General features: G+C 40.4%; 1 protein-coding gene across 1 annotated transcript; it reads right to left on the bottom strand.

Annotated features, from left to right (window-relative positions):
- Positions 1-515: 515 nt before the first annotated feature.
- PRMT9 (protein arginine methyltransferase 9) lies at positions 516-46,749 on the bottom strand. The gene is made up of 12 exons (XM_050791860.1): positions 46,318-46,749; positions 42,928-43,076; positions 30,435-30,671; positions 29,763-29,930; positions 27,471-27,573; positions 25,385-25,491; positions 17,874-18,066; positions 15,346-15,529; positions 11,645-12,359; positions 4,036-4,189; positions 1,162-1,284; positions 516-882 (listed from the first exon to the last, which is right to left on the bottom strand). Exons 1-12 carry the CDS (start codon positions 46,504-46,506, stop codon positions 667-669), a joined length of 2,538 nt encoding a protein of 845 aa, XP_050647817.1. The 5' UTR covers positions 46,507-46,749; the 3' UTR covers positions 516-666.
- Positions 46,750-60,948: the final 14,199 nt, after the last annotated feature.

Below are 60,948 nucleotides of genomic sequence, written 5' to 3'. Positions count from 1 at the left end.
AATCAAAACTTTGAAAAATAGTTTAGGATTAACTCTTTCTTCAATTAAACTTTGTTGTTACCAGCTTTTAAATGTTCTTTTGCCAAAGTAGACCAAGAAAAATGCTGCCTCCTGAAGATTTATTCCCTAACTCCTTAACTGTTGTAATTACATTTAGCTTATAGCTTAAATCCTTTTTCAAGCTTGCATTCTCAAAACCTGAGATGTTTCAGATGTACACTGAGTATTTAAAGGAAGCAGGATTGGAATTTACAGGTAACCATAACCCTCAGTCTTCAGTGGAAGCCTTTCAGTATTTCCCAATTACAAGTTTGGATTTAAGAAAAAAGGCCAAGATGCCTACAAAAGTAAAGTTTTGCTTTACTTATTGACACATGTCAATAACAATAAGACTTTTAAAATCCCTATTCCATAATATCGAGCAAAAGAAGTTTCCTAATTCAAAAAACTAGTGATGTATCCGTTTCCAGAAAGCAAATCTGCAGCAGTATTTCTATAATAATGCTACTCTTTTATTTAGAATCTTTTAAAATATGCTTTATTAATGTCAATGTTTAAAAAATATTTGACCATTACAAGGAATTTTTATAGACCCCCACTAATTAAGATAAGAATTTTGTACTTGTTGATGCTCTATTTAAACAGTTTTCATTGGAAAACTGCTCTTCATTGCTTTACTGTGATGCTGACATTGCTTTTGTGGTGCTGAACGCTGAGTACAAGTTCTTCTCCCATTTCAACCTGGATGGGATTATCTAAAACAACTGCAGCTTGTTTCCAGTGGGAGGCTTCACTTGAAGTATCCAACCTAATCTCTTCATCAAGGTACATATGATACCAAAATGGAATAGCAGTCACTCTTCCAGATTTACAAATGTGTACCTATGAAAATTAAGAAATTATGAAAATATCATCAGAGTACATAGAGTAGACTTAAATAAGTCTTCTTTCTCTTTTTAGTTACTTTTAAATACAAGAATTTATTTTAAAATATATTTCACCAACCTATTCACTAATTTACTTAAATCCATTTTTTGATATTGTTCAGAAAATAAGATTTAAATCTTTAAAGTAGCTAAAACTATGTATAAAAGTATCACCTAATTTAAGATAATTATTCTAAACAATAACAAACGAAATCATTTTGCATGTTGTCCTTACCTTTACTTCTCTTTTAGAGGTGTTCAAATATGGAGTCATTAAATCTAGTCTTAAGAGTTCCACTGGCTTGCTTAAAGGTATACAGGGCAATGAGGATAGATCCAAAAATACACGTATAGGTACCTAGAGAAAGTATAAATTTTTCACTTTCACTTTTTGTGGTCAGGGCTCAAGTTTTTCACTTTTACATATTTCTTTTGTGGTCAGGGCTTGCTTTGTACTTGACTCAATATGATAGAATACTTTTTACATTACCTCCTTTATATTCCCACATCAAGCTAAGGCTGGCTTTCATTAGAACTTTCATTGTTCCAGTACAAAAAGAATGAACAAACCAAGGTTTAGGCAGGTTAGATAATTTGCTATGGTTTCCATTACCTGTAGATCTTTCATTTGGATGGGAGCAGATTAAATTTTTTAAGCTAAACAGCTCTGAAAATTTTTAACCCAAGGATTTGTTTATGAAATAATGGTACAACACTAATTGAATTGTTTCAGATATGATGCCAGATTCAATCAAATAATAATTGATTTCATTTGGAAAATAAGTTTATTTCTAGAAGGCAGTGGTTCTCAATCTTGGCTGCAAACTAAAATCACTTGGGGAGCTTTTTAAAAGCCCAGCTGTTCAGGCCACACCCCAAACCATCTGGCGATAGGATCCCCAGATGTTTCTAATGTACAAAGTTGAGAATCACTATTAAGTGGTCTATCAAGTTTAGTAGCAATTGAATGCTACTATTTAATACTAATAATTTTTAGCTTCATCCTCATTTGAAACAAAGGTAACTGTCATTTTCCTGGTAGAAGGCGAAACAGGACACAGATACATTCGCCTCTCCCTGGGCATCCTTGAAACCATCCAGACTTCCCCATAAAAACTCTTAACAGTAACCCCACACCATTTCTAATACTCCTTGTTATGCTCCTATTTTTACATCAAACCAGAAGAAGCCTTAGATTCTCATGTCACCTCTTATCACCTGCCTCCTAATCCCCACACTGCTGAACCCATACCTCATAGTCGGCCCCCACTTTTGTTTCTCACACTAACTGGTCCACTCCTGTCTTTTTTTTTTTTTTTTTGAGACAGGGTCTTACTCTGTTCCCCAGGCTGGAGTGCAGTGGTGTGATCACAGCTCACTGCAACCTCCGCCTCCTGGGTTCAAGTGATCCTCCCATGTAGCTAGGACTACAGGTGCCTACCACCACACTTGGCTAATATTTGTATTTTTTGTAGAGATGGGTTTTTGCCATGTTGCCCAGGCTGTCTCGAATTCCTGGACTCAAGCAATCTGCCCTCCTTGGCCTCCCCAAGTGCTAGGATTATAGGCATGAGCTACCATGCCCGGCCCCCCTGTCATCTTTGCCAGTTCCTTCTATATAACCAACCAAACCAAGCTCATAACTTTATGAGTTCTCTAGAGTTCAGTTCCCAGCCCTCTTTATCAACATGCCCCCATGTTATTTCATCCAGTCTTATGGCCTTAAATACCAGCTACAGGCTAACTGCCAAATTTAAATCTTCAGCCCAGAGCTTTCTCTGAATTCTTACCCAATTGCTCAGTGACCACAGCAACATACAAAGCCTGATCCTATTTTCCCCATTATCAGTAAATGGGAACCATTCTTCCAGGTGCTTTCACCTAAAAAAAAATGGAGTCCTCTTTCATAGCCCACATCCAACTTACCAAAAATTCTACCTTTTTTTATAGCCCTATTCTCCAAATCTAAATGTACATGTAGTAGACATTCAGTAAACATTTGTTACTCTATCACCCAGGCCGGAGTGCAGTGTTGTGATTTCAGCTCACCGCAACCTCCACCTCCCAGGCTCAAGCAATTCTTCTACCTCAGCCTCCCAAGTAGCTGGGACTACAGGCATGCACCACCAAGCCCAGATAATTTTTGTATTTTTTGTAGAGACAGGGTTTCCCCATGTTGCCCAGGCTCATCTCGAACTTGTGAGCTCAAGCAATCTGCCCCACCTTTGCCTCTCAAAGTGCCAGGACTACAGATGTGAGCCACCATGCCCAGCCCATTTCTAAATCTTGACTCCTTATTTCCTAAACAGAGGCTAACCCCCTTTTGCTTGAGCTCTGTTTTCCTAGGCTCCTGCATTCCTGCTCTCTGCAGTCTGATTTCCTAGAATCTGAGCATTAGCTGCTGATACTTATCAGCTGCCAGCCTGAGGTCTCAATGTAAGGGTTCAAGTTTAGAACATAAATCTCTTTTGGACAAAGACCACTCTTTTTCTTAAGATTAAAACCTAGGACCCTTCTTCCATTTATGACAGTGATTTAGAGGAGTATCTATAAACTTATTTTTTTTTGAGATGCTGTCTCGCTCTGTCATCCAGACTGCAGTGCAGTGGCACGATCTTGGCTCACTGCAACTCCTGCCTCCTGAGTTCAAGCAATTCTCCTGCCTTCATCTCCAGAGTAGCTGGGATTGCAGGCACGCACCACCATACCTGGCTAATTTTTTTTGTATTTTTAGTAGAGGCGGGATTTCACCATGTTGGCCAGGCTGGTCTTGAACTCCTTACCTCAGGTGATCCACCTGCCTCAGCCTCCCCAAAGTGCTGGGATTACAGGCATGAGCCACCACACCTGGCCAAATACCTATAAACTTTTATCAGCAGTCACGACAAAATTCCTTGGTTACTGTAATGTCTAGGTTGATTTTTACCTATAATAAGTTCCTTTGTTGTACGAACTTACTATAGGTAAGAATCTAAGTGCTCTTAGTCACTGTGTTTAATCCAGCTAAACTTTAGTCACTGTGTTTAGCTAGATTAAACAGTGACTAAAGAGAGCGCAAAGGTAGACTGTTCAACAGCATCCTGGTTGAACTTCTCCTCTAGACACTTACCTGAAACTGATTAATAAAAGGTGCTATATTTAATCCAAGAGTACGTTCTGTTCCTTGAACAGCATTCTCCTCTAGGAGTGTCTGTGATTCCACAAGCAACCCAAACATCAGCACATATTGAGGAAAGATCTTGCCTCCAGATTGTAGTAAACACCTAAGGAAAAAAGTACATATTTTAAAAAGCTTTTGCAGCTGGGCCACAGTGGCTCACGCCTGTAATCCCAGCCCTTTGGGAGGCCAAGGTGGGTGGATCACTTGAGCCCAAGAGTTCAAGACCAGCCTAGGCAACATGGCAAAACCTCATCTCTATAAAAAATATAAAAACTAGCCAAGCGTGGTGACATGCACCTATAGTCCCAGCTACTTGGGAGGTTGAGGCAGGAGGACTGCTTGAATCCAACAGGTAGCAGTTGCAGTGAAATACATCCCGCCACTGCATTACACCCTGGGTGACAGAGTGAGACTTTGTCTCAAAAATACATAAAACAAAAGAAACCCTTTGTAATCCCCCCAATTGTATAAACATCAGTAACTAAGAATCATGATAAATCAGTAAAGAGCTACAGATTACACAGAGTCTAATGGATTTTCAATTATTCATGGCTGGTATTTCAGAATAGTAAACCACTAGAAATAATTTCTCAAGTCAAAGTACTGATCAATGAAAGAGAAAAATGACCAGTTAGCTATTTAAATGAACATACGTCTTTAGATTCAGGAAAGAGTCATCAATGGATGCTAAAACTAGTAGGTCAAAGTTTGATTAGGAAAATATCCTTTTACAGTCTCAAAGTATCACCCCCACAAATGACTTATCACAAAGGGGGAAATAGTGACTTACTGAATGGAGAAATGTGTAGATACAACTTAAACCATGTGATTGTATTAACATCAAAAATAATGGGACAGTCTGGGCACGGTGGCCGAGATGCCTATAATCCCAACACTGTGGGAGGCCAAGGTGAGAGAATTGCTTGAGCCCAGGACTTCAAGACCTGCCTGGGCAACATAGCAAGACCCCATCTCTACAAATAAACTAGCCAGGTGTGGTGGTGCACACCTGTAGTCCCAGCTACTCAAGAGGCTGAGGTGGGAGGATTGCTTGAGCCCAGGAGGTCCACACTGCAGTAAGCAGTGACTGCACCACTAAAAAGACATGAAAACTAAATGGAATATATGATCCTGGATTGGATTCCAGACCAGGAACAGAAAAGCTACAAAGGACATTATTGTGACAACTGGTGAAACCTGGATAAAGTTTGTAGCTTAGATAACAGTATTGTGTCCCTGTAAATGTCCTGATTTTAATAATTGTACAGTGATTATATAAGTGAATGTCCTATGCATTCCAAGGTATTAGGAGTAAAGACACATTGTATCTATGGTTCAGGGAAAGAGCCTGAAATGTTTTTTCCCGAACAATTTAGCAGATGTGGCAAAATATTAATAGTTTGTGAATCTGAGTGTAAGGTGTATGGTAAGTTCTTTGTATTATTAACTTCTCCAAAGGCTTGAAATTATTTCAAAATAAAAGGTTAAACACTCCAAATGCAAAATTAAAGAAAAAAAAAAAGTCCAAATACTCTAATACTCGAGGAGAGAGAGTCAAGTGTTAACAAAATCCTTTTTCTTCCTACAGTTGACCTTGGGTTTACCTTCTCTTTCTCTGAAAATCTTATAAGAATAAAATGTCAGCTGTGTTTATCAGCAACACTGCTTATGGTTTAAAAAAAAAAAAAATCTCTTAATAGATAGACTGTATCTGGACGGAGAGAACTATGAACAAAGGATAAATGCCTGACGGGAACCCATACCACATGTGGGCTTCCCTGAGAGTGTAACCAGGTGTTCATATTGCTAGGCCGTGGAAGCTGTGCCCATGGGAGAAGAGTTGCTATATGAAGCGAAGGGCTCTTAAGCCAAGGCAGCTTCCACACCTACCTATGTAGTCTTGTTTCCTCACACCCGAGCTATGTGCTATGTGAGTGGGCCACCTACTGACATCCAATGAAACAGAGGTGGAGGATACTTTAAACCAAGTAATTATTTTCATTTTCCACATTTACAATCAAATGTCAAATCTACATTTTTACTGAATATTCCAAGCTTGTTCCTACTTGAATTTCTAGAACAGCATACTAGGCAGGTGAACTTTATATTATCATATGTACATTTCGCAGTACGTTTTTACTCCTAAATTAAATATTTAGAGTAAGAATCCACTTATAAAAATATAGAACTAAACATTTCACCAACACATTTGTTCATATCTTAAAAAGTAATTCATAAACATTTCCAAAATTATATACTATGCAGTCTCCCTAAATAGATCATTAAAACCTAGACAAGCTAAGCTATAAAACATCCCATTCCTCAAAACTACTTTGGCACTACTGCTCTTGAATTAGATTTCAATTAGTTCTCTGGTCTCTTACTAAACTGATTATCTCAATTCCATAACCACTTAAAGATATCTAAAGCAAGGACAATTAAATTATAATGACAAGACGTGGCAACTAAATGCAATGTAAGACTCTTGATTAGAACTAGACTGGGAAGAAAAGCAATGAAGAATATTACTGGGGTAACGGGAAATTTTAATATGCACTATATATTAATAATAGTGTTTTATCAATGTGAAATATCCTGAGTGATAATTTTATTGTGATATGTAGGAAAAACATTTGTTCTTAGGAAACACATGCTAAATACTAAAGAAAAGATGAAGTTTATGATGCCAACAATCAACTACCAAATGGTTCAGTAAAGTAAACAATAATCTAGTGTTCTCTGTTATTATTCTTACAATTTTTCCTAAGTTTGAAAATTTTCAAAATAATACATTTGAGGAAAAGTTAATAAGGAAACAGTCTGCTCTTGTAACAGCTCACTCTCTCCTAAAGACAAGCTAACAGGAAGCCATATCCCCAGCCATAATGTGAGGAGCAAAGATTCAGCAAGCAAAGTTAAGAGATGACTCCAAGTGTAATGGCACCAGATTGATAAAGATAAGTCATGATTCTGCACCAGGATAATCTCTCTTCACCCACTAAATATAACGACATGATCCTTTAGAGTTGTAATAAATCCTATATTCATAAATTAGCCTAAGAATGGACTCCACCCTGCCCCCAGTGCTTTACCCATTGTTGCTATTCCTTTCCTATCAACTTTTTGGCATATTAGGTAGTCTGGTAGAAATTCAATCTCCACAGTTAGTGAAATTTCACACCTCATAATAAAATTGCACAGCTCTTAACCAAATTCCAATCTATGCCTTTACCAAACTGGCTACAATTTTATGTCTTCCCAAATCACTGGAAAAATCTTTTTTCCTCAAAAGGATCAAGTTTAATTCTGAAAACTCATGTTATTAAAATTATCTAACAACTGACGTTATCTGCTAACTGTGATGCATTTAAGTGAAAATCAGATCTAATTTTCTTCAGGATCACAAAGGTCTCTGAAAGGAGAAACTAGCCACAGAACTTTATGTTGCTTGACTAACAACCCTTCACTCCTCAAATAGCCACAAGAGGGTACCATTCTATGAAATTAGCAAGTTAAAAAAGCACACAGGTTAATAAAAGCTAACCTTATAGTCATGAAATCTATGGGAGAAAGAGAGTTGGGAACGGTATCATGTGAGTCACTGAAGTAGTCTTAGGAACGTTTCTATTTATAAAACGTAGGTTGAGCCCAGGAAGTCAAGGCTGCAGTGAGCCATGATCATGGCACTGCACTCCAGCCTAGGCGACAGAGTGACAGCCTGTCTAAAAAAAATAAAACTTCTGACACCAAGTGGTGGTGGCGGGGAGGCAGGGAGGAGGTTCCCACCCCAAAAAATTCTCAGACACCTTTTGAGTGTACTACAACTGAAATCAATACTGACATTACCTGGAGTTAGCATCAAGTGCTATAAGGGCTCCATCCCACATGACTGCCCCCAGTTCTGATGCCAACTGTAGGTCCTGGACTTTCAGTACTTTTGGCCATGTATAAAACTGAAACCACCTTTGCAAAAATTATGGCAGTAAAAGAAATCTAACATAGCTCACTCCATTCTGCTTCTAACCTCACAAACTGACTGTCTCAGGCATAGGGTAAGCTAACTGTGGGAGGAATTTTAGTTTATAGTTTAACTTTAAAGCAAGGATGATAATAGTCCCTTCCTGAAATGAACCCTCTCCTTGTTCAGGGACCAAAACAGCCACTGTAGAACTAAGGAAAGGCCACAAGGTTAGGATTATGGGAGGAGCCTGAATTCTGCTAAAATGTAGGCACAGTTAAATGATACCCAGTCATTGTACCCTAGCTTGCTTTTCTATAATGCCCTACTGCTCAGGAATCATGGAGCCAGAGGTCACAAGATGTGTAACTGCCCCAATTGCTCCTATAGATAACATCAGTATTGTAAAACCTAAGATTGGTCTTTGAGATATTTTTCAGATTCAACTGCTCCTATGACTCCCACCCAGAAACTTCACTCAGCACAGGAAGACTGTTTTTGACATCCCTATGATTTCATCCCAAACCAGTCAGCAGTATCCATTCCCTAGCCACCAGTTCACCAAATTATTCTTTAAAACTAGCCTCTGAGTTCTCAGGGAGGTGGATTTGAAAAACATCTCCCATTCTTCCACTTGGCTGCCTTGTGATAATTACACACTTTTCTTTTTTTCTTTTTTTTTTTTTTTGAGACGGAGTCTCACACTGTTGCCCAGGCTGGAGTGCAGTGCTGCAATCTTGGCTCACTGCAACCTCTGCCTCCCAAATTCAGGCGATTCTCCTGCCTCAGCCTCCTGAGCAGCTGGGATTACAGGCACACATCACCATTCCCAGCTAATTTTTGTATTTTTAGTAGAGACGGGGTTTTACCATGTTGGCCAGGCTGGTCTCAAACTCTTGACTTCAAGTGATCCACCCACCTCGGCCTCCCCAAGTGCTGGGATTACAGGCATGAGCCCACCTAAACTTTCCCTACTGCAACTTCTGCTGTTCTCACTGTATTGGCTTTTCTGGGCAGTGGGCAAGAAGAACCCATCAGGCTGTAACAATCAAGGGTTCCCACAATGTCCTCTTTGAGTTCAATAATTTGCCAGAATGGCTCACAGAACTCAGAAAAACACTTTACTTATATTTACGGATTTATTACAAAGGATACAACTCAGGAATAGCCGAATATAAAGTATACATAGGGCAAATATGATATTGTGATTATAATAAGATACATATATATATCTGGTCTTCATCCTGTTTCCTGCCACAGAACTCCTAACACCCTTGGAACCTACAGAATGGTGTCTTCTGTATGCTAATGAGATAAATGATGACTCAGGGCCCCTACCCAGCCCTAGGTTGGGGGCTAAAAGACCATGGCAAGATTAGAGGATTGGGACTTTCCATCCAACCCACTAGCCTCCAGAGAGAGGAGACACACTGAAGGTTGAGTTGATCACTAATAGCCGGTGATGTAATCAGTCATGCCTACATAACAAAGCTTCCATAAAAACCCAGAAAGACAAGGTTCAGACAGCTTCCAGGTAGCTGAACACATGGAGGTTCCTAGAGGGTGCCCAGAGAGGGCATGGAAGCCCCGTGCCACTTCCCATATGCTTGCTCTATGCATCTCTTCATCTGGCTCTTCATCTGTATCCTTTGTAACATCCTTCATAATAAATGAAATGGGCAAACATAAGTAAAGTGTTTCCCTGAGTTCTGCGAACCACTCTAGAAAATTAACGGAACTCAAAGAAGTGGTCTCAGGAACTTCCAATTTACAGCCTGTGAGAAGTACGAGTGACAACCTACTACTTGTAACTGGCATATGAAGTAGGGGGCAGTCTGTGGAACTGAGTCCTCAACCTGTGGGATCTGACACTATCAACTAAGTGATAATCAGTTTAGTTCTCCGTTATCTATGCTTGCAATTTTTTTTTCTCTGTTATTATCCTTGCAACTCAACTTCTATATGTGAATGAGATGAATGGTGACTAAGACCCCCTCCCTACCCTTAGGTTGGGGGCTAAAAGATAGTGTCAGATGTTAGCTATGTTCAGATAAAATGACCATTGCTTTGAAACTCTGCTTATCTTTACTAACATTGAGTGTTTTGTTGTTACTTACATTACTGCAACTGCTAGACTCCTCAGAAATCTTTTGCAAAGCTAAATGATACTTCAGAACCATCCATGCCTTCAGCAATGAAAAAAATAATGTTGTAACTCAAAAGTCTAACAAAATACAACAGACTGGGTAATTTATAAAGAACAGCAACTTATTTGGCTGACTGTTCATGGCAGAGGGCAGAGAGATAGAGAGAGGAGAGGGAGAGAGAGAATGGGAAAGAGGGCTGACCTCATCCTGTATAAAAACCCCCACTCCCATCCATGATAATGGCATTAATCCACTTATGAGGGCAGAGCCCCCCTGACCTCATCCCCACTTAAATATCACACCTCTCAACACTGTTGCAATGAGAATTAACTTTCCAACACATGAGCTTTGGAGGAGACATTCAAACCATAGCCATGGTTTTTAAAAAAACAAAAAACGAAAGAGTTTACCAAGCCTTCAAGCTTTCCCCTGTATTTTAAACTAGCATGAGTGAATAGAACTTAAGAATGAACTTTTTTTTTTTTTTTTTGAGATGGAGTTTCGCTCTTGTTGCCCAGAGCTGGAGTGCAATGGCGCGATCTCAGCTAACAGCAACCTCCCCCTCCCGGGTTCAAGTGATTCTCCTGCCTTAGCCTCCCAAGTAGCTGGGATTACAGGCATGCGCCACCACGCCTGGCTCCTTTTATTTTTTAATTTTTAGTAGAAACGGGGTTTCTCCATGTTGCTCAGGCTGGTCTCAAACTGCAGACCTCACCTGTTCAGTCCGCCTCGGCCTCCCAAAGTGCTGGGATTACAGGCATGAGCCACCGCTTCCGGCAAGAATGATCATTTAAAAACAACTGCAGATCAGGCACAGTGGCTCACACCCATAATCCCAACACTCTAGGAAGCCAAGACAGGAGCCCAATTACAATACATCACAGTTAACAGAATGAAGACCACATGATCATCTCAATGGATACAGAAAAAGCATTTGACAAAAATCACACTTTCATGACAAAAGCGTTAAACAAACTAGGAATAGAAGGAAACTACCTCAACATAATAAAAGCCATATATGAAAAGCCCACAACTATTAATATCACCACACTTGAAGATATATATATCTTGGTTTCAAAATATAGTTCTCCACTAAAAGGAACCAAAAGGAACCAGAGTCCCTTGGAGAAAGACTAATCCTAAGGTTGGGGTTGAGAAAAATTCAAGATGAAAATAAAACATCTGGTTGCACCAAAGTAAGAACATGCTCAAAGAATTATGGGAACGTGTCAAAAAGACACAGGAACTAGTTTAAAGGACCTCCCACTGGCCAAACCTGGGACGATTTTAGCATCAAATGAAGTCACATGTCCTGAAAAGTAATGCTTGAGGAGCATACAATGATCTTGACTTATTTTTACAGTTATGCCATTAAAGAACTTAAGGAATTTACATAAAATCTGAGCTCAAAAAAAAAAAAAAAAAACCCAAAAGTTATTATGTTGTGTTTTACCTGGATATTGCAGCTTTTTCCATTATTTCCTGCTGAATGAGCCCAGATGGCTCAATGACATCCAATATAATTATGCTCCATAACTTGTCTGATTTTGGCCTTTGTAACATAGCAGATTCATCCTCCACATGTCTCAGCCAAAACTCAAGTGTTTCTTTAGGAAAGTGATTGGCTTCAGATATGAGGTCCAGAGCAATACGATGCTGGTCTTTCTCCACAGAACTGTATGGTTTAACCTGCCCAAGTGTGCCAGCAATAAGAGGCAGAATAGAGAAGCCTTCAGACACATCTAACACGTAGAAAGGTTCAGGGATGTTCTGTACAGTATTACTCTGTCCAGTTCCAGAGTTCATCTCATTCTGACAGTGAGTATCCATGGTCTGATACAGTTTCTCTGGAGTCAGTGAAGACAAAACTTTGCTCATTGCCATTTTAAAGCCTTCATGATATGGGATGTTGTTAAGCAAAGCAATTTCTGTAGATTCCAATACACATGTCTGCTCTACAGCATCTGGTTTACTGGTTTGAAGGTTAGCAAGGGCACTACAAAGTTCAGCCTCATTTCCTAATGACAACAAGTCTTTATTCTGGGTAAAACTTCTTGCAACATCCATTTCACATTCCAAATCCAAGACACTAATACTCTGGATTCTTAAGTAACAGTCTTGACAAGACACTTCCATCATCACATGGTCTCCAGGCTTTATCCAGTAGTCTTCATTAAACAGTAAGAAAGAAAAAACAAAATATATGGAGTGCTTATAAGCCAGAGGATCACATAAACATCTCCATCCTCCATCTAACCCCCCATTCTTTAAATCACTATAGAAAGGATTACAAATACTCATTTAATATACAAAAAAAAAAAAAAGAACAGGAAAACCCTACCAGATTTACTTAGGGAAAAACTGAAATTTGAAGATTCAGTCAACCAGTAGCATAATGGAGACATTCGAGAGCTCCATTATTGACCCTGAGACTATCAGTGTGATAATGTTTTTACTGCCATCACTAGGTCTCTCCATATCCCCAAATTGGGGTGTTGGTGGAGTACTGCAGCAGACTCTATCATCTTTGGTAATGAAGGCTAATAACAACAAAGATAAAATTCAGGGATAAATATCAAACCTCACTTTAGCTTAAAGGGACATTCTTTTCTCTAAGAGAAATTTCCAAAAGAACAAGGTAACATTCAACAGAATTGTATCAGTTATATTTGTTAACTGTAAGCATTCTTGCATGTCTAGGAACTTCAAAGTATAAAGAAGAACCAAGTCCTACAATAAAGACCATATCATACTCCTTTCATATGTGGGAAAACTTCCGTTTATTTTGTTTTGTCTTTTGAGACAAGGTCTCACTCTGTCACCCAGGCTGGGATGCAGTGGTGTAACAAGGCCCCCTGCAGCCTCCAACTCCTGGGCTCAAGCGATCCTCCTGCCTCAGCCTCCCAAGTAGCTACAACTACAGATGCATGCCACCAGGCCCAGCTATTTTTTTTAAATAGAGATGAGGTCTTGCTATTTTACCCAGGCTGGTCTTGAACTCCTGGGCTCAAGTGATCCTCTCGCCTCAGCCTTCCAATGTGTTGGGATTACAGGCATGAGCCACTGCGCCTGGCCTACATGTGGTAAAATTTTAAAATGTAAATGTATAAATGTATAATCGCAATTCCTTCTCATTAGCCCTGGAACCAGTTGAAAATACAAGTTGTTACACTTTTTTGGGTTTTTTGGAGACAGTGTCTTGCTTTGTGGCCTAGGCTGGCGTGTAGTGGTATGATCACTGTGGCCTCAATCTTAGGGCTCAAGCTATCCTCCCACCTCAGCCTCCAGAGTAGCTGGAACTACAGGCGCTCACCACCATACCTGAATTTTAAAAAATTTTTAGAAGAGACCAGACTGTTCTCAAACTCCTGAACTTCAGCAATCCTCCTACCTCGGCAGGAGGATCCCAAAGTGCTGGGATTACAGGTATGAGCCACTGAGCCCAGCCATAAATTGCTATTCTTATGCTTAAACATAGAAATGTCCTGTCTCTAAGAAGGATTAAAAAACAAAAGACATCTGTCTAAGTTACTACAGGTAAAAGAGAGTTAAAACAAACACAAGTAAAAAATATCATTCACTGAGTGCCAGTCACTGTGGTAGGCATTTATACCTACCATCTCTAAGAATCCCTAAAACAGTGCTGCAAGATAAATGGTATCATCCCATTTTTATATATACAACATAAGCTCTGAAAAACAAGTGGCAAGGATGGCCAGGAGGGATTCAGTAAGTAGCAGAGCCAAGAACGGAATCCAAATCTACCTAACTGACTCCAAAAACAACATACTAGCCACAAAAATATACTGATTCCAGGCTTTTAAGACCTTGCCAAATTAGATCCCTTGATTAAGAAACTAAACAGAAATAGATGTATTAACTTCCAGTTTAAGAAGGGTAGAGTTTCTCTCTCTCTCTCTCTCTCTCTCTCTCTGTGTGTGTGTGTGTCTGTGTGTGTCTGTGTGTGTGTCAGGATCTCCCTCTGTTGCCCAGGCTGGAGTGCAGTGTTACAATCTTGGCTCACTGCAGCCTCAACCTCCTGGACTCAAAGGAGCCTTCTTCCTCAGTGCCCCAAGTAGCTGGAACTACAAGCACTTGCCACCATCCCCAGTTAATTTTTTTCATTTTGTAGAAGCGAAGTCTTGCAGCCGGGCACAGTGGCTCACACCTGTAATCCCAGCACTTTGGGAGGCCGAAGTGGGCGGATCAAGAGGTCAGGAGATCAAGACCATCCTGGCTAACACAGCAAAACCCTATCTCTACTAAAAATACAAAAAAATTAGCTGGGCGTGGTGGCATGCACCTGTAGTCCCAGCTACTCAAGAGGCTGAGGCAGGAGAATCGCTTGAACCCAGGAGGCAGAGGTTGCAGTGAACTGAGATTGCGCCACTGCACTCCAGCCTGGGTGACAGAGTGAGACTCCATCTCAGAAAAAGAAAAAAAGAAGTGAGGTCTCGCTATGTTGCCCAGGCTGGTTTAAACTCCTGGCCTCAAGCAATCCTCCCACCTGGGCCTCCCAAAGTACTAGGGTTACAGGTGTCAGCCACCATACCCAGCCTAAAAAGGGTTGTTCTTCTATATAATTCAACTACTTTAAACTTACATTAAACCCATCGAATCACTGTAAAAAGAATTTCCATACCAAAAAAAAAATCTTTAATACAGAACTTCCCTAGGGAAGTTCACAGATCCATGAACTCTCTAAAACTGAAAAACTTTGTGCTTGTATGAATGTGTACATTTTTATGACCCAGGGCTCCACAGACGTCATCAGCTGCTCTAAGGAATAAGAACTCCTGCACTAAAAGCAGTACTTTTCCAATACTTCCCATGAAATAATGGAGCAGGACTTCTTTCATCTACTGATAACTAGAAAAATCAGAGCTGAAGAAATAATGATAGGTTTTCCAAGTGCCATGCAACAGAGTTGTGTTTGTCTCTCTTAACCACAAATATTACCTATTTCAAATTTCTTTTGGAAAAAAAAAAAAAAAATGGAGTTCTGAAAGATTTAACCAACCTCCCTTGACTGAAAACTTCGTATCGAAAGGAATTTTTTTTTTTTTTTTTTTTTTTTTTTTTGCCACTGACTCGAATACTTAGAAGATTAAAGCAAAAGGTTTAAAAAAAAAAAAAAAAATTGACAAGACCTACCTGTAAGGTCCTGTACGGGGTAGACAGCCTGTTCCCAACATGTTTCCTCACTAGGACTTGTGGATAAACTATGTTCATCATCAAGCTGGAGCACAAACCAAACCATAATAGCATCTAGTATGCCTTCTTTAATAACAGGAATACCAATCTTATCAGGCTTTTTAGTTGCAAGACTTTTTAATTCCTGAGAAAAATGTAAAAGGAATGAAAGGGTTTTATGTATTTCATATATACATGCCTCAATGTCTTACCATTTTCCATCTCTGGAGTTCTTAGTCCTGCCCAGCTCCCTGAGGGATTCAGTACACTGGCACACCTATAACCATGTTAAGGCACAATGGTTGGGAAGCTCTGACCTATTTTATTGGAATACCATGTAGCTATTATTAAAAAGAATGAAGCAGATATATATTGCTGATATGGAGAGAAGTCCATAATATATTGCTGAATGAAAAAGGTTAAGTAACAAAGCAGTGGAGATTGTTTTGTTTAGAAAATAGAGGGGGATGGAAGGGGGTAGGGAGAGAGAGGGAGTAGGGAGAGAGAAAGAATGTGTAAGAGAGAGAGAGAGAGAGAAAGAGAGAGAGAGAGAGAGAGAGGGAGTGTGTGTGTGTATGTACAGAAAAGTAGGTCTGGAAAGACGCACTTCTAACTAGTGACCTGGGGAAAGAAGGGTTGAGATTTTAAAGAGGAAGAAAAATACTAGGACTTTTTCCTTTCTATCCTGTATTGCTTGAAAGTATTAAACAGACATGCATGACTTTTGAAACTAAAACCTTAATAAGATTTGTGTGTGTGGCTAAGAAAAATTAAAATTTTAAAAAGCCTTAAAATAATAAAAGGATAACTGGCAGCTACAGACGTGTTACTTGCTACTGAAAGTCATAACAGGTAAGGAATGCTCTTGAAGCTCAGAAAGCTCAGCCTCAGTAAGCAAGGCCAAATTGTTAAATTAGTTCCAGATCACCTCAAGAACAAGGTGGTAACAAATAATAAAGGAAAGCTTCTATTAAGTTATAAAAATCTTAGGCTAGCTGGGCATGGTGGCTCATGCCTGTAATCCCAGCACTTTGGGAGGCCGAGGTGGGTGGATCATTGAGGTCAAGAGTTCGAGACCAGCCTGGCCAACATGGTGAGACCCTGTCTCTACTAAAAATACAAAAATTAGCCGTTCATGGTGGTGGGTGCCTGTAATCCCATCTACTCGGGAGGCTCAGGCAGGAGAATCACTTGAACCCGAAAAGTGGAGGCTGCAGTGAGCCAAGATCACACCATCGCATTCCAGCCTAGGCAATAAGAGCGAAACTCTGTCTCAAAAAAAAAAAAAAAAAAAAAAAATCTTAGGCTAAAATTACCCCCCACAGGTATTCTATCTCCAAACAGGTTTCACTTATAACATTTATGTCCTTGAACATTGAACCTTACTTATTAAAGACCTTCAGAGAATTCTATGTAACCTTTCCAATTTCTTTCGGCACCCCCTTTTTTTTTTTTTTTTTTTTGAGACAGAGTTTCGCTCTTGTTGCTCAGACTGGAGTGCAATGGCGCGATCTTGGCTCACGCAATCTCCGCCTCCCAGGTTCAAGCAATTCTCCTGTCTCAGCCTCCCGCATAGCTGGGTTTACAGGCACCCGCCACCACACCCGGCTAATTTTTTTGTATTTTTTTAGTGAAGACAGGGTTTCACCATGTTGGCTAGGCTGGTCCTGAATTTCTGACCTCAGGTAATCCACCCGCCTCAGCTTTCCAAAGTGCTGGGATTACAGGCGTGAGCCACTGTGCCCAGCTGGGCACTTTCTTTATACAGAACATCCTCACACCATTCACCAACACACACACATACACACTAGGGTGATCAGCTTCTCTTGCTTTTCCTAGGACTATCTTGGTTTCAAAACAGAAAGTCTCAAGTCTCGGAACCCTCTTCAGTCCTGGGCAAACCATGAAGGCTAGTCACCGTAATATACATACAACCTAGAGATTTGGATTATTGTTCATTTTGTTAATTTGAAATGGCAGCATGATACAGAGAAAAGTCAGAAAGACCTAGGTTAGAATTCCTGCCCCTGTATTCACATGCTGAATAATTTGGGTGGGAATTATTTAATGTAAGCAACAATTTCCTCATCTGCGTAACACAAGGATAATTATAATTGTATGGCAGTATGTCGTAAGAGCTGCCTAATAACACAAGTGAAAGCACCTGGCACCCTATACATTCCCAACAATCTTAGGGGGGGTTTTCTTTGTATTTAAATAAGTGGGCTAGGCACAGTGGCACTCTAGCCTGGGTGACAGCAAGACACTGTCAAAGAAAAAAAGAAAGAAAAGAAAAGAAAAGAAAGCAAGGAAAGCAAGCAAGCAAATAATTTCAGGAAGAAATTCTAATTACCCTTTAATCATTTTCTTTACATACAATAAGTGGAATCTTCATGCAAACTCATAAAATAAGACTGTCTGTCCTATATATTATTTTAAACAATGCATGAAATTTAATGCTTGAAAATAGTAACTGAATTTTTTTTCACCTGAAGGTTGTTGAAGTCTACTGTCATAATTTCAAAGCACTCTGTCAAAGCCAAATATCCTCCAGGAACTCGACTCATCTTCTCAGTTGTATAAGGTTCAACTGTTTCTTCAGCATCTACAGAAGAGTAAGCTGGACTCTGAAATTTCACATTTGTTGGCAAATGGATACCAGCAATGTCCTTAATACCCACTCTGGAGAGACACAAAATAGGGGACGGGGAGGAAGATGGATTTTTTTTAGAATCAAGTAACATATCCAATATTGAGTCCAGAAAAAATAAACACAAAAATGAAATAAAACCGCATGAGCAAAGATTTCTTAAGCATAACTACATACACACACACATACAACCACTAACTATAAAGGAAAACAACTATAAATAGGTCTATAATAATATTAAGAATGTCTGCTCATTTAAAAAAAAAAAAAAAAACACCCTGTAAGAAAGTAAAAGGCAAGCCACTGAGAGAAGATATTTGTAATAACTATTATTCAGTAAAGGGCTCATATCCAAAATATATTTTAAAATTCCTGCATATTAATAAAAAACAAAAATGGGCAAAAGACTCAGACACTTCACGAAAGAACATATCCAAATGGCCAATGAGCACATGAAAAGGTGCTCGGCTTCAACAGCCACCCTGGAAATGGAGTTAAAATCACAATGCATACTACACATCTGACGGAATGGAAAAAAACAAGTAGTCAATACCAAGTATGGTAAGGATACAGTCTCATACACCATTGGAGTATCAAATTAGTAAGATCACTTTGGAAGACTACTTTGTAGTGCCAACTCGAGCTGAACATACCTATTCAGATTCATTCTTAATGTAGGAAGCGTTTCACAGTGTTTGGCATTTCTACTTCTGAGAATATAGTCAACAGAAATTAATACATATTATCACCAAAAGAATGTTCAAGAATGTTTATAGCTACACTGCTTCTGACAGCCAAGAAAACTGATATAACCTAAACATCTATCAGTAGTATAACAGACATATCTAGTATAGTCATATAATGGACTATGATTCAGCAATGAGAATAAACAAACTAAACACAAAAGAAGCTAGGCACACAAAAACAAATCACACTGTATGGTTCTATTTGTATAGAATTCAAAACAAGCAACACTAATCTATGGCGTTAGAAGTCTGGATAGTAGGTGCTCTAGGGAGAGTGGGGTGCTGGTAAAGAGAAGGGGTTCCTTCCTGTGCACTTTATATTATATAGCGGTAATATTCTGGTCCTTGATCTCAGCACTGATTACCCAGGTCTATCAACTTCATGAAAATTCATCAAATCATAAACTTATGGCTCACACACTTGCTATAAAAATGTTTGATGTCAATAAAAATTTACATTGGACCACGCATGGTGGCTTACACCTATAATCCCAGCACTTTGGGAGGCCAAAGTGGGAGGATCACTTGAGCCCAGGAGTTAAGAGACCAGCATGGACAACATAGCAATATTCTTCTAGATAAAATAAGATAGAATAAAATAAAATAGCCAGGTATGGTGGTGTGTGCCTAGAGTCCTAGTTACTTGGGAGGTTGAGGCAGGAGGATCACTTGAGCCTAGGAGTTCAATGAGCTATGATCACATCACTGCACTCCAGCCTGGGCAACAGAGCAAGACCCTGTCTCAAAAACCAAAAAAAGAAAAAAGAAAATTTACAATGAAAAAACACTTTATAAAAATTTAAACAACATTTTTAAAAGGAAAATACTCCAACCTCACCTCACCTCAACTCAATGGCATTTTTTTTTTTAGAGAATTTGCCTTTATAAAATTTCAAAAGTTCAAATAATCTACTTTTACAGATTATTTTATTACACTCTCAAAAGATGAATCAGCAAATGGAACTAATGATTTTAATAACTCAAAATTAAAAGTCACAAGTTGAAACAAAAAATGTGACAATTTTTTTGTGTGTGAGACAAGGTCTCACATTGTCACCCAGGCTGGAGTACAAAGGTGTGATCTTGGCTCACTGCAACCTCCATCTACCAGGCTCAAGCAATTCTACCTCCACTTCCTGAGTAGCTGGGACTACAGGTCCATGCCACCACACTCGGCTAGTTTTTGTATTTTTTACAGAGACAGGGTTTCGCCATGTTGCCCAGGCTGGTCTCAAACTCCTGAGCTCACGCGATCCGCCCACCTTGGCCTCCCAAAGTGCTGATATTACAGGCGTGAGCCACTGCGCCCGGCCAGACAATTTCTTTCTAATGTAATATAAACTACGTGAATATATATTGTCAAAACTTCAAGCAATATGGTAAAAAGTCCACCTTCATAGTACTCGTCCTCTCATTTCTTCACTGTTAATAGTTTAATGTGTATCCTTCCATACCTTTTTTTAATATTTGTGTATAACACTCTATTTGTAGGTTACTAAAACATTCTGTTCCATTTGTGAGTCGGGTGTATTCATCATGCCTGTTCATTTCTCAAAGATACTTCAGTGTATCTTTATTAAAAATGAGAATATTCTCTTAATCACAGCAATTAAATTCAGTATTATCTAACCTACAGTTCATATTCTGTATTTGTCAACTGAATCAAAAATCAATAATGCAGGTAGGGCACAGTGGCTCATGCCTGTAATCCAAGCACTTTAGGAGGCTAAGGCAGAAGGATCCCTTGACTCCAGGAGTTCAAGACCAGCGTGGGCAACACAGCAAGACCCTGTCTCTATAAAAACTTTAAAAAATTAACCAGACATGGTGGTGCACACCTGTGGTTGCAGCTCCTCAGGAGGCTGAGTGAGAGGATCACTTGAGCTTGGGAGGTCAAGACTGCAGTGAGCTATGATTAAGCCACTGCACTCCAACCAAGATCCCATCTCTCTCTCTCTCTCTCTCTCTCTCTCTCTCTGTCTCTCTCTCTCTCTCTCTCTCTCTCTCTCTATATATATATATATATATAGTTTGTTTCCCAATACAGTTCATAGTTTCAATTTAGCTGTCCTGTCTCTTTAATCTCCTTTCATCTGAAACAGTTCTTCATCTTTGCTTTGTCTCTCATGTCACTGACATTTTTTAAGGTAGGCCAATTGTTTTACAGAATGGTCCCAACTTGAGTTTGTCTGAGGTTTTCTCACAATTAGATTGCAGGCTGCACATTTTGGATGTGGTACTATATAAGCAATGCATCCTTAAAGCACCGAATCTGGAGGAATCTTGCTGTTGATGTTAGCTTTAATCACCTGGTTAAGATGATGTGTGGTCACATGGGCCTGCCGGGGGACTAGGGGCAAGGGGAAGGAGAGCATTAGGATAAATACCTAATGCATGCGGAGCTTAAAACCTAGATGATGGGTTGATAGGTGCAGCAAATCACCATGGCACATATATACCTATGTAACAAGCCTGCACGTTCTGCACATATATCCCAGAACTTAAAGTAAAATTTAATTTGATTTAATTAAAAAAAAAACAAAACAGGCCAGGCACGGTGGCTCACGCCTGTAATCCCAGCACTTTGGGAGGCCAAGGCAAGTGGATCACCTGAGGTCGGGAATTCGAGACCAGCCTGGCCAACATGATGAAACTCCTCTCTACTAAAAAAAATACAAAAAAATCAGCCGGGCATTTGTAATCCCAGCTACTCGGGAGGCTGAGGCAGGAAAATCACTTGAACCTGGGAGGCAGAGTTTGCAGTGAGCCAAGATCGCGCCACTGCACTCCAGCCTGGGCAACAAGAGTGAAACTCGGTCTCAAAAACAACAACAACAAAAAAAAAAGATGCTGTGTGGCTTCAGCCCTATATACTTAAAATCTTCCCTTCTGCAATAATTTGAGAGATACTTTGAAACTATATAAATGCCCTGATCCTCATCAGATTTCCCTCCATTGATTTAGCATCTATTCATGATTCTTGCCTCCCAAAAAGTAATTCTGCCTCATTTTTTTCTATAATATTAATCGGCATTGACTGTAAGGACGAGCTGTACTTTTATCCCCATTTATGTATTTATTAATCTGCTTAAGATACATAGAAATTCATGGATTCTTATTCAGTGGGTTTTAACATTAGGACCCTTACTTATTTTGGTGATTAAATTGCCCCAGGTTTGGCCAGTGGGAGCGTCTTCAAGCATGCTGCTGTGTCCTTTAAAGTGCTCCCCTTTCCCCCACCAAATCCCTTTTTGAGCACTTCCTCACTCTCTAATACAAGGTGCCCCAGAATCATCTTGAACCTATTCCGCCCCAGTACTAGAATCAGCCATTGCTCCAAGAAGCTATAGTTCCTTCTAGTGAGAAATGGTATTTAAAAACCAAGATCTGGGTTCTAGGTATGCTCACTGCTCCTAAGATTATGCCTTGTCTTTCTCACTTAACAGTATACCATAAACTTGTTTCCTGTCTATACATGTACCTTAACCATTTTTTTGCATAATACTGCATTAGGTGACTGTTACATCATAATTTATTGAAATACTTTCTTATTAATATAAACCTTCAGATAATTTGTTTGCTTTAATTTTTCCAATTACAATATTACAGTGAACATCCTTGTACACACATCACTGCACACATGTATGAGTATTTATCAGGATAGATTTCCAGACATGGAAATGCTAGATCAAGGACTACAAACATCTTTAGTGTTGCTAGAAAACGCCAAATCAAGCTACTAAAATGTTGCACCAACAGTGTATAAATTTGCCCTAAACCTATGAGAAAATAAGATATCAAACAACTTTAATGTGCTAACATAAGTAGTTAGAAAATGTTATCCCATTGGTTTTAATTTCCATTTCTCTGATTAATAGACAATTATATTCATGCTTTGTTGTAAAAGTTGCAAATATTCATCTCAGTCTGTCGCTTGTCTTTTAACTTCATAGTATCCTTCACCAGAGAGATTTTTTTCAATGGTTTGAAAATGTGGTCACATTAGGCCGGACGCGGTGGCTCACACCTGTAATCCCAGCACTTTGGGAGGCCTAGGCGGGCGGATCATGAGGTCAGGAGATCAAGACCATCCTGGCTAACACAGTGAAACGTGGTCTCTACTAAAAATACAAAAAAATTAGCCGGGCATGGCGGCAGGTGCCTGTAGTCCCAGCTACTTGGGAGGCTGAGGCAGGAGAATGGCGTGAAACCAGGAGGCGGAGCTTGCAGTGAGCAGAGACTGCACCACTGCACTCCAGCCTAGGCAACAGAGCAAGACTCCATCTAAATAAATAAATAAATAAATAAATAAATAAATAAGAAAAAAACAAAAATGTGGTCACATGTGTCAATGTTCTGTGGCTTCTGGGCCCTACTCTGTGTTTTGCTTTGGAAGGTCTCCATCAAATAGATTTTTTGACATTCAGATGTTTAACTCACCCAGAATTAAAAGCAGGGATCTAACTTTTTTCCCCAAATGAAGCACACCATTTCCATTTCCTGAATAGTTTATCCCTTCCCCACTGATCTGAAATACCACACCTGTATCATATCCTAAATCCATATAAATTCAAAGGTCTGTATATAGATTCTTTATTGTGCTCCACTGATGTATTTGTCTTTCTGCATCAATACATTACTGTTTTTTATTTCTAGGTTATTATATCTAATAAGGCAAGTTTTCTTGGATATTTTTCTTGTTAAACATTTGCTTATTGAGATGAACATTAAATTCAGCTAATTAGGTGCCAAATGGCAATTTTTATAATAATGATTTATAAATGTTTCCACCAGTTAAAACAGTAGCACTCACATATATTTTGTCAACACCTTTCTTCATAGTCCTCAACCCATACTGCTGAACTTTGTTTAAAAAAAAAAAAAAAGATATTGGCCTCATTCATCCAGACCTACACCTACTCAACCAAACTGTACACCCTTTTTACTTTTACAAAAGCTCCTATAGCGCTTCTACTGTAGTCAGGCACTCATTTGCTAAATAAATGAGTCAATAATGAAGTTATTCTTTTGCAAAATGTAGATACCAGCCATTTAATTTCTACTTTGCTTAGGCAAACAATATTAGTGGTCTCCTAAAGAGGAACTATTGAGGGAAGGAGTCCAGTCATGTTACAGCAAGAAATCTCAGCAAGACACAATCTAGCTTTTCTGGTGGGCAATGCAGTAAGGCATCCCTACAGCCTGAAAACTGTACATATTCTTTAACTCAGTAATTCCTTATTAAGGAATTTATCCTAAGAAAATAATAGAAACAAATCCACAAAGACATAAGTACAAAGATGTTTATCCTACTTCTTAAAAGCAGAAAAGTGGAAGCAATCCAAAAATTCTAAACTCCAATAACTACAACACCAAGAAGTTGATTTTTTAAAGTCATGAACGAAATCTATTACATGAAAAGGCTCACAAAGGAAAAGCAAATATATTTACTGAGTTTTTAAACAAAATTAAATGTACACACACATACATTTACTTACATAGAACTAATATTCAACCAGTACATTCTAATTCAGCCAATCTGCTAATTAAGTCCACTGTCTGGTTAGTGCCCTGTGTCCTACCAATCTCTAAACATTTTTACTATCTGCCTGTTACTAACATACAAAGAAAAAGAGTAAACGAATATATAACAAAGATGAAAAGTAGTTACTTACTGGTGAGGGGTTCACAGTGGTTTTCATTTTTTTCAAACCACTTATCAGTATGTCCTAAAATATTTATATGCTACATTTACGATTAAGTTATTGGTAGAAGCTTAGAAAGATCCTAAAATTCCATCCAGCCCAACTATAAATCATTATAGTACTAGTGAAATTTTTAAGAAAAGGGAAATTGAAGTAATTAAGACCAAAATTTATTTTCACTGTGGAATCTTTCATTCCAACTTCACCTAAAATCAGTCAGAACTTAGTATTTTTCTACATGAATCCATAACAACTAAAGAGTACTAAGTTGTATCAAAATTAATTCTCCATTAAAAAAAGAACTGGCTTTAACCATGAAGTTTCATTTAAAATAGGCAAAAAAAAAAAAAAAAGAATAAAACCAGTGTAAGCAGCATGAATTTAAAGGTCACAAAACTACAAATCCTCACCCAAATACATATTCACTAACTTATCTCTGTAATATTCTCTTTACAATTATTATTTTTCAATATTTACTATTTAAATAGTCACTTACTGATATGGTTTGACTCCGTGTCCCCACCCAAATCTCATCTCAAATTGTAATCCCCATATGTTGAGGGAGGGGAATTGACTGGATTATGAGAACGGTTTCTTCCATGCTGTTCTCATGATAGGGAGTGAATTCTCACAAGATCTGATGGTTTTACAAATGGTAGTTTTTCCTACACTCACCCACGTGGTCTTGCGCTCTCTCTCTCTGCGCCCCCCATCCCCCTCCTCACCTGCCTGCTGCCATGTAAGACATGCCTGCTTCCCCTTCTGCTATGTTTGTAAGTTTCCTGAGGCCTCCTCAACATTCAGAACTGTGAGTCATTTGAATGAAACTCTTTCCTTTATAAATTACCCAGTCTTGGGAGGTTCTTTATAGCAGTGTGAAAACAGACTAATACACTTACCTATGCTGTCTTCTTATCTCTGCACATTCTACTGCCATCCCAAATATAATAGCACTTGCTGGTATAACTTTCCCATACTTTTCACAATTACAACTTTCACCTTTGGTCTAAAAAAAAATAACAATAAAAATTACATTATCACATGTATTAAAAATTTGTGTGCATAATAAGCTATGAAAATATAAAAAAACCTAAAAAGACAATAAGTAAGGATAAAGTAAGTTAAAAATTTTTTTTCTTCCTTAAAAAATATTTTTGGGTTGGGGCACGGTGGCTCACACCTGTAATCCCAGCACTTTGGGAGGCCAAGGCAGGCGGATCACGAGGTCAGGAGATCGAGACCATCCTGACTAACACGGTGAAACCCCATCTCTACTAAAAACACAAAAAATTAGCTGGGCGTGGTGGCACGCACCTGTAGTCCCAGCTACTTGGGAGGCTGAGGCAGGAGAATCGCTTGAACCTGGGAGGCAGAGGCTGCAGTGAGCTGAGATCACACCATTGCACTCCAGCCTGGGCAACAGAGCGAGACTCCGTTCAAAAAAAATTTTTTTTAAAGTATTTTTGGCCGGGCCTGGTAGCTCACACCTGCAATTCCAGCACTTTGGAAGGCCAAGGAAAGAGGACCACTTGAGGCCAGGAGTTTGAGACCAGCCTAGGCAACATAGCAAGACCTTGTCTCTACAGAAATTTTTTTTTGTTGTTAGCCAAGTGTGGTGACATTGGGAGGCTGAGATGGGAGGGCCACTTGAGCCCAGGAGTTCCAGGTTGCAGTCAGCTAAAAAACGTGCCACTGAGCTCCTACCTGGGCAAGAGATTGAGACCCCATCTCAAAAAAACAGAATAAGTATTTTCATTGCTATATATGTATGTGTACATATATATTTTTTTTCTCACAATACAAATGCAAAGGGCACAAGAAAAGAAGGAGGATGGGAGGGGTAAAGACTGTAAGTCTGCATAGAAAAAAAGACTTGGGTATGACTTTGATCAATAAATCAATATCATTACCTACTTAAAAAATAAATTGCTTGGCCAGGAGCAGTGGCTCACACCTGCAATCCCAGCACTTTGGGAGACCAAGGCAGGTGGATCACTTGAGGCCAGGAGTTTAAGACCAGCTAGGCCAACATGGTGAAACCCTGTCACTACTTCAAAAAAAAAAATTGCTCTTTTCAACCTTTAGCAATTTTAAATCCAAATCATTTTCTGTTAATATTGAATTTTTATTACATATTAAAATCCTTTCACTGATAACACATATCATATGAACCAAATCAATGATTTGTGGGCTACAATAGAGGATTTCAATGCAAAATATAATCTGGCAATTATAAGAGTTAGTCCTGTTCAATCCATAGCCTGGGTTCAAAAGGCACCTGAAAACAGTACCAAACCAGCTATTACTATACTCCCTTCTGATAATTTGCCAAAATTCTAGGCAGTGAGGTCTGTAAGACTTAAAGTATCTCCGTTTTTCAACCCTACTCAAGAATTCCATAGTCAGTCCCTCCATAAAGTAATCTCAATTCCTAAGAATTCTTCCCTGGAGTATTTTTGCCTGTATATTTCATTCAGGCACATAATTATACATTGAATCATGTTGTTAGTAAATGTTTTTGTTTTGTTTTGTTTGAAACGGAGTTTCGCTCTTGTTGCCCAGGGTGGAGTGCAATGGCACAATCTCGACTCAATGCAACCTCTGCCTCCTGGGTTCAAGCGATTCTCCTGCCTCAGCCTCCCAAGTAGCTGGGATTACAGGCATGTGCCACCACACCCGGCTAATTTTGTATTTTGTATTTTTAGTAGAGATGGGGTTTTTCCATGTTGGTAAGGCTGTTCTCGAACTCCTGACCTCAGGTGATCCACCCACCTTGGCCTCCCAAAGTGCTAGGATTACAGGCGTGAGCCACCAGGCCCAACCAGTAAATGTTTTTTGCAGAGATTTCTTTCCAACCACACTGTATGTACACCTTGGCAAAGGAAAATATATTTCATATTGCTTTGTAAATATACTAAGGATTCAATAAATCTCTGATGAAATAATGAATTCTTAATCAGTTTTAAGTATTTTCATACTGCTTACCTTTGGCTGTAAAAGTAAATGCTCCCATGCATGAATCAAACTCTCCACAATTCCTTCTCCAAATAAACCTGCATCGACAGTTTCTGTTACAACTAGGGACACTCTATAGAATGATTTTTTAAAGATATATGTAAGTAAAATATCATGCTATTATATAAAGATGTCAAAGCTGAGAGGAGAAAGGAAGAGTATATTATAGAAACAATTCATATGTAAAATGTCCTAATACTTTTAAGATCTACTACTGAATCTTGAGGAACTTTACTCGAATGCTACTTAAGCTCCTTTGTTCTCCACTGGCTCCTTCTCCTTGGTTTGGAAGATGGAGGGCGGGGGGAGGTGGGGAATGACAACCTTCGCTTGGCCTTGTTCCCTCTCCAGGTTATTTTTTCATTGCCTACATCTTTAAGAGTGGTTCATACCTTTTACCTTTACCAGTCTGTTCCTTAATGCCAAGTAAGAAGACTTCCATCTCCAACAGTCTATAAAAATATGATCTACCATCAATAACTCCCTACTTCCCAAAATGAATCCTCTTTCTCAGTTATCATTTTTTTGATCTCCAAATAACACTGATTGCAGGAGAGAGCCCTCCCTCTCAAAATCTATCTCTACCTTTTATGACACTGCATCACCCATGTTTGCCTCCTACATGTTGACTGTGCCTCTCTTATCACTTCTTTTGCTTTACCCACTGCCTGAGTCTTAGAAAAAGCCTAGTCCACAGAACTCTGCTCTTCTGTCCATGCTTTCTTTCTAGAAAATTTTACTCAAAGACATACGAAAATATTTTCTCCCTTCTCTGAATTCCTTCAGCATTTATTGCCAGTATCACACATTTATGTAGCTATAAGATAAGTTTCATGAATATTCTTTATCTTTCTATCTAGACTGTAAGTGCCTCAAGGGTAAGAATGACTTTGGTATCCTCCACAGTGCCTAGACCCAACATCTTATATACAGAAAATACCCAGTATTTATGATTGCATACACTTAGAATGTGAAAGGTGTTTCAAATCATCTAGTCCAATACCTTGAGGTCTAGACATTTGCTTAAGGTCAAAATAAATTAATAATAGTCTAATCTGGAATCCACAGCTCCTGGTTCAAAACCAACAGATCTTTCTACAACATTATCTGTGAGAAAAATGATTAAATTAAGGTAACTTTGATTCATGCCGACTCATGTCCCTCTCAAAATTCATGTTGAAGCCCTTAACCCCAAAACTGACTGTATTGAAGAAGGAAAGGCTGTGTAAAGACACAACAAGAAAGCAGCATCTGCAATCCAGGAAGAGAACCCTCACAAGAAACCAAACTAGCCAGCACCTTGATCATGATCTTCCAGGCTCCAGAACTGTGAGAAAATAAATGCCTATTGTTAAAGCTACCCAGTCTGCGGTACTTCGTTATGGCAGCCCAAGTGGAACAAGACAATTGAGGAAAATGCTTTTTCCTATAAAATGGGTATGAAATTTGCCTTAATCTAACAGGAATTTTTTCATGAGAATAAATGTAGAGACCATTCAAAACTGTAGGTACTATGTTAACATAAATACTATTATATATACATGGAAGAAGACTTTTTAAAGTCATAGTTCATATAAGGCACAAAAATATCTTCTTTCAATACAAACTGAATTGAAGTAAGCTTGGAAGATAAACCCAGAAGAGATAGGCAAAGTAAGTGCTACATAAAGAAAACTTTGTCTCTAAAGTGACTAGTATGGAACCAGATCATTTTCAAATTCCTTCTAGCTCTAAAATTCCATCACCCTTGTGATATAGATCACAGTGAGAAAACATACTAAAAAGCCAAGAGTTATATTACTTATATTCAAATCATTTAAAGGACCCATGCCAAAATACACTGACAGCTGACATTTCCAAAGCTTCCATTTTAAACAAATATATTAACACAAAATGTGATAAGTCCATTGAATCTGAACTGCTTATGATTTCTTTTTAAATACAACTTTTAAGTAGTTAGTGACCACACAGGATTATCCATTTTTACAAATGAGAACACTGAAATTAACAAAGGTAAAGTAACTTGCTAAGATCAAGTTTATTTCATCCCTTGCCACAAATTTTTCACAAAATCTTTAAATATTTTTAATAAAGAATATAATTTTATTTAAATGTCTTAATAGTAAACTATTCTATCCTATATCCATATCTTTACAAAATAAGGGTTTTGTAGCATTTTGTTTGGACTAAAAGCTAGAAATATATCTTAGTTTTTTAAAAATAGAGAAGTATAAACAGTAAAATTAGTTTACATGATAATACCTTTCAGGAATATGTTTTGGAATCTCTATGTCAAGTGACTTCATATGTAAGAGTTTGATCCCTGCTTCCATCTTGTTTGCTGCCACGACATCACAGGCAAGTTCATACATGGTCTTGGATAACTCACAAGCATACACGGAATGTGCTCCAGCTTTTTTAGCAAACATGCTACAAAGGAAAAAAGTGCTCCATCAAGAAAAGACAATCTACTGTATTTTCTCAAATTTTAAGGAAATGATGATGCTAAAATGTGGGGTTTTTCCTTTTATTCTTTAACACAATCATTACTGATTCTGCATTAAAAAATTAATATTCTTGTCTAGAAACAAATCATACAATAAAACATGGGATCTACTCTATTAAGACACAACTGGCATTATATCTTTAATGAATACTAACGGGCTTTAACTTAGACAACCAGATTCCACCAGAATGTTAACATAAAAAAGACTCTTAAATTCATTATTCAAAATGTCAATAATCCCAAATTTTTCTTAGCAGTTACGTCCAGTTCTTGATAAAAGTTATAGTAAAAAACATAATAGTTACATAAATAACCCTAATAAGATTATAATACTTTTAAATTCCAATGTTAAATTTTCTATATCTGCCAAAATCTTTAATTTACATTAGAATACATGTATATATCATCAAAATGCAATTACTACCAACCTTAGTATTCCAGTTCCTGCTCCAATGTCCAAAACACTTCTGGACCCCAAACAAACTGCCTTCTGGATTGCTGCATTATAAATCGTATTCCTCTTGGTGTCATTAAGCATGATAAAGTGCCAGCGTTCCACCAACCAGTTTGCAACACGATAAAAATTCTCCTTTGCATCACTGAAATCAGGGTTTAGCTTCACTGCTTTATGAAAATACCCAGCTGCTTCATCCCTAAAGCCCATTCTAGAGTAAAAAATGACAAAGACAAAATATATTCAACTATATGCTATCATACTGCAGTACCTTTGTTTATGCCAATCACCTGGCCTGGGAATCCCATGCCAGCACCCCAAATCCTGCCAACCCAAGTGCTACCTCTTTTGGGAAGTTGTCTGTGAGGAATGCAAGCCTCAGTATTTCTTTATTTTCTGAACCACTACATTTACATATTTCAGGAGACAAAAAAGTACCTGACTACGAATTACTATTATACTAACGTATAGCAGAAGATGTCACAGTCATCCTCCATTTAGCCAACTCCATTCCCTCTGTACAACACACTAATGCCTATGGCTTAGTAGGCTCCTCTCTGGGGGGTACTGCATGCCTTTTCTCTCAGCAACTGAGTTGAACAGTCATCAAGAGTCAGTTGTATTTGCTGCCAGATCAGCTTATGTCAGTTGTACTTGCTATTATAATTACATATTTTAATTAAATATTATACTAAGTAAATAAATATGACCGCATAAAGGGAACCATTGTGCCTAAGGACACTAAGCTAAACAAATGCTCTGAAAGAAAATCAAAGGCAAGTCACTCAAAATTAAGTACTATTTAATTATAGGTGAGCAAATGAAAAACAAAACACAGGAGAACAAAACCTATCCAACCCTCTAGAACAGTGCTTCTCAAACTATCTGTAATGAAAAACCTCTCCTCCCTTTTTTCTTAATTTTTTATTTTTAAGACTAGTCAAGTGCAATACTGAGAAGGAGGGAATCCTCCCTTTCTTAAACATCTAATTGTTTGCAGATCGATACGGCTGTATTGCACACGATTCATATGGAGCTGACACATCAGATTTCAGCAGCACCCAAACTGATCTATATACTCTCTTCTGCATTAGTTTCCTGACCATAGGCTTGGATTTACAGCAATGTTAAATTGCTATATCCATTTCCAAACACTTACTCTCAATTTCTATACTTACCTGTCATTAACCACTAATCTGTGGGTGAGCACCAATGTGTGGACCACACATTGAACAGAACTGAGCTAGTAGAGCCCTTTTCATTCATAGTTCTTCGTAAGTACCTTTAAGCATTCTGTCAAGTTTAGATAAACTTTTTTTTTTCCTTTTTTTGAGACAGAGTTTCGCTCTTGTTGCCCAGGCTGGAGTGCAGTGGTGCAATATTGGCTCACTGCAACCTCCGCCTCCTGGGTTCAAGCAATTCTCTTGCCTCAGCCTCCTGAGTAGCTGGGATTACAGGAATGCACAACCACGCCCAGTTAATTTTGTATTTTTAGTAGAGAAGGGGTTTCTCCATGTTGGTCAGGCTGGTCACAAACTCCCAACCTCAGGTGATTCGCCCGCCTCAGGCTCCCAAAGTGCTGAGATTACAGGCATGAGCCACTGCACCTGGCTAGAGAAACTTAATCATACTATTCATTCTAGGTATGGTTTAAGCAAAAAAGACATTCTAGAAGTCCAAACAGGGGACTGCACTCTAACAAAAAGCAATGGTTCTATGTCAAATAAGAGGCACTCATGATTTAGGCGAAAATGTATATGTTTTCAGTTAACGTATGTTATTTTAAGTTATCTTGAAAGTAGAACTATCTTGATCTTATTTGCAACTACCATTGTACATAGTACAGTACCATGTACATTGTATGTAATCATTATTTGTTGTGAGACTAACTCAGCAATGGGTATTAAACACACCCCTAATAATTTCCTGGGTTTGTACTTCCCTTAGGTTTGATATTTAATACATCACCAGTTTCCTTAAGCTGAAATTCTAATCTAAAAAATATATAATCTACTCCATTAAAGCATATCTCATTGAAAGACCCAACATGTGTGTCCATAATATCAGAGAAGTATAAGAACGCCAGGAGGGGGCGCCCAAGATGGCCGAATAGAACAGCTCCAGCCTCCAGCTCTCAGCATGGGCAACACAGAAGACAGGTGATTTCTGTATTTTCAACTGAGCTTTGAAGAGAGCAGTGGTTCTCCCAGCACGGAGGTTGAGATCTAAGAACGGACAGACTGTCTATTCAAGTGGGTCCCTGAGCCCTGAGTAGCCTAACTGGGAGATATCCCCCACTAGGTGCAGACCGACACCTCACACCTCACACAGTTGGGTACCGCTCTGAGACGAAGCTTCCAGAGCAAGAATCAGACAGCAACACTTGCTGTTCAGCAATATTCTATCTTCTGCAGCCTCTGCTGCTGATACCCAAACAGGGTCTGGAGTGGACCTCAAGCAAACTCCAACAGACCTGCAGCTGAGGGTCCTGACTGTTAGAAGGAAAACTAACAAACAGAAAGGACACCCACACCAAAACCCTATCAGTACGTCACCATCATCAAAGACCAAAGGCAGAGAAAACCACAAAGATGGGGAAAAAGCAGTGCAGAAAAGCTGGATATTCAAAAAATCAGAGCGCATCTCCCCCTCCAAAGGAACGCAGCTCATCGCCAGCAACCGAACAAAGCTGGACGGAGAATGACTTTGACGAGTTGAGAGAAGAAGGCTTCAGTCGATCAAACTTCTCAGAGCTATAGGAGGAACGACATACCCAGCGCAAAGAAATTAAAAACCTTGAAAAAAGAATGGATGAATGGATAACTAGAATAATCAATGTAGAGAAGACCATAAAAGGACTGACAAAGATGAAAAACATGACACGAGAACTACGTGACAAATGCACAAACTTCAGTAACCAAGTCAATCAACTGGAAGAAAGATAATCAGTGATTGAAGATCAAATGAATGAAATGAAGCGAGAAGAGAAGTGTAGAGAAAAAAGAGTAAAAAGAAATGAACAAAACCTCCAAGACATATGGGATTATGTGAAAAGACCAAATCTATGTCTGATTGGTGTGCCTGAAAGTGACGGGGAAAATGGAACCAAGCTGGAAAACACTCTGCAAGAATCCAGGAGAACGTCCCCAACCTAGTAAGGCAGGCCAACATTCAAATTCAGGAAATACAGAGAACGCCACAAAGATACTCCTCGAGAAGAGCAACTCCAAGACACATAATTGTCAGATTCACCAAAGTTGAAATGAAGAAAAAAATGTTAAGTGCAGCCAGAGAGAAAGGTTGGGTTACCCACAAAGGGAAGCCCATCAGAATAACAGCGGATCTCTTGACAGAAACTCTACAAGCCAGAAGAGAGTGGGGGCCAATATTCAACTTTCTTAAAGAAAAGAATTTTCAACCCAGAATTTCATATCCAGCCAAACTAAGTTTCATAAGTGAAGGAGAAATAAAATCCTTTACAGACAAGTAAATGCTTAGAGATTTTGTCACCACGAGGCCTGCCCTACAAGAGATCCTGAAGGAAGCACTAAACATGGAAAGGAACAACCAGTATCAGCCATTGCAAAAACATGCCAAAATGTAAAGACCATCGAGGCTAGGAAGAAACTGCATCAACTAACGAGCAAAATAACCAGCTAATAGCATAATGACAGGATCAAGTTTACACATAACAATATTAACCTTAAATGTAAATGGACTAAATGGTCCAATTAAAAGACACAGACTGGTAAATTGGATAGAGTCAAGACCCATCAGTTTGCTGTATTCAGGAGACCCATCTCACATGCAGAGACACACATAGGCTCAAAATAAAGCAATGGAGGAAGATCTACCAAGCAAATGGAAAACAAAAAAAAAGCAGGGGTTGCAATCCTAGTCTCTGATAAAACAGACTTTAAACCATCAAAGATCAAAAGAGACAAAGAAGGCCATTACATAATGGTAAAGGGATCAATTCAACAGGAAGAGATAACTATCCTAAATATATATGCACCCAATACAGGAGCACCCAGATTCATAAAGCAAGTCCTTAGAGACTTACAAAGAGACTTAGACTCCCATACAATAATAATGGGAGACTTTGACACCCCACTGTCAACATTAGACAGATCAAGGAGACAGAAAGTTAACAAGGATATCCAGGAATTGAACTCAACTCTGCACCAAGCGGACCTAATAGACATCTACCGAAATCTCCACCCCAAATCAACAGAATATACATTCTTCTCAGCACCACATCACACTTGTTCCAAAATTGACCACATAGTTGGAAGTAAAGCACTCCTCAGCAAATGTATAAGAACAGAAATTATAACAAACTGTCTCTCAGACCACAGTGCAATCAAACTAGAACTCAGGATTAAGAAACTCAATCAAAACCGCTCAACTACATGGAAACTGAACAACCTGCTCCTAAATGACTACTGGGTACATAACGAAATGAAGGCAGAAATAAACATGTTCTTTGAAACCAACGATAACAGAGATACAACATACCAGAATCTCTGGGACACATTTAAAGCAGTGTGTAGAGGGAAATTTATAGCACTAAATGCCCGCAAGAGAAAGCAGGAAAGATCTAAAATGACACCCTAACATCACAATTAAAAGAACTAGAGAAGCAAGAGCAAACACATTCAAAAGCTAGCAGAAGGCAAGAAATAACTAAGATCAGAGCAGAACTGAAGGAGACAGAGACACAAAAACCCGTCCAAAACATCAATGAATCCAGGAGTTGGTTTTTTGAAAAGATCAGCAAAATTGATAGACCGCTAGCAAGACTAATAAAGAAGAAAAGAGAGAAGATCAAATAGATGCAATAAAAAATGATAAAGGGGATATCACCGACCCCACAGAAATACAAACTACCATCAGAGAATACTATAAACACCTCTACGCAAATTAACTAGAAGAACTGGATAATTTCCTGGACAATCACACACTCCCAAGACTGACCCAGGAAGAAGTTGAATCCCTGAATAGACCAATAACAGGCTCTGAAATTGAGGCAATAATTAATAGCTTATCAACCAAAAAAAGTCCAGGACCAGACGGATTCACAGCCGAATTCTACCAGAGGTACAAGAAGGAGCTGGTACCATTCCTTCTGAAACTATTCTAATCAATAGAAAAAGAAGGAATCCTCCCTAACTCATTTTACAAGGCCAATATCATCCTGATACCAAAGCCTGGCAGAGACACAACAAAAAAAGAGAATTTTAGACCAATATCCCTGATGAACATTGATGAAAAATTCCTCAGTAAAATACTGGCAAACCGAATCCAGCAGCAGCACATCAAAAAGCTTATCCACCATGATCAAGTGGGCTTCATCCCTGGGATGCAAGGCTGGTTCAACATATGCAAATCAATAAATGTAATCCAGCATATAAACAGAACTAAAGACAAAAACCACATGATTATCTCAATAGATGCAGAAAAGGCTTTTGACAAAATTCAACAGCCCTTCATGCTAAAAACTCTCAATAAATTCGGTATTGATGGAACGTATTTCAAAATAATAAGAGCTATTTATGACAAACCTACAACCAATATCATACTGAATGGGCAAAAACTGGAAAAATTCCCTTTGAAAACTGGCACAAGACAGGGATGCCCTCTCTCACCACTCCTATTCAACATAGTGTTGGAAGTTCTGGCTAGGGCAATCAGGCAAGAGAAAGAAATCAAGGGTATTCAGTTAGGAAAAGAAGAAGTCAAATTGTCCCTCTTTGCAGATGACATGATTGTATATTTAGAAAACCCCATCATCTCAGCCCAAAATCTCCTTAAGCTGATAAGCAACTTCAGCAAAGTCTCAGGATATAAAATCAATGTGCAAAAATCACAAGCATTCTTATACACCAGTAACAGACAAACAGAGAGCCAAATCATGAATGAACTCCCATTCACAATAGCTTCAAAGAGAATAAAATACCTGGGAATCCAACTTACAAGGGATGTAAAGGACCTCTTCAAGGAGAACCACTGCTCAGTGAAATAAAACAGAACACAAACAAACGGAAGAATATACCATACTCATGGATAGGAAGAATCAATACTGTGAAAATGGCCATACTGCCCAAGGTAATTTATAGATTCAATGCCATCCCCATTAAGCTACCAATGACTTTCTTCACAGAATTGGAAAAAAACTGCTTTAAAGTTCATATGGAACCAAAAAAGACCTCGCATTGCCAGGACAATCCTAAGCCAAAAGAACAAAGCTGGAGGCATCACACTACCTGACTTCAAACTATACTACAAGGCTACAGTAACCAAAACAGCATGGTACTGGCACCAAAACAGAGATATAGACCAATGGAACAGAACAAAGCCCTCAGAAATAATACCACACATCTACAGCCATCTGATCTTTGACAAACCTGACAAAAACAAGAAATGGGGAAATGATTTCCTATTTAATAAATGGTGCTGGGAAAATTGGCTAGCCATAAGTAGAAAGCTGAAACTGGATCCTTTCCTTACTCCTTATACAAAAATTAATTCAAGATGGATTAGAGACTTAAATGTCAGACCTAAAACCATAAAAACCCTAGAAGAAAACCTAGGCAATACCATCAGGACATAGGCATGGGCAAGGACTTCATGTCTAAAACACCAAAAGCAACAGCAACAAAAGCCAAAATTGACAAATGGGATCTAATTAAACTAAAGAGCTTCTGCATAGCGAAAGAAACTACCATCAGAGTGAACAGGCAACCTACAGAATGGGAGAAAATTTTTGCAATCTACTCATCTGACAAAGGGCTAATATCCAGAACCTATAAAGAACTCAAAGAAATTTACAAGAAAAAAACACCATCAAAAAGTGGGCAAAGGATATGAACAGACACTTCTCAAAAGAAGACATTCATACAGCCAACAGACACATGAAAAAATGCTCATCATCACTGGCCATCAGAGAAACGCAAATCAAAACCACAATGAGATACCATCATTAAAAAATCAGGAAACAACAGGTGCTGGAGAGGATGTGGAGAAATAGGAACACTTTTACACTGTCAGTGGGACTGTAAACTAGTTCAACCATTGTGGAAAACAGTGTGGCGATTCCTCAAGGATCTAGAACTAGAAATACCATTTAACTCAGCCATCCCATTACTGGGGATATACCCAAATGATTATAAATCATGCTGCTATAAAGACACATGCACACGTATGTTTACTGCAGCACTATTCACAATAGCAAAGACTTGGAATCAACCCAAATGTCCATCAGTGACAGACTGGATTAAGAAAATGTGGCACATATACACCATGAAATACTATGCAGCCATTAAAAAGAATGAGTTCGTGTCCTTTGTAGGGACATGGATGCAGCTGGAAACCATCATTCTCAGCAAACTATCGCAGGAACAGAAAACCAAACACCGCATGTTCTCACTCATAGGTGGGAATTGAACAATGAGATCACTTGGACACAGGAAGGGAAACAAGAAGGGGGAGGGGGGAAGGAGGAGGGATAGCATTAGGAGATATACCTAATGTAAATGACAAGTTAATGGGTGCAGTACACCAACGTGACACATGTATACATACGTAACAAACCTGCAAGTTGTGCACATGTACCCTAGAACTTAAAGTATAATAATAACAATAATAAAATGCCAGAATGCCCTTTTTCTTTTAACTAGGAAAAACACTATCTTCTTGATTAGCAATTTAAATACATTTTGTTTAAATCTGACGCTACTAGACTAACAAAAGGTTGTGAAGTTGAGATACTCCAGACAAACTTTATTACACAAATAAGTGTCAGGAGAAGCAGCTATCATTTACTTTGGAAATATTTTTCTCCTGGAACAGATTCTTTCGGTGGGGTGTAAACGATATGCTATTTTTGACCAGAAAAGGAGTATAAAACAAAAACACCAAGAACCATTGTAAGTCAAGAACGAAGGTAAATTCTATAGCAAAAGCCACATTCACACTATCACGAATTCTGAACTGCTACTATCCAAATTAAAAATTTTGCTTAGTTACATCTCCCCAAATCAAACTAATACCAAGGATTTTTTATCGTAATGACTGGTAACTGCTCAGACTAATGTCCTACAACAACAGGTCACCAAAAGTTACAATCTGCCAAAAGTATGTAAGAGTTCCACTTTTCTGTCAAATTGAGTTTATCCTGAAACGTAAGTCTTGGAATGTTATGATCACCATATGTGTATAATCTGGAAATATAATTGAATCCTATAGAGTAACTCTCATTATATAAACAACAAAAGAAAACTTTGGAATTAAAATATAGATTTTTTTAAACTAATTTGAGGAGATTATTCATAAAAAAGATTTTTAAAAATCTTTTAAAACAAATTTCATTTAAGTGGAAAGAGGTTGCTAATTTGTAGAAAATGGATGCTGTAGCTGATCAGGTTAGCTGTTAACATGAACAAGTAACCCTCATTTGATTATCTGCCTTATTTTTCTACTTATTAACATACTCTACAATTAAAAATTATCAAGTATTTGTTTTTTAAAGGAGAATTCATTGTCACTCCCTAGGCCATGTTAATTAAGACTGTTAAAATGCCTTGCAGTTACATTACTGAGACTAGCTAATAAAGTTTGGCAAAGTATTTCTTATATAGAACTTTTCATTGAATAGAACTTAATAGAACTTGGCTGGGCGTGGTGGCTCATGCCTTTGGGCGCCACTTTGGGAGGTCAAGGCAGGTGGATCACTAGAGGTCAGGAGGTTGAGACTATTCTGGGCAACATGGTGAAACCCCATCTCTACTAAGAATACAAAAATTAGCTGGGCGTGGTGGCTTGCACCTGTAATCCCAGCTACTCTGGAGGCTGAGGCATGAGAATTGCTTGAACCTGGGAGGCAAAGGTTGCAGTGAGCTGAGATCCTGCCACTGCACTCCAGCCTGGGTGACAGAGCAAGACTCCACCTCAAAAAAAAAAAAAAAAAAACTTAATATACCCAAATAAGGAAAAGAATGATACTAGAGAACAATTACTGAACATGTAAAGGGATCTTTCTATATAAAATAGGACATTATAATCATGTTTCCTAAATAAGAATTCTCCCACTATTTTCTACAAGGCTGTGAAATTAGATGTATTAAAACAAACCCAAAATAAAAATTTTTTGTTTTCACCAGTTTTTCCTAATTATAAAGTTTCTATGGAGAGTACACAGAAATTCCAATGAGGAAAAAAGCTGTTCTATGAAAAAGTTACATTTCATTTACAAAAACACTTATGTATACATAAGGAACTCACTACTACTTTGTTTAAATTTATTGTGCAGCCTCAACAGAAAGTCATTCTGTCTTGACAGGTAAGAATTTTTTTTTTGTTTTTTTTTTTGAGATGGAGTCTTGCACCCAGGCTGGAGTGCAGTTGTGCAATTTTGGCTCACTGCAACCTCTACCTCCCAGGTTCAAGCGATTCTCCTACCTCAGCCTCCCGAGTAGCTAGGACTACAGACATGTGCCACCATACCCAGCTACTTTTTGTATTTTTTTTAGTAGAAACAGGGTTTCACTATGTTGGCCAGGCTGGTCTCGAACTCCTGACCTCAACTGATCTGCCTGCTTCGGCCTCCCAAAGTGCTGGGAATACAGGCATGAGCCACCACACCCAGACTAGAATTTTTTCAAATAAGCAATTGTTAACAAAAAGTTCTACACATCAAATCTCAAAATTTTCTTCTGAGGAGAGACATATGATTAAAAATTATAATACATATTCATACAACTTATTGCGAATGACCATATAAAGAGTTTACATTAATTATCACAGAGGAGTACATTTGTCAGGTTAATGATCCATGTTCTTCTTAAAAGTTATTTATAAAACATTATTTCTCCACACAGAAAAAAAAGCATAATAAACAATGAGTTATTACTCACTGTACAGTCCAGTGAGCCACTCAAGGGCCCCGTGGGCACCAGAGACAAAGGTAGCAGATTGATTAACAGCTGAGGAACTCAAGATACGTTTAGTAAGAGAAATTCTGTGGTCACTTAGGAATTTTGTAGTTCAGTATTCATAATATTAAGGTTTTTTTCAGCTGGATGTGATTTGAGGGAAAGAGAAAGCAATTAGTGAGGAAATGCATGAAAATACCTAAAAGGAACATTTAAAATGAGATTCATTAACTAAATTCCTAGGAATGTGAGCAACTGTCACTTTCAAACTTGGCAGAACCATGCTCAGTCCCCATTACTCTGAAACTTTCAAACTCAGAAGCAATGTTAACCTTTCATTTTATTTCCTATACTTTCACAGAATTCTTCATGCACATGAACTAGTATGCAGAAAGAGTTAACATAGCAGGGGGCTGACTGCCATACTTTGAAAGGCCTGGTTACAAAAGTGTCCCTTGGCTGGCATCTGGGAATTTGGATTTGGGGAGGGTTCTCACTATCCTAACTGGTAGTGTGCCTAAACTGATTATACAAACAATGCAGTTTATGCTGAACACCTGACCTGCTTTTCTTCAGGGAATCTAAAATTTTAGTATATGCCAGACAGAGGATACCTAAGTGTCCAGCTCCCAGTAAAAACCCTAGGCACTGAGCCTCTAATGAGTTTCACTGGTTGGCAACATTTCACGTGTGTTGTCATAACTCACTGGGGGAATGAAGTGCATCTTGTGTGACTTCAGTAAAAGAAGAACTTTGGAGGCTTGCACCTGGTTTTCCTTTACACTTTGCCCAATACACATTTACCCTTTGCAAATTTTGCTTTGCATCCGTTCACAGTAATACACAAGAGCCATGCCTAGGACTATATGGTGAGGCCTGTGAGCCCCTCTAGCAAATCAGCAAATCTGGGAGTGGTTCCAAGACTCCCAACATATAAGTTATCAACTTATTGCCAAATTCACCCTTTTTTACCTGCTCTGTGAAAAATGTATCTGGCCCTTTAATATTCTCCCACCAGTTGGCACAATGGTAAGCTTTGTTGGTAAAAAGTGTGGAGAGGCCGGGTGTGGTGGCTCAAGTCTGTAATCCCAGCCCTTTGGGAGGCCGAGGCCAGAGGATCGCTTGAGCCCAGGAGTTCCCGACCAGCCTGGGCAACAACATGGCAAAATCCTGTCTCTACAAAAAAGACAAAAAATTAGCCAGGTGTGGTGGCACGTACTGCAATCCCAGCTACTGGTGTGCAAGTGAGGGGCGCTGAGGTGGGAAGACCACCAGAGCCTGGGAGGTCAAGGTTGCAGTGAGCCATGATGGTGCTACTGCACTCCAACCTGAGTAACACAGTGACACACTGTCTCAGAAAAAAAGTGCTAGAGGCCAGGTGTGGTGGCTCACACCTGTAATCCCAGCACTTTGGGAGGCTGAGGCGGGTGGATTGCTTGAGGTCAGGAGTTCGAGCCTGGCCAACATGGTGAAACCCTGTCTCTACTAAAAATACAAAAAGTAGCCAGTGGGGGTGGCAGGCGCCTGTAATCCCAGCTTCTCAGGAAGCTGAGGCACGAGAATCACTTAAACCCAGAAGGTGGAGGTTGCAGTGAGCTGAGATCACGCCACTTCACTCCAGCCTGGGTTACAAAGTGAGACTCTGTCAAAAAAAAAACAAAAAGTGCTGGAGAGACACTGTAGGAAGAAAGGGTTTTGCTTCCGGATTCCAGTGTGCTTAGGGCTTCTCTGAAACCAAGCTCCTGAAACGCACGGCAGCTAGCAGCATCCAAGAGTCAGTAGCTTCCCCAAGGCCCCTTACCCTACTACATGGTTTTGTAATGGAGTACCTCTGATGAGATACTTCCCCATGAGGCTTTCTCTGGCACCCCAGCACCCCAAATGGCAAAACTATAGCCAGTTCCAGAAAACAAATTTACAAGAAGTTCCCTGGCAAGGCACTACAGTGACTTTTCTGCCATCCTGAGAAGCACAGCTGTGCCCTCTTCAATAAGGTATAGAACTCAGCCCAGTGAGGGGAACTCTTCCTTGGATACTCTTACTCCTAGGGGCAGTGGCTATTATGTAGTACATTACATAATATTAAAACTGTTATGATATTATATATCTGCTATTCTTTTCAGTTCTCCTTACTTAATAATTCTCTATATTAAACTTTCCCTATTAAAATTACTGTATGACTTATCCCTATCCAGACTAATACAGAATCTTTTTTTTTTTTTTTTGAGAGTCTCGCTCTGTTGCCCAGGCTGGAGTGCAGTGGCACAATCTCGGCTCACTACAAGCTCTGCCTCCCGGGTTCATGCCATTCTCCTGCCTCAGCCTCCCAAATAGCTGGGACTACAGGCGCCCGCCACCACGTCCAGATAATTTTTTGTATTTTTAGTAGAGACGAAGTTTCACCGTGGTCTCGATCTCCTGACCTCATGATTCCCCCACCTCGGCCTCCCAAAGTGCTGGGATTACAGGTGTGAGCCACCGCGCCTGCCCAATACAGAATAATTCTTAACAAGTAATACTAAAATCACTACAAACCTGAAGAGATGCTCCCCCATACTATTGCAAATCACTTCATCATCAGGAAACAGTTCCAAGGCCTGCTCATAGCAACCAAGTAAGTCTTGTATCCGATTGAGAGCATCAAGCTCTTCAGCCCATCTGAAAAGTGTGTACTGAAAAGTTTCCTTTACAAATAAGAAAAAAATATGAATTAGTCAATAACATAACAGATGAAAGAATATACAACATTAGTTGAAGATTCCAAGCAACAGAACTTAATTACTATTGAACGATCACCTTCAATTTCATTTAGCTTTAGTAGGCACTGTTTTCTAAACAAGTGCACAAATGAATGAATTTTACCACCTACATGGCCATAATAAGCAGAATTAGTCTGACCACTCTCTAAACTCCCTCCATTCTTAGATGCTGTATCACACTCTCCTTATTCTCCAGCTGCCTCATTTTTGTGGGTTCCTGTGTTTTTAGAGTTTGTCCTTGGCTCTCTTCTTTTTTCTCTCATCCATCCCTAATGCATTTATTATCACCCATGTGTTGATGGATGCTACGTTTACATCTCTAGTCAAGACCTTCTCTTCTGAACCTCAGACTCATAGATACAACTTCCTAATAGTCATTTCAACCAGGCAATGGATCTCCAGCCATTGCGAATGTAGTACAACTAAAACATTTCCTGAACAATCCTTGTGCAAAGAACTGAGGCAACATAAATCTTGTTCTTATCCTCACAGAGGCCCTATAGAGAGAAATTTAACATAAAATTTTGGAAAAGTTCAAAATGTCCTAAACTGATCTCATCATATTCCTCTGATACAAGACATAAGATTAAGATACCACTCAACCTCAAACCATAAAATCACCTTATAATGGTACCTTAACTCCACATACACTGTTTCAAACCTAGCCAATGCTCTCTCAATATCTTTAAATCTGTTACCTCCTCTCCATCCCACAGTTACAACCTACTCTGGCCCTTCTAACCATTTGCTGGACTACAGCAACAGCCTTAACGCTGTCACTCTAGTTCCAATCGCATCTCCCTCCAGCCATTCTCCATGCTGCAACACTGTGAAAAGACGGAAAGCTTTAGTCATTACAGCATTACAATTAAAACATTTTAAATCATCTTCACATATTTTATACAAAAGAGTTGATACTTGGAACTGAATCTTGAGGGAGTTTACTAGAGAGACAAGGATAAGAAAGGAGATTCTGGCTGGGCACAGTGGCTCATGCCTGTAATCCCAGCACTTTGGGAGGCCAAGGCGGGCAGATCACCTGAGGTCAGGAGCTCGAGACCAGCCTGGCCAATATGGTCTAAAATATATAAAATATAAAAATTAGCCAAAGATGGTGGCAAACATCTATAATCCCTGCTACTCAGGAGGCTGAGGCTGGAGAATCACTTGAACCTGGGAGGTGGAGGTTGCAGTGAACCGAGATCGCACCACTGCATTCCAGCCTGAGCGGTAAGAGTGAGGCTCTGTTCAAAAAAAAAAAAAAAAAAAAACACCCACACAGATTATATGAAATGGATCAGAGGGTCTACAGATAAGTGGCTTGGTGTGGCTGGAGTTTGGGTATTGAGAATAGAGTAGCAGGAAATGAGATTTCTACAAGGGGCCCATACAAAGAAATACAATTTGTTCGGCAGGAAACAGAACTAGTTGCTTACCCTACTGAATTTCAGGCATCGCCCTACAAATTTTACATATACTTTTTTTTTTTTTTTTTTGAGATGGAGTCACACTCTGTCACCCAGGCTGTATTACAGTGGCGCAATCTTGGCTCATTGCAATCTCTGCCTCCTGGGGTCAAGCGATTCTTCTGCATCAGCCTCCCGAGTAGCTGGGACTACAGGTGCATGCCACCACGCCAGGCTAATTTTTTGATTTTTAGTAGAGACGGGGTTTCACCATATTGGCCAGGCTGGTCTCGAACTCCTGACCTTGTGATCCGCCCGCCTCGGCCTCCCAAAGTGCTGGGATTACAGGCGTGAGCCAGCACGCCCAGCCTAAATATACTTTTAATACACAGCAATTTTTTTTTTTTTTTTTTTTTTTTTTTTTTTTGAGACGGAGTCTCGCTCTGTCGCCCAGGCTAGAGTGCAACGGCGCCATCTCGGCTCACCGCAAGCTCCGCCTCCCAGGTTCACGCCATTCTCCTGCCTCAGCCTCTCCCAGTAGCTGGGACTACAGGAGCTCGCCATGGCGCCCGGCTAATTTTTTTGTATTTTTAGTAGAGACGGAGTTTCACCGTGGTCTCGATCTCCTGTCTTCATGATCCGCCCGCCTCAGCCTCCCAAAGTGCTGGGATGACAAGCTTGAGCCATCGCGCCAGGCCAATACACAGTAAATATTTTTAAGACAGGCAGTGTCCCTGTTTCACAGAAGAGGAAACTAAGAAACAAGTAACTGAGGAAAGATCACCTGAGTTGATCCATTTTTCTATTGCTGCCTACCTAGAGAAGCAAACTGTATCTAAACATATCATCTCCTCCTAAAGTAGGCCAGCTGGTCCTTAAATTTACACCAAGTTTACATGAACTACAAACATCTAGACGCTACAGACATTTAGTAGGTAGAGATGAAGGATGCTGCCAAACATACTGCAATGCACAGGACATCGTCCCTCCCCCCATAACAAAGAATTATCCCATTCAAAATGTCAATAGTGCCGAGGTTGAGAAACCCTCAGCCTAAATAAAGCAAATTGCAAATTTAAGTTAAATCATTTTTCATAATTTAGATTCTAAAAGTACTTGAAAAAAGTACAGCATTTCAACAGAATAACTGTTGCAAATAATCCAATAATTGAAGTTTAAAGAATGCATCATTAAATGATAACCACTTTAGGCTAATTACACTTTATTCAACTCGAGGCCCGCTATATTCCTACTACACACAATATGACAAATCCAAAAGCCCTTAAGCCAGGGCATGCTTAAATTAGATATAGGGAGAAGAGGATCACGTGAGACCTCATTTCTAATTCGAGGGCCTTTAGAATTCTAAATGAGATGGAAGTTTTGAAACTGAGAAATGACAACATTTGACTTTTGTTGCAAAAACCTAGCTATGTTGACACAGAATGCAGGAGAGAGCTCAGTTGAGAGCCGACTGCAACAGCTAGCAGATGACTGAAGCTCAAACCAGGGTAGTAAAGGGGAAGATGGTGAGAACTGATAAGATTTCTGGACCTATTTCGAAGGTGAAGACTGCAGGATTTTCCTCTGGGCAGGTCGTAGGTGTGAATAAAAGAAAGGTGTCAAGGGTGAACAGTAAATATTGATAGCAACCACCCAGCCAAGAATCCTGGCCCCTCTGCCTTTTTTTTTTTTTTCCCCCTAATTTTTTTTTACGAGGACGTTGGATCTGCCAGCAAGTGAGAAAAAAGGACCCTCACCTTCACGTTGTCTTTTAGCTCCGGCGCCAGGCTGAGCACGAGGAGGTAGTGGGCATAGGCGGTGCCGAAGTCCTGGACGCCCAGACAGTGCTCTGCGCTCTGCAAGGACCGCGACACCAGCTCGTCCCGGCCGGCTGCCCCAGCGCCACCCCCGGCGTCTCGGCGGGACCTGAGCCGCGAGTTCGACATGGCAGTCACCACTTGTATGGCCAAAGGGAAGATATTTTGTAAACGGGACTAGAAAACTGTCTCGATGCCACACCTCCAGGGACCAGACAAGTGCTCAAGTACCTGTACCGGAAAGTTACCCTCCGCCGCGGGTAAACTAGCCCACCCGAGCACAGCCGGAAGCTCCGCCCCGTCCTGGCTCCGCGAGCGGCGCAGACCGTGACGCACACCCCGCTATTGCGGACCTGGCCGGCGGCGCACGCTTCGCAAACGTCAGCGCACCCGACGTGGGCACGTCACTGCCGCCCATTCCCGCAGAAGCGACCACTGCGCGTGAGTATAGGAGAGCTCCTGTGGCAGGACCTGTCCAGTCTCGTGCCCTTTTTCCTCCCTGCTGAAGCAGACCTCTCTCTCCCTCTTGCACTCCGAGAGTGTGTGGCTTTCGACTGCAAGACCTTGTTGTACAGACCCAGGCAGTGCAGAGCGCCACCCGCTCATGAGGGACGGTCAAGCATTTGTGATGATGCTTAAGACATTTTGGATCGTGATGCACAAAATTTCAAGACCGGAAAGAACCTGGACATAACAAAAGCACCTCAGACGTGTTAGAGGAAATGCTTTCACAGGCATTTCAAATCATTCTCACAAAACTTGGCTAGGTGGACCTTTGGATCACACTCGTCTTAATGATGGCAAACGTGATATCCTGAGAAGTGACTTGCTCAAAGTCACACAACCAGCTAGTGGCATAGGCATGGTTCAAATCCAAGTTCCCTGCCAACTATCTGTTCAGTTATAAGATGAGCTTAGGGGTTATTACACTGTTCCATGTCTTATCACTGGATAGTGGTTACATTAATACAAAGACAGTTTTTCCACATTCAAGTATGGCCTCTAAGATACAGATTCCAAACTCTAAAAGGGAGGGGAGCATAGTTATTACGGCCGAAAAGTTATTTTTGTCCCAATTTTCAAATACATTAAAGGACAATATCTTCAATCGAGCATTTTGCATATCAAACTAATACACTTTGAGGGCTCCTCTAATTCTCAAAAACACGTCATGCCTTTTTGCCTTCTCTTCTGATCCAATTACCTGAACTACCCTTTTTTTGAGCACTTGCCAGTGTAAACCCTAATCAGTATTTTTAGGTTCCAGTTCACTAGATTGTGAGCTATTCTTAATCACTTTTGTGACCTTTGCACCTAGCGGATTATGATGCAAAGTAAGGACTTTGATTTTTTTTTTTTTTTTTTTTTTTTTTTTTTTTTTTTTTTTTTGAGATAGAGTCTTGCCCTGTGGCAGGCTGGAGTGCAGTGGTGTGATCTCGGCTCACTGCAACCTCTGCCTCTAGGGTTCAAGCGATTCTCATGTCTCAGCCTCCCAAGTAGTTGGGACTACAGGCGAGCGCCACCACGCCAAGCTAATTTTTGTAGTTTTAGTAGACGCGGGGTTTTGTTGGCCATGTTGGCCAGGATGGTGATTTTTAATTTAATGCAAAGGGCCAGCGCGGTGGCTCACGCCTGTAATCCCAGCACTTTGGGAGGCCGAGGCGGACAGATCACTTCAGATCAGGGGTTCGAGACCAGCCTGGCCAACGTGTGAAGCCCTGTCTCTACTAAAAAAATAATAATAATACAAAAATTAGCTGGGCGTGGTGATGGGTGTCTGTAATCCCATCTACTCGGGAGGCTGAGGCAGGAGAATCGCTTGAACCTGGAAGGCAGAGGTTGCAGTGAGCAGAGATCGTGGCATTGCACTCCAGCCTGGATGGTAAGAGTGAAACTGAGTGTCAAAAATAACAATAATAATAATAATTTAACGCAAAGTATAGCCCCACTCCTAGGTTTTGCACGTAGACTTTTCCAACTATTCATGTTCCTATTTCTCTCCTATGCTTAATTGCTACTTTCTGTACAAAATAAATTAGGACTTAATGTATGATACTTCCTTAACGAAACTGAAACGTCTAAGGCTAAGGCCTTTCTATTCCTAGTAGGAATCAACAGAACATGAAAGGGCCATCGGACTTCTTAAAAAAGGGCATTCGAGGCCGGGCGCGGTGGCTCACGCCTGTAATCCCAGCACTTTGGGAGGCCGAGGCGGGCAGATCACAAGGTCAGGAGATCGAGACCACGGTGAAACCCCGTCTCTACTAAAAATACAAAAAAAAATTAGCCGGGCGCGGTGGCGGGCGCCTGTAGTCCCAGCTACTCAGGAGGCTGAGGCAGGAGAATGGCGTAAACCCAGGAGGCGGAGCTTGCAGTGAGCCGAGATCGCGCCACTGCACTCCAGCCTGGGCGACAGAGCGAGACTCCGTCTCAAAAAACAAAAAAGCAAAAACAAACAAAAAAAAAAAGGGCATTCGAGAGCAAGCTTGGTCCTTTCTAGCCCATCCAATCAGCATTCCTTAGGATTATTTATTTTAAAAAGGCCTATTAAAGCTACCTTTCCTACTTTAATCACAAGAGCACTATAACCATCAAATGAGATAATATCTGGAAACATTTTTTATCTGGTATACATATAGAGTTAATGTTATCCATTGTTACTATTATCTGGAATCACTTAAAAATTATCTGGATGGCTGAGCACGGTGGCTAACACCTGTAATCCCAGCACTTTGGGAGGCCAAGGCAGGCGCATCACAAGGTCAAGAGATTGAGACCATCCTGGCTAACACGGTGAAACCCTGTCTCTACTAAAAATACAAAAAACTAGCCGGGCGAGGTGGCGGGCGCCTGTAGTCCCAGCTACTCGGGAGGCTGAGGCAGGAGAATGGCGTGAACCCGAGAGGGCGAGCTTGCAGTGAGCCGAGATTGTGCCACTGCACTCCAGCGTGGGTGACAGAGCGAGACTCTGTCTCAAAATAAATAAGTAAGTAAATAAATAAATAAATCTGGATTATTAAAATAAAAATTAGGTTACTAACACCTGTAAGCACTTGATCAAAAGTGTATGCACCAATATCCTTTAAGTGTCAGATGTGGTTGACTGAAACCTCTTTTCAGAAAGCAGAAAGAAACCTCCCAGTCTTTCACTGCAGAAAAGTGGGTTGGAGATGAATCACCGAAACGTCATCCTTCCAGTCACCTCTGTGAGTCCCTGCTTCAGCTGACTTACTTCACTTTACATATTATCTTGTACTCCAGGGCATGCTTTCTGCTTCCACAGGGGCAGGGTTTCTTTTCTTTTGTTTTGCTCCATTTTGTTTTTTGGTCTGTTTGGTTCATTGAGATAACCTGAGTACCTAAAACACCTAGACTGCATGAAACTTATACTGAACATATTTCTACCAAGTCTGTGGAGGGCAAGAGATGGAGGAGGGGCTTGAGACAGAGTTTCATTCTTGTTGCCCAGGCTGGAGCGCAATGGTGCGATCTCGGCTCACTGCAACCTCCGCCTCCTGGGTTCAAGCGATTCTCCTGCCTCAGCCTCCCTAGTAGCTGGGATTACAGGCAGCCACCACACCCGAATAATTTTGTATTTTTAGTAGAGATGGGGTTTCTCCATGTTGGTCAGGCTGGTCTCGAGCTCCTGACCTCAGGTGATCCACCCACCTCTGCCTCCCAAAGTGCTGGAATTACAGGCGTGAGCCACTGCACCCGGCCAAATATTTGCATTTTTTGGTGGTTTATCTATAGCTTCAAGACACTCTGAACATAGAGTAGGTCATTTGAAAAAATGGAATGATACAAATAACATGGAACATCTGGTCACCTTAAGAAACTGGAATTGACTGGGTGTGGTGACTCATGCCTGTAATTCCAGAGCTTTGAGAGGCTAAGGCAGGAGAATGACTTGAGGCCAGGAGTTCAAGACCAGCCTGAGCAACATAGCAAGACTCCACCTCTACAAAAAATTTAAAATAAAAAAGTTAGCTGGGTGTGGTGGCACACACCTGTGGTCCTAGGTACTCAGGAGTCTGAGATGGGAGGATCTCCGAGGAGTTCAAAGCTTCAGTTAGCTATGATTGTACCACTGTACTCTAGCAACAGCGCAAGACCGTGTCTCAAATAAATAAATAAACTGGAATTGTAAATATATTTTGATTACTATTTTCTGTTCCTTTATTACCTCAGTACTGGTTGAGGCTGAGTTACTTAAGATTCTTCATCTTTATGAAGATTAACTGAATTTATTGTAATTACCTTTCATGCCTTTTGGAAGAGCCCTATATTCAAAGAACCCAGAAGTACAATGAAAAACAAAGGCAGAATGTAGGTTATACTTTTTTATTCTTAATCATAGATTTCTTTAGAAACATTGAAAGCATCACTTTTTTGTTGACGATAGCCCTTTTGCCCCTCACAACTATGATCTTTACCTCTGAGAGTCTATTTGGTTCCTTCCTTTACATTTCCTTTTTTACCCTCTTTTAGGATTCTAAGAAAAACCTCAATGATGTAGAAAACCACTGCTGACTGGGAGGCAGGTCCAAATGTGGTTGTGTTTCATCATATTCCGGGCACCTTGTCAACAAACCACACATGCCAAACACAGAAGTAAAACCAGCTGAAGGGCTCTCAGTCAGCTTTCCAATGTGCAAAAGTTTAAAGTTAACAAGTGGGAAAAATGCTCATAGAAAGTGTATTAACAACGGGCTGGGAGCAGTGGCTCATGCTTTAATCCCAGTACTTTGGGAGGCCAAGGTGGTCAGATGACTTGAGGTCAGCAGTTCAAGACCAGCCTGGGCAACATGGTGAAAACCTTGTCTCTACTAAAAATACAAAAATTAGCTGGGTGTGGTGGCATGCACCTGTAGTCCCAGCTATTCGGGAGGCTGAGGTGGGAGGATTGTTTGAGCCTGGGAGATGGAGGTGGCAGTGAGCCCCGATCGTGCCACTGCACTCCAGCCTGGGTGACAGAGCCAGACTCAGTCTCTAAATAAATTAATTAATAAAAAATAAGAATAAAGCATATTAACAAGGGATAAACAACTTGTCAGCTTGTTGTGTTTATAAATGTAGAGGTTCTTTTTTTTTTTTTTTTTTGAGATGGAGTTTCACTCTGTCACCCAGGCTGGAGTGCGGTGGCACGATCTCGGCTCACTGCATCTTCCACCTCCCATGTTCAAGCAATTCTCTGCCTCAGCCTCCCAAGTAGCTGGGATTACAGGCGCCCACCACCATGGCCTGCTAATTTTTTTTTTTTTTTTTTTTTTTTTTGGTATTTTTAGTAGAGATGGGGTTTCACCATCTTGACCGGGCTGATCTTGAACTCCTGACCTCGAGATCCACCCGCCCCGGTCTCCCAAAGTGCTGGGATTACAGGCATGAGGCACTGCACCCAGCCTGGTTCATTCTTTTCTTCTTTTTCTTTTTCTTTTTTTCTTTTTAGAGACAGGGTATCACTCTGCTGCCCGGGATGGAGTGCAGTGGCATGATTATAGCTCACTGCAGCCTCAAACTCTTAGAACAAGTGATCCTTCTACCTCAGCCTCCTGAATAGCTGGGACTACAGGTCCATGCCACCACACATAACTAATTTTTAAATTTATTGTACAGATAAACTCTTAGCATGTGGCCCAGGCTGCCCTCGAACTCCTGGCCTCAAGCAATCCTTCCATCTCAGCCTGCAAAAGTCCTGGGATTACAGTTGTGAGCCACTGTGCCCTGTGAGGTTTAAACATTTTTCCGGGATCTGGTTTGTTTTATTTTTGGTTTGGAGCCCTGTTCACAACTCTTTGTGCATTTTAGGATCATTTGGGGAGTTTTTAAACAGTATCAGTGCGTAGACCTCGTCCCCGGGGATGCTAATTTAACTAGCCTGGAATGGGGTTGGGCATGAGTATTTTTGCTATGGTTGTCTATGGATTTAAAGATGTGTGGTGGCTCATGCCTGTAATCCCAGCACTTTGGGAGGCTGAGGCAAGTGGATCACCTGAGGTCAGAAGTTGGAGACCAGCCTGGTTCAACAAGGCAAAACTCTGTCCCTGTCACTACTAAAAATACAAAAATTAGCTGGGCATGGTGGCACGCACCTGTAGTCTCAGCTACTTCTGAGACTGAGGCACAAGAATCGCTTGAACCTGGGAGGTGGAGGCTATAGTGAGCCAAGATCGCACCACTGCACTCCAGCCTCTAAAAAAAAAAAGAAAAGAAAAGATACTCTCTTTAAGCGATATGTTATAAGACATAAGGCCAATGTAGGGAGTGAAAATATAATTTTTTTATGAAAATATAATTTTTTTATGTTAGAATTGTGAGGGTTCTCTCAATTGAATTCTTTTGAATTTAAGTAATAATATAATGAGGAATAGAATGTTCATCTTACTGAATTACCTGTTGAAGAGAAAATTTTATAATTGGATCAACAAAATACTATGGCTACAGACCAACTGTTGGGCATTGAAATTTACTTTGATAATTTTCACTGCTAAGTATTTCCAGCTTATTCAATCTATTTAACTACAATTAAGATACTTTGTTTTATAACACTCCTTTTCTAATTGTTCCATATGCAATTTCAAAATCTAGAACTCAATTTAAATATAAAATTGTAATAATGGCCAGACAATGCTGGGTTTGGAATCTGAGTGTTCTCCGTGTACAAGGTCCTATAATAACGCAACAGCAGAGTTCAGAGACAATATGAGGGAAAATCCACTTGAGCGCTACTCTGCACCAGGTCCAGTCTCACTCTGCTATAAAGAACTACTGGGTAATTGATGAAGAAAAGAGGTTTAACTGACACATGGTTCCACAGGCTTAACTGGAAGCATGAATGGGAGACCTCAGGAAACTTATAATCATGGCAGAAGATGAAGGGGAAACAAGTACCTTCTTTACATGGAGGCAGGAGAGAGAACGAAGGGGTGAGTGCCGCACACTTTTAAACCATCAGATCTCATGAGAACGAGAACAGCAAGGGGGTAATCTGTCCCCATGATCCAATCACCTCCCATCAGGCTCCTCCCCTGACATGTGGGAATTACAGTTCGACATGAGATTTGGGTGGGGAGACAGAGCCAAACCAGATCACCTAGTTTAGGCAAAGCATCCTTTTTAAAATTTCTCATTGTCTGCTGTTCATAATGCTGTCTTAGCACTTAGCCCTATTACGTTCAAATGGCCTGTTTGTCCTCCTGACTAGAAAGTGGGTTCCTAGGCCTCAAGGAAGTATGTCTTATTCATTTTTCATCACTAGCATTCAAAATAGTAACTAGAACAAAAGAAGTCATTAAATATCTGATTAACCTGAAAGGGAGGCAGCTAAAGAGAGGTAGAGAAAGAGGAAGAATTGAAAGATGTGTCAAAAACAAAGACTACAGGACTTAAAACAATTACATGATAGGAGTAACAGGGACATAAGAAAAAGGGAGAGATTAGGCTGGGCGCAGTGGCTCACACCTGTAATCCTAGCACTTTGGGAGGCTGAGGCAGGTGGATCACCTGAGGTCAGGAGTTCGACACCAGCCTGACCAACATGGTGAAACCCTGTCTCTATTAAAATTACAAAAATTAGCCAGGCGTGGTTGCGGTTGCCTGTAATCCCAGCTACTTGGGAGACTGAGATAGGAGAATCGCTTGAACGCAGGAGGCAGAGGTTGCAGTGAGCCAAGATTGTGCCATTGCACTCCAGCCTGGGTAACAAGACTGAAACTCATCTTAAAAAAAAAAAAAAGAAAAAAAGAAAAGAAAGAAAAAGAAAAAGGGAAAAATTGAAGGTGATGCCAGTACTTTTGGCATGAGCAACCAGGTGGTGCCATTAACCAGGATATGAAGTGTAGGGAAGGGAGATGAACAGATTTGAAGAGAAAAATGATTAGTTATGTCAACCAAAACTAAGTCTGTTGAGAGAGAAATAATTTGGTAAAGGTTTACTGAAAGCCAGATATGAAGATTGACCCAGGAAGATACATCAACAAAGTTGGGAGTGTTCCAGAATCTGTTGCAAGTTGGAAGGCTTTTATAAGACAGTAGGAGAAGGTAGGGGGACTTCTCATACCAGAGTTGTATTCTTTCATTGATGAATGTAACACAGAGGTTATAATCATTGGCTACAGATTGCAACATACAGGCTAAAATGTCTGCGTGCAAGACAATAAGTAAAACTTTATGATTCTGGCCAGGCATGTAGCTCATACTTGTAATCCTAGCACTTTGGAAGGCTAAGGCAGGTGGATTGCCTGAGCTCAGGAGTTAGAGACCAGCCTGGGAAACATGGCAAAACCCTGTCTTTACTAAAAATACAAAAAATCAGCCAGGCATGGTGGGGCATGCCTATAATCCCAACTACTAGGGAGGCTGAGGCATGAGAATCGCCTGAACCTGGGAGGCGGAGGTTGCAGTGAGTGGAGATCGCGCCACTGCACTCCAGCCTGAGCAACAGAATGAGACTCTGTCTCCAAAAAAAAAAAAACAACTTTATGATTCAAAAATAAATCTGCATTCTTTTTAGTGTTAGTAGGTTATACATTAATCAGTAGGTCAACAACTTGAGGAACTCATAAGATTCTTTATTCAGGGATAGATGTCACCATGAATCACAAGACCTTAAAGAAAACTAACAAATGCAACCTGTAGTTTATCAGGTAAACGGCTGTGTTTGAGGTATCTGGACATCAAGTGAAGATGTCCAGTGGGCAGGTGAGAAAGTATGTTTAGAGCTCACTGGAACTATCTGGTCTAGATATAAGTATCTGGAGGGGTTTTGTTTGTTTGTTTGTTTGTTTGTTTGCTTTTTGAGACAGAATCTTGCTGTGTTGCCCAGGCTTGGTGCAATCATGGCAAACTGCAGCTTCAACCTCCCAGGCTCAAGCAATCCTCCCACCTCAGCCTCCAGAGTAGCCGAGACTACAGGAACACGCCACTACACCTGTCTAATTTTTGTGGGTTTTGTAGAGATGTGGTCTCTCCACATTGAACAGACCAGTCTGTAACCCTGGGCTCAAGTGATCCTCTTGCCTCAACCTCCCAAAGTACTGGGATTACAGGCGTGAGCCACTGCACCCAGCTGGAAGTTTTAATCAAGTTGATAGGTTGAAGTTGTAGCAATGATTATAATTATCCTGGAAAAGTGTGTAGAGGGAGGAAATGTGCATCACAAAATGCAGAATGAGGAAAGGGCGGCAAAGCCTCCTCTGAAATTGCTAATAGAAGAAAGTAAGATATTGGATAAAATAAGATTTTATAGAAATGAACAATCCTAAGAAATGGCTTATAAATGAGTTGCCAGTAGGACCAGGGTCTCTCATAAACCTAGTCAGAGCAATAGCATATAGAATAAATAAACATAAAAATGTGAATAAATTACATTTTTCTCAATATAGTACTTCTCCTTATCCATGAAGGATACATTCCAAGACCCTTAGGTGATGCCTGAAACCATGAATAATAACAAATTCTATATAGATTATGTTTTTTCTTATACATACATTCCTATGATAAAGTTTAATTAGGCACAGTAAGAGATGAAAATTAGGCTGGGCACGGTGGCTCATACCTGTAATCCTAGCACTTTGGGAGGCCGAGGCAGGCAGATCATTTGAGGTCATGAGTTCGAGACCAGCCTGGCCAACATAGTGAAACCCTGTCTCTACTAAAAATACAAACGTTAGCTGGGCATATTGGTGCACACCTGTAATCCCAGCTACTTGAGAGGCTGACGCAGAAGAATCGCTTGAGCCTGGGAGACAGGTTGTGGTGAGCCAAGATCGCACCACTGCAGTCCAGTCTGGGCAACAGAGTGAGACCCTGTCTCAAAAATAAATAAATAAATAAATAAATAAATAAAGAGGCCGGGCGTGGTGGCTCACGCCTGTAATCCCAGCACTTTGGGAGGCCCAGGCGGGCGGATCATGAGGTTAGGAGATAGAGACCATCCTGGCTAACACAGTGAAACCCTGTCTCTACTAAAAAGAAATACAAACAATTAGCTAGGCGTGGTGGCGGGTGCCTGTAGTCCCAGCTACTCAGGAGGCTGAGGCAGGAGAATGGCGTGAACCTGGGAGGCAGAGCTTGCAGTGAGCCGAGATCGTGCCACTGCACTCCAACCTGGGAGTCAAAGCGAGACTCCATCTCAAAAAAAAAAAAAAAGAGATGAAAATTAATAATAAAATAGAATAGTTACAATAGAGTGGGCCCGGTGGCTCACACCTGTAATCTTAGCTCTTTAGGAGGTTGAGGCAGATGGATTATCTGAGGTCAGGAGTTTGAGACCAGCCTGACCAACATGGTGAAACCCCGTCTATACTAAAAATATAAAATTAGCCAGGCATGGTGGTGCTTGCCTGTAATTCCAGTTACTGAATTGGAGAATTGGAGAACAACTGCCTGAAGCAGGAGAATAACTTGAACCTGGGAGGTGGAGGTTGCAGTGAGCTGAGATTGTGCCATTTCACTCCAGGCTGGGTAACAAGAGCGAAACCGTGTCTCAAAAAAATTAGTATTATTATTATAATAATATACTATAATAAATGTTATGTGAATATGGCCTCTTTCTCTCTCTCTCTCTAAATATCTTATTGTGCTATATCTTATTGTACTATATTGTGTAACTGAAACCACAGAAAGGGGGGTCTACTGTATATTATAATTCATCTTTATGATAAGGATTTTTTAATGACTTGATAAAAGTGAAAGTTGGTAAGTTAGGGTTTTTCTCCAAGACAGTATGTGTTTTGATTCTAATAAAAGTGCTAGTTATCTATATACAAATATAATTTAGCATATTGATATTTATTGAATACATTCTGCATAGTAGGCAATGTTTTAAGTAATTTAGTGTTTTACCAGCCAGTATCTTCCTTTTTCTGGGAACTGTTTATATTAGTCAGCTTTTACCACATTATACTACATAACAAACAACTCTGAAAATTCAGTGTTGTCTTAGTCACTTGGTAACAAAATAACTGAGACTGGATAACTTGTAAATAATAGAAATTTCGTTCTTACAGTCCTGGAGGCTGATAAGTTGAAGATCAGACCGATGGCAGCTTTGATGTCTGGTAAGAGCCCAGGCTCTGCTTCCAAGATGGCACCTGCGATACTGTATCCTGCAGAAGGGATGAACTCTGTGTCTTCACATAGAAGAAAGGATAGAAAAGGGCAAAAATGGTCTAGCTTGTTTCCACCAGCTTTTTTTTTTTTTTTTTTTTTTTTTTGAGACAGAGTCTCCCTCTGTTGCACAGGCTGAAGTGCAATGGCATGATCTCCGCTCACTGAAAGCTCTACCTCCTGGATTCAAGTTGTTCTCCTGCTTCAGTCTCCCAAGTAGCTGGAATTACTGGCGCCCCCCCCCGGCCCCCCCCGCACCCCCCGCCCCCCCGCCCCCCCGCCCCCCGCCCCCCCCCCCCGCCGCCGCCACCAACACGCCCGGCTAATTTTTGTATTTTTAGTAGAGACAGGGTTTCACTGTGTTGGCCAGGCTGGTCTTGAACTCCTGACTTCAGGTAATCTGCCTGCCTTGGCTTCCCAAAGTGCTGGATTACAGGCGTGAGCCACTGCACCTGGCCTCCACCAGCCCTTTTAAAGCATCACTAATCATATTCACAAGGGCAGAAGTCCTCATGACTTAATAATCTCCTAAAGACCCAAACTTTGAATACTGTAACACAGGTGAGTAAATTTTAACATGAATTTTGGACACATTTAAACCGTAACAAGTACCTTAGAAAAGAAAGGACTATTTCTTGCTTATATTACATGTAGACCACAAATTGCCAACAATGCTGCTTAGATTTTGAGAAGGCTATGACTCTGTACCATGTATTCTCTCATACTGGATTACAGATTTAAAAAGCAGTTCCTATGTGAAACCTGCTCATTCTCATGGCAGAGAGGGAAAGCCATAGAACTGCTAAAAAATCGTGATGCTTCTTAAAGTTTCTGCAAAGCTGTATGTATGTCATGTCCTCTCTAGGCTGGGTGTGTTGGCTCACGCCTGTAATCCCAGCACTTTGGGAGGCCGAGACAGGCAGATCACAAGGTCAGGAGATTGAGACCATCCTGGCTAACACTGTGAAACCCCATCTCTACTAAAAATGCAAAAAATTAGCCAGGTGTGGTGGCAGGCACTTGTAGTCCCAGCTACTCGGGAGGCTGAGGCAGGAGAACTGCTTGAATCAGGGAGGCAGAGGTTACAGTGAGCTGAGATCATGCCACTGCACTCCAGCGTGGGTGAGAGAGTGAGACTCCGTCTCAAAAAAATAAAAAATAAATAAAATAAAAATGTCCTCTCACACTCTATTGGTGAAAGCATATTATTGTGGTTAAGTCCAATGGCAAAGGGAAAGGTATATACACTCTTCCTGCGAGGAAGAGGGCACTTCAGTTTACATGTTCGTGGAAGGAACAGAGTGAATACTAGAGGACAATATTACAATTTACTACCACTGTTCCTCTCTCAGCTTAAGCTCTGTTCTATCTCCCACTCAGATCAGCAGTAGCATGAAAATAACAGCCCGCATTCCTGGTACCAGAGGTGGAAATACGCACATCATGTACAAATTATCTGTTCTGACCTGTTTGGTGGCTCCCTGGAATACTGATTGAAAGGCTTGTCTTTATTTCATCCAACTCCTAACTAGCCTAGGGCTAAAGCTTCTTGCTGCAGGGCATTTGTAGAAAATATTCAGACGTTAGACTACGTTAGACTAAATTTGGTCTAACGTCTAAATTTTGAGACAGAGTCTCGCTTTGTTGTCGCCCAGGCTGGAGTGCAGTGGCGCGATCTCAGCTCACTGCAAGCTCCGCCTCCCGGACTAACGCCATTCTCCTGCCTCAGCCTCCCAAGTAGCTGGGACTGCAGACGCCCGCCACCACGCCCGGCTAATGTTTTGTATTTTTAGTAGAGACGGGGTTTCACCGTGTTAGCCAGGATGTTCGCCATCTCCTGACATTGTGATCCGCACGCCTCGGCCTCCCAAAGTGCTGGGATTACAGGCGTGAGCCACCGCGCCCGGCCTTAAATATTTTCCTAAGATGTCTAAATAGGTTCCTGCTGCCTGTGGCTATAGACAATAGCTAGGTCAATCAATAGGCTAATCAAAAAGCTTGGGAGGAAAGGCTGGAGAATGAGACAGTCTATAAGGGTTTTCAAAAGTGCTGACATATTCCTGAGAATCAAGAAGGTCAAATGCATGCTGAGGGCTATGCAAATGCCCCCCGAGAAAGCTGAAAAAGGCCATAATACCCCTCCTCCTGACCATGAGGCTCTAAAAAAGTAGGATATGAAGTCTAAGGCAGAGTTGTAAAATGCCTGGCAAGTATTGAAAGCATGTCACAATGAATACACAGAGCGCCACTGCAAAGACTGGAAGATTTTTTGGTTCCAGGTATTTAAGGAAATCTCTGCTCACTCATTAGCTGACCAGTAAGCTAATGTAACGGAGACTTCAGGATCCACATGTAACAAAGAACAGACTATAAAGTTAGTTCAGAAAATTCACTAAACAAACTATAACTACAATATAGCACAACAACACACCCTAGGGAACGGGGAGGAGCTGATTTCCAGAATTGCCATATTATAATATTTAAAATGTCCAGTTTTCAACAAGAAATTGTAAGGCATGCCAATAAATGAAAAATTATGGTCTATAAACAGGAAAAAGAAATTTATGGAAACTATGCCTGAGAAAGCCTAGACATTTGGACTTTTTAGACAGACTTTAAATTGGCTATTTTAAATATGATCAATAGCTAAGCAATGTCTGAAGAACTAAAGTAAATATAGGAATGATGTCTTGTCAAATTGAGAATATCAATGAAGAGATAAAAATATAAAACTGTCACGTCACAGTGATTTTTAAAAACAGAGGCTGAGCCGGGCACAGTGGCTCACGCCTATAATCCCAGCACTTTGGGAGGCTGAGGCGGATGGATCACGAGGTCAGGAGATCGAGACCATCCTGGCTAACATGGTGAAACCCTGTCTCTACTAAAAATACAAAAACAAAATTAGCCGGGTGTGGTGGTGGGCACCTGTAGTCCTAGCTACTCGGGAGGCTGAGGCAGGAGAATGGCATGAACCCGCGAGGTGGAGCTTGCAGTGAGCCAAGATTGTGCCACTGCACTCCAGCCTGGGCGACAGAGCGAGACTCTGTCTCAAAAAAAAAAAAACAGAGGCCAGGCACGGTGGCTCATGCCTGTAATCCCAGCACTTTGGGGGGCCAAGGCGGGCGGATCACCTGAGGTCAGGAGTTCGAGTCCTGACTGGCCTACATGGTAAAACCCCACCTCTACTAAAAATACAAAAATTAGCTGGGTGTGGTGGCGGGCGCCTGTAATCCCAGCTTCTCAGGAGGCTGAGGCAAAAGAATCACTTGAACATGGGAGGCGGAGGTTGCAGTGAGCTGAGATCGCATCATTGCACTCCAGCCTGGGAGACAAAAGCAAGACTTTGTCTCAAACAAACAAACAAACAAAACACAGAATCCAGGCCGGTGCAGTGGCTCACGCCTGTAATCCCATCACTTTGGGAAGCCAAGGCGGGTGACTCACCTGAAGAGTTTGAGA

This window comes from Macaca thibetana, chromosome 5, assembly GCF_024542745.1.
Source record: "Macaca thibetana thibetana isolate TM-01 chromosome 5, ASM2454274v1, whole genome shotgun sequence".
NCBI classification, from domain to species: domain Eukaryota; kingdom Metazoa; phylum Chordata; class Mammalia; order Primates; family Cercopithecidae; genus Macaca; species Macaca thibetana.
This window is presented reverse-complemented; position numbering and strand designations above follow the sequence as displayed.

Excerpts from the sequence above, each read along its gene's own strand:
- PRMT9 (XM_050791860.1), bottom strand. The coding sequence starts at position 46,506 with ATGTCGAACTCGCGGCTCAGGTCCCGCCGAGACGCCGGGGGTGGCGCT. Across the intron at positions 15,530-17,873 it reads TAGACTTCAACAACCTTCAG|GAATTAAAAAGTCTTGCAAC; the intron begins GTGAAAAAAAAT and ends CATTTTTCTCAG. Across the intron at positions 4,190-11,644 it reads GAAAAAGCTGCAATATCCAG|GTGTTTACTACAATCTGGAG; the intron begins GTAAAACACAAC and ends TTTTTTCCTTAG.